The 72,089-nt window shown below is 37.4% G+C and overlaps 4 protein-coding genes across 4 annotated transcripts; 1 reads left to right on the top strand and 3 right to left on the bottom strand.

The window, feature by feature from the left end:
* Nucleotides 1–16,513: 16,513 nt before the first annotated feature.
* On the top strand, nucleotides 16,514–19,220 carry LOC121372201. The gene is made up of 2 exons (XM_041498485.1): nucleotides 16,514–16,859; nucleotides 18,393–19,220. Exons 1-2 carry the CDS (start codon nucleotides 16,542–16,544, stop codon nucleotides 19,110–19,112), a joined length of 1,038 nt encoding a protein of 345 aa, XP_041354419.1. The 5' UTR covers nucleotides 16,514–16,541; the 3' UTR covers nucleotides 19,113–19,220.
* Nucleotides 19,221–37,264: 18,044 nt separating this feature from the next.
* LOC121369763 (transient receptor potential cation channel subfamily V member 5-like) lies at nucleotides 37,265–40,539 on the bottom strand. Its single transcript, XM_041494821.1, has one exon. It carries the CDS (start codon nucleotides 40,537–40,539, stop codon nucleotides 38,233–38,235), a length of 2,307 nt encoding a protein of 768 aa, XP_041350755.1. The 3' UTR covers nucleotides 37,265–38,232.
* A 17,348-nt stretch (nucleotides 40,540–57,887) lies between these two features.
* LOC121369761 (uncharacterized protein F54H12.2-like) lies at nucleotides 57,888–58,667 on the bottom strand. The gene has a single exon (XM_041494820.1). The coding sequence runs from the start codon at nucleotides 58,665–58,667 to the stop codon at nucleotides 57,888–57,890; it is 780 nt and encodes a 259-aa protein (XP_041350754.1).
* A 2,102-nt stretch (nucleotides 58,668–60,769) lies between these two features.
* On the bottom strand, nucleotides 60,770–61,234 carry LOC121369760. The gene has a single exon (XM_041494819.1). It carries the CDS (start codon nucleotides 61,232–61,234, stop codon nucleotides 60,770–60,772), a length of 465 nt encoding a protein of 154 aa, XP_041350753.1.
* Nucleotides 61,235–72,089: the final 10,855 nt, after the last annotated feature.

The raw sequence follows: 72,089 nt of genomic DNA, 5'->3' as shown, positions 1-72,089 counted from the left end.
TTTTCAACATTTTGCAAACATGTTTGTCTTATTATTGATATTGGTTGTTTATGAACCTTTGTGTGAAAAGTGTTGACGTTTGGGAAGGTACTTTGTGTACATTGCATGATACACCTCAAGTGCCCCAGTGTGACAAAACTGTGTCAACTTGTCAAGTGCACCCAGTAGTTTCTTATCAAAAACTACCTCCCGGAGTGCTTCATATGCTGGGCTTTCAGGGACTAGCCACTTTTTCGCCTGTCTTTCCTTGGTTGTCAGTGGTGGATGAGGACATTGGTGATATAAGACAGCTGTATCCCATGCATGAACATCTGCAACATGATGTATAAGGGACGTCCACTTTTCTCTTGAAAAATAAAACAAACCATATAAAATCACCAAACAATGTATGTAGTTCTGTACTTTGGTAGTGATTAAAAATACAATTATATACTCTTCAAAAGAAGAAACGCAAAACCACATTGTCGTAACATTTGGAGAATTGATTTAATTATTGAATGGTGAGTCCGATAATTACCAAATGTTGCAGGATTGTTCACAATTCACTCTAGTCCATTGTGAGGACACACCACCAAGGTCAAGGTCATCTGGAGTCAATACCGGGTGTGGCCTCCGCGTGTGTTGACAACTGCCTGGCACCGCCTGCCCATTGAAGCAACCAGAGTACGGATGACGTCCCGGGGGATGGTGGCCCACTCGGCCTGCAAGGCTGCTGCCAGCTCGGGCAGGGTCTGGGGCTGTGGTTGTCGCTGTCGGAGGCGTCGGTCCAACTCGTCCCATAGATGCTCAATTGGGTTCAAATCCGGTGATGTCGATGGCCAAGGAAGGACATTAATGTTGTTATTCTGTAGGAAAGCCGTTGTGAGACGTGCTGTGTGAGGCCTGGCGTTGTCATGTTGGAACACTGCGTTGGCGTTGGCCATAACTGGAACGATGTGTGGCCGGAGGATCTGGTCAATGTAGCCCTGTGCATTCAGGTTGCCCTGCACGTGGACCAGGTCAGTTCTGCCAGTGTGTGAGATGGCTGCCCACACCATGACACTACCCCCGCCGAATCTGTCCACTTCCTGCACGCAGTTTGCCGCATAACGTTCACCACGACGCCTATACACGCGACATCTTCCATCATGACGTCGGAGCAGAAATCGGGACTCGTCACTGAACCACACCTGTCTCCATCGCAGTTGAGGCCATTGTCGATGAATCTGGCACCACTGCAGTCGGAGTCGACAGTGTTGTGGTGTTAAGATGACACCTCGAACTGGACGTCTGGCAAGAATTCATACCTCACGTAGGCGGTTCCGTACGGTCTGGTCGGATATCCTGCGCAAACCTGGTATTGCTGCGGCTGTGGAGGTGGCAGTAGTCAATCGTTCCCGAAGGTGGCATACCCGGATGTAGCGGTCCTGCCCGGGGGTAGTGACCCGTGGTCGACCGGATCTAGGGAGGTCACGTGTTGATCCATGTTGCTGGTAACGGTCCCACAGTCTGGAGATGGTGCTTGGGGACACATGGAATGCCCTGGCAACGGCCGTTCTGGATTCGCCTGCGTCTAGTCGGCCGATGGCATTGTTTCTCTGCGGTTCACTGAGACGTGGCATGTCCTGGATTGTCAACTGTCGGCCAGATACAGAGGCCAGGCAAGCGAACACCCTGCACTTTTATACTGTCGGTGTTCATGTTGCACGTGCAGACAACGCACGTGCAGTGGTGACATGGTTTGCACGTGGCTGCGTTTTTGCGAATATTCACATTTTGGAACTTTATTGTACAGTAGCTGCGTTTTATCGAATGTAACCGTGGGAATGTGTTTGGGACATGCAATGACCTTATATTCACAAAGCATGAACCGGTAGGAAACATAAAATCGGAGTTATAACCCATTTGTACCCTTTTGCGTTTCTTTTTTTGAAGAGTATATATTAAAATATGTAATATGTAATATGGTTGTGCAGTTCATTCAAATCCATGCAATTATTTTGGTATCGAGATACTTTGTACACTTTTTGAGACCAATGGGTGCAGACACATTAGAATTAATGAAATATCAAAACTAATTCTTATTATAAAATGCAACCGGCCTCGGTGGCGTCGTGGCAGGCCATCGGTCTACAGGCTGGTAGGTACTGGGTTCGGATCCCAGTCGAGGCATGGGATTTTTAATCCAGATACCGACTCCAAACCCTGAGTGAGTGCTCCGCAAGGCTCAATGGGTAGGTGTAAACCACTTGCACCGACCAGTGATCCATAACTGGTTCAACAAAGGCCATGGTTTGTGCTATCCTGCCTGTGGGAAGCGCAAATAAAAGATCCCTTGCTGCCTGTCGTAAAGAAGAGTAGCCTATGTGGCGACAGCGGGTTTCCTCTAAAAACAGTGTCAGAATGACCATATGTTTGACGTCCAATAGCCGATGATAAGATTAAAAATCAATGTGCTCTAGTGGCGTCGTTAAATAAAACAAACTTTTTTATAAAATGCATTTTTCAAGGTTCTGAATGGAGGCAAAGATATAATCATGCTTGCCCCTTTCTTATCTTCATAAATCATCTATTAACCAACAGAGATGTCATTATGAAAATCAAATTACAAGGAGGATATTACTATCTGCTACAAATACTATATCGACACTGAAGCCTAAACACCATGGAATTATAGCTGACTATTATTGTGTTATAAAAGTTATATGACAAATTTAGTTTGATGTGATTTCATTCATGTATCTTAACTACTAGCTGATGTTATCCAACCAGAAATGAGTGTTCAAATACATACAACGCAACAGGGTTATCAACATACACAGATTATACTGTTAAAATATCAACATTCGGTTGGGAATAATTAAAAAAAAATTATTCAATAGTACACAAATAGTATTAAATAGGCAGTGAAATATTGCCGACTTTCACTTATTACTGACATGCCTGACTAATGTATATTATTCATCCTATCTATTCTTACTGACATGCCTGACTAATGTATATTATTCATCCTATCTATTTTCACTTCTTACTGACATGCCTGACTAATGTATATTATTCATCCTATCTATTTTCACTTCTTACTGACATGCCTGACTAATGTATATTATTCATCCTATCTATTTTTCAGAATATACTAGCTTCATACATAGATAATGTTATTAAATGTGTAGTGCAACATAATATAATGGTTTACAATAATGATAAGCCAGTTAGAATTACTTTCACCCATTAAACAAATTCATTCAGACTGACATACCTCAACAGTTGGACATTTTGCTCGCATGTAGCACAGCACCACCACAGGTGGTGCGAAACAGACTGTATCCACGGTCCAAGATCCTGATACTTCTTTAATTTGGCTTTTGCATTCAGACGCTTTATGATGTTTCTGGCAAAATGCCACACATCGAATTGATGGTTGATTGTGGTATGCTTCTCCATCTCCTTTCCAATCTGGATATGTCTGTCAGTTTCCAGGGTTGTTACATCAAGTTTGTCAAATGTTCTACTAAAACATCTCTTAAATCCTTCCAACTCCATCGCATTTGATGAGGTTACTTCCCCAACATGAATGACCTCAAAGTCAACAATCTTCCCACTGCATGTTTCCATTAAAGTGTAAGTCCCATATTTCGCGCTATAGCCTGGAGAGTCGCATCGTCCATCCCCTATCAAAACAAGGTCTTTTGACAAATACAAGTTTGCAGTTGTTGTTATTTGATCAGTTAGCAATGTTTTTTGTATTACAGGGAACAGCAGCTGATTTAGTAGTTTGTAGAATGTTTGTTTACTCATGATTTTCAGATTTAAAAAGGAACACATTAGTGAGACACGATTAAATGTCATGCCAGAAAACAGAATGGATGCTGCCAGAAGTAAACTTCCTAGAGCAAATCGGTTTTGTAAAGGTTGTGATCGCTACTTGACTGTATGGTGATTCATGCATGTTAGTGTGACACAGAGCATTGATCCTTGGTTGTGTTTTTTCATCTCGCTAACAGCAGCTCCACACTGAGGACAGTGGCAAAGTAACATATCCAGGCAGTGTTCAAAAATGATAAACTTCTCACAGTCTACTGGACTTTTAGCACCAGTTTCCCCTTGAAATAAACTTAAGCTGTCATTGCTGTCTTCCATTTCCATATCTGAGGCCGAAGGCTGAAACGGTGAGGATGATGGAGGTTCATATAGATCACATGGAGGCTCCGTGACTGAGTCGGCATGACTTGGTGAAGAAATTGGTGACACCACTGAACTTTTATCATCATCCAAGTGTAGTGCATATGCATGATCTACAAATACACTGTTGGCTGTCCCATAAATATTGTACGTCATCCGCTCATCTTTCAGTGTGTTAGTTGTTGCATCAGTCAGCATGGGTCCCACTTGAACTCCCACAGAAACCATAGTTGGGAAAGCCTGTAAACCAACTGACTGTTTGGTTGAACATGTAGATGCTGGATGCCATCCTTAAAAAGAAAGATTTGAGTAAACTGTATTGATAAAAGTTAATGAAGTTATATGCACACAGTTTTATCATTAAAACAATTTTTATAGGAAGTGCTGAACAAAAACCTTTGGTGCTAATTAAAATGAGTAGCCTATGGTGGTAGTTCGTTTCTTCTGTAGACCATGTGTCAGGGTACAAAACTAACATAAAAACCGCCCACCACCATTTATTTAATATTTAAATTATTACAAAGTAAAGGGTGGTTTATTAAAAAAAAAAACCAGCCAGTAGTTGACAATTAACAAGTAAATAGCATGTAGATAACTATGTATAAGAGGGATTTTGACTCAAGGACACAAGCAGTTGTATAAATTAGTATCTGAAGGTACTCCCATGACACTGTTTTTAGTTTTTTTAGATATTAACATTATTATGAACATGTACCTCAGTAAATCCTGATCCATGGCTAGTTATAGTATCTGTTGTAGTTTCATCAGTCAGTGATTTTGTCTTTGTAAAGGTGCAGAGTTTCCTCTTTTTAGAAAGGTGAGGAAAATAATGGGAATTAAAAGCAATACATTACCTCTGATCACAAAAATGTGATAATACTATTTACAAAAGATATCTGTCAGGTAATGAATATTTAAGAATACATACATGTATATGGTGGAACATAATAAAATAAATGTTCGATACACATGAAAACAAAACCCAAATGCATCATATTTACATCAAATCCATCATTTTAAACTGTAATAAATTATAGTTGAAATGTTCATTGACAAATTAACAAATGAAACAGCTCAACCATGACAATTTTGAGCATTTTAAAGAGAAAAAAAATACTTTTGCTGTGCTGCAAACAAAGATGACTGAAATGTTATTTGTAGTCAGGGTTTGAAATTCGCCAAAAAATATGGTGGTCCAAAAAATAATAATGCATGTTGGCTATAATAATAAATAATTTGAGGCCTGGTGATATAATGAGGATGATGTTAATTTGTTGATTGTACATTTTGTCCAGTGATTAAATTTTAAAATGTTTTTCCTCCTTAGAATAATTTTATTTGATTTTCTTGCTAAGGCCAGGTAAAAAGACTGGTCAGCATCCCTGCCCGATTTATGAAAAAATCCAAACATTAAAGGGGAAATAAACTCATAGGGGCAGCCATTTTGTTTTGTTTCCAGGGCATTCGGTATTATAGCATGGGGCGAAGTGATGTCAACTCCTACCAACTTCTGTATGCACAGTGTAAATAAACAACAGTAATTTATGATAAAGCACTTCTCTTTTATTACCTGACTTGTAAAACAACATAACTGACTTCATAGTATAATAAACTATTTAACTAAATATTATGTAACCACCGGCTCACCAGAGGGCATATTCACTGGGATGGTACAAAATGGCTGCCCCTATTATATATAATAGCTGTCACACAGAATGTCAAAGTATAGATGAATATATTTCTGGAAATGTTTGCATTCAAGCGGGCACTTTGTTCGCTGTTTAGAATTAGGCATTTGTTTACGAAAACTATATAAATAGCAAACATGAATTAATATTTTAGATTTTAAACAAACGTTTGGTTTTTAGGATGATTTTAAAACAAATTTAATGTATTTTATACTGTTTATTGTAGGAAACAGTCATGGTACATTCATAAACATATAGTTTAATAAATATATGGTGTTTTTAAAACACTATACCTGTACTTTCATTCGGAAACCGAAATCAATCAAATTTAGCAATATACTCGTAAATGTTTGGCCGATGACATGATATTAAGAGTAGAGGCATTATTCGAGCATGCGCATGAATGAGGTCGCCATTACTAATAGCATGGTTCATTGTTATGTTTTGTTGGGACAGTGTAACAGTCATTGAAAACAGTAGCCTTGCATTTAAACCGAATCCAGGTGAAAACCCCCTTCGGTCAAAAAACCCTCGGTCAAAACCCCCTCGGTCAAAACCCCCTCCAGTCAAAACCCCCTGCAATAAATAGTCAGACGGTCAAAACCCCCTCTTATTATTATTGTTTGGTATTTATAGTGGTAAAGTTGGTATAATATTAACATAGATGAATAATTGTTTTAATCTCTTTTGAATAATTATCTGAAATATATTTATTTATGTTGTTATTTAGTGTATGTTACACTACATAGACTTTAGGCTTTCAGTGAAGCTACTCATAGACTTAGAATTGTAGTTTTTACAAAATGTTTGATCTTAGAGATAGATGTAATTGGGAGGCCTAGGAAAACTACTTATATAATATAATAGTATAATGAAAGAACTTGATAGTAATTTGCAATATAAGGAAAGAACATGATAGTAATTAGCAACAACAACAACAACAGCTTGATCTTGGCTAGCTGCTGCAGTGCAATAAGGACTCCCTGTTTACAAATCTTGAGAGCCCGCTAACAATCCAGCGAGCCCTACAGCGCATCATAATATACACTAGATTTTTTGCAAATAGTATACTAGCAATCTCGTTCTGAAATGTGGTGTATTTATGATAGCTGCTAAGCATGTTATCAGTTTTGTTAAATATAATTATTTGTGAAACTCAGCTGTACATACCATATGGCCTTTGATATACCAGTCGTGGTGGCACTGGTTGGGACGTGCCAAAAACCAATCCGAGAATGGGTCCACAGAGGAGGTTCGATCCTAGGACCAAAGCACCCCAGACGAGCACTCTATCGACTGAGCTAAACCCCGACCATAATTTTATAATTAATGCAAATGATAATTTCCATTGGCAAATGTCAGATTAAAATTTAATGGAGGCTTGTATATATGCATTGTTTAAATAAAATACTTTAATAGTAATTTAAAATTTGTTTTTGTTTAACACCACCATTAGAGCACATTGATTTTTTATCATCAGCTATTGGATGTCAAAGATTTGGTCATTGTGACAGTAGTCTGAGGAAACCTGCTACAGTTTTTTTATTAGTAGCAAGAGATCACTTATATGTACTTTCCTACAGACAGAAAAGCACATAGTATCATGGCCTTTGATATAACAGTCGTGGGGCACTGGCTTGGATGGCAGGGCTCGAACTTAACAACGGCAATTGCCGTCGGTGACATTTAAACTGCCGTCGGTTGGGGGCATCACCGATGGCAGTTTTGTGCCGTCAGATAAAAATTACTGCCATCGGTAAAGCTCCTGACCGACGGCAAAATGTATAAACGTGTATGAACATTATCTGCCAGTGTTTAACACAGATGTTTGGGTGTTAGTTGGAGTTAATGGGCGTTTAGTTAGTACCAGGCGATGGAACTATATTTAGTCATGTGCGTACCATGTGTTGTATAATATACGTTCTCACTGCATTTTGCCTCCTCGCTTTCGTGTTATGCTGCCCCTTTTGGCGTTTGGCAGCTCCATTTGTTGTTTCTGCGCCCCTCTTTATTTTTCGGTATCCTGTTATAATTTAAAGCACCCAGCTCCGATGCACTTTTTTTTTACACTGAAAAACATCGATCAGTCTGCACATTGGACATCAAAGGAAACAACCCACGTTGTGTACGTAAGCGCGCAACTGACGAAAAACTTCAGTAGCTTACGTAACATAATTTAACACTATTTTTTAACATTAATTTCCCCCCAGCAAGAATACTATACATGTAGGTACAATTTAATGTCATCCATCGAACAATTTTCATGTCATATATTCACCGAAAACTTGGACAACTTCGTCTCGGAAACACCAGGTTCCGTTAAATGTTAGCTTAAACTAGTAGTCCATGATTCCATTTATAATAAATTCTTGTTTATTAAAGTTTATTGACATACATTGAAGAAATTTGACTACATGTACATACAGAAAAATAAGTTTTCAGATACGTTTATTTGCTGCAAAAGTCAATTTAAAAAACATTGCTGTCGGCATACTCAAAATTGCCGTCGGTCGGCCCTTTCACTGACGACAATTTGCTTTTTTAATTGCCGTGGGTGATAAATTCTTAAGTTTGAGCCCTGAGTTTTCTATGACAGAACCAATTTATTTTTAACCACAATTATGTGTCTTTATTGCTAAAAGTTACAAACATTGAAACTATAAGACTGTATTCATAATACTGACATTTCATTTTGCTTTGCTGCGACTCTGTACCGGATGTGACAATAGTTTTAATTATTGTGCCACGAACGGTAATGTACTTAGCCATAGGATATATGTGACAACATTTTATTTGCCTTAGTTCTGAAATCCATTTCAATTGTTCACAGTTGATTAATTGAAATCGAATATTTTTTTGCTCGCCAACATTTTCTGATTTACATTATTTACATTTTCAGTCCAAAAGTGTGGGTGGTTTTCAATGCCATGCTAGAATTTATCATAATGTAGTCAACTTACTCCCCCAAAAAGTAACAGTATATTATAACTGTTGTATGGCTTAACAGTCATTGCAGAATAAAATGTTGTGTTTTTGCTACATTTGTCCAAAATAGAAAAAGAAAGAAAGAAAAAAAAAAAACCCACAAAAAAACCTATTTATTTTAAAAGGTAATAAATAAACTGAACAAATATTAAAATTTCCAGTTTCAGGATTATAATTTGGAAAGTATTTTATTGTTATGGTCAGTTTGTTTTTGGGTCAGTAGCAAAAACCAAACAGTTTGTTCTGTTATGCCTCAAGTATTTAATCAAATCTCACATTGCAAAATAAGCTCTGCAGTCTCTTTAGAATAACCAACAATGAAAAGAAAATTAATATTTTTATTGCAACATCTCAGCACATTTTAAATTTGGTGTTGAACATCTGTGTTTCAGAAAAACAACCTTCATAATTTTGGCCCATGGTAATTTTTACACTTGGCATAGATACTGACTCACTAAGAAGGTAAACCCATGGTCACCACACAGGCTACTCCAGGGGTCTCGCTACATGTCATAAGTGATGGCGGGCCCGCCATCTCTTAAGATTTATTTCCAATACGCCCATAGTAATGTCTGCCATCCTTTTATTTAGGCCGCCATCCAAAATCACAAGTCATGACATCGTCTTGAACTACCAGAGTAATCAGGTTCATCGTCGTTTACAAGACATTTTCGAAGTACTTGTACCCTGGCTGCAAATCTTAGGTACCATCCCTGCCTATAAGTGGATCCAGCTCTACCAATTCCCTCCTTCACTTTCCTGAATACTGGTGAGACCACTACTCCTACCAATTACTTTAATTTCAGCATTTTCACTTTCATTGGAGTTATTTGTTTACACCACTATCACAGCATCATTTGGTAGTGTTTTTGTCAGTAATTTCAGATATGTTTGGTATAAAAAGAAAATGCATCCTACACACATATTACATCTTACAAAAGAGATACCCAGCTAGTAGACCCCCTATAGACGGATTAACAAAGGAACAATCAAATATATAGTTTAACAAATGAAGAAAATTAAATTTTATTCTGCCTTGTGCCTAAAAATATTTCTGGGAACATGACTAAAAAATATTAGGTAGGGCCAGTCTAAAGTTTTTAAAAAACTGTATTTGTACTCTTTTTAACCTAAAATACATTTGTTTTTAGGTAGGGCGGTTTCAAGAAACTTTTTTTTTTTTTTTTTTTTTTATGTCTTATAATTGGTACACCACATCTTCACTATTCTATATCTATATTGTATGTATGTTATTTGCATGTCTCGAACAATTTTTTTTCTTCTTCAAATTGTGTATTCGGCACTGCAGAAAAGGTGAGAGCCATGGTCTACTAATTTTTCCTGTTACTCTGCTTAAAAGTCTGGAGATGCCATATAGGCCCTATGTTAACATCTGATATTTAAACTTATTCCGGGTGAGCATGGCTCCGAACCCCACCAACAGGTTCGGGTCCTTAAATACATATACTCTCTGTCTGTCTGTCTGTGTGTGTGTGTGTGTGTGTGTGTGTGTGTGTCTCTCTCTCTCGCTCGCTCTCTCTCTCTCTCACACGCACACACCAGAACCTTTGAACTGACAACACACTACTAGTACTCTCACCCCAATCCCCACTTTCAAGTACACTCCGCTGGCCCTGTACATAATTTAAAAAAGTGTGTTGTTTCTAAAACACTTTTTCTTTTAATTTTGTGAAATTATTGATTAAAAATAAATTAATTAATTAATCAATAATCGACAACAAACATTATCAGTGCCATGGGAGGTAGGACGGACCCACCAAAACCATCCCGCTCACCAAGAAGCAGTGAACATAATAACATTTAATCTTTCTATTAAATGAAATAATTATTTGCCAATTAAACTGTTTTATTGACTCTTAGTTATTGTAATAGATGCATATTCAGAGGCTTGAAATAACAAATTATTAGTATTTGTGTGCTGTCAATTGTGACGTTACATCACATTGTTATAAGTGACATCATATTGAGGTATGACGTAAGTTAGTTATTTAAAGTTTTAAACGTAAAACACTTCAAGTGTTGGCCGAGTATTTACAAACAAGTGAAATAAAGGATTGTATTTTTCAAACAATGGTGTTGAAGAAAGTTTTTGTTATCATGTGTTAAAAGTTGAACACAACATCATTGTTGGAGAAGTGTTTCAGTTTTAAAAGGGAATAGTCTTTTGAACAAAGGGAATTCCAAAGGGAATTTCATCAGTAGAACCATTGAAATCTGGACAGCCTCCTTGGACCTGACATATAGGAGTAGGCCTAGCTGCAAAGTTTGTGACGCGTTTAATGTCAAGTGTGGAATCCTTATCACTGAGTCTAACTCCTGCTACAGGTATACGTAAATGTCTTTAAAGTTAGGTCAAAATAATTATAATAATATAATAATAGTATAATAGTAATAATAATAATAATAATTTTTATTTAAAGTTACAGTCTCTGGTTAGCATATTATAACATCATGTACAAATATGAAATACAAGCTCAAATGCACTTGTAAAAAACGTGTGTGTGTTCACTATGAACGGAGATCGTCAAAAGTATATGCATAATTTGTCACCTGTGCCGCCATTGCTTGGCAAAGCACAAACCACATCCTGTTGTCAATTTCAGTTAAAACGTGTGTTTGCGGATTTGAAATTGTAGGGTGCGTCTCCAAAAAATTAAAAGAGAAATCTTGCACTGTACGAAGAACGTTCGGTTGAGGATACGGTACTAGAGTCTTTCGTTAAAACCGGTTTGATCTTAACAACGTATTATCAACACTCGTACCTTCCTATTTCAGATCATATATCCTAAAGTAGACAATGAACTTTTTCACTTCTTAATTTTATGTGTGTTAAAATCGACAAATTCAAATAAATAGGGGAAAGATAGTTTGTTTTGTTTAGGGACATCAATGTTAAAGCATATTGATTTAATAATCATCTGCTATTGGGTGTCAAACATTTGGTAATTTTGACATATAATCTTAGAGAGGAAATGGGTGCATGTGCAGAGGGAGGGGGTATTGGGGGTCGAAACCCTTACCTGCCTAAGCTTAAAAAAATTAAATATATTTTCTGGGGGAGCATGGCCCCATATAAACTTTGCTCAACACAGTCTATAACCCCCAACCCTGCTGAAATCCCTGCACATGCTACATTTGTGTTTTTTAGCAAGGAATCGTTTATATGTACCATCCCACAGATGGGATATCACATACCATGGCCTTTTATATACCCGCCGATGGGGATTGATCCTTGACCGACCGCGCATTTCCCAAAACACCTTTTTAAGTCTTAAGTAATGAATACAAATAACATATAGTCTTGAAAAATATTACGTAAATCGAAGACACCACCCTCTTCCTCTACCCCTAGAGCATTACGTAATTATTAACACCCCCTTACATGTAACGCCTATGCCAACCGCTGCCCACTGTCAAAATTTCAAGGCAAATCTCCCACCGACCCCTGGAAAGATGTTGTACCATACCTCTATGGGTATAAGTATGTTTTGGAGATATGAGATGACTCCTTAATCAAGACAGTTAAATTTGTTCAAAATCACTTGAGAAGCTCAGTGCTTGCGCAAATCACGTAAAGTCCCAGTTCTACTGGCGTCCCGCTAAATGAAGAAAAAGCAAACTGGCCATTGCATTTGAAGTTGACCTAGATAATTTAGATAAGCGAGCATTGCAAAACTATAGCGATGTGGTGGACCTTTTATGCACCAAACAGAACTGGATCATCTATTCTAAATGCTTAAATAATAAAAATATTCCAATAATAATAATAATTATTATTATAGTTAGAATAATAAAGCCTATATAATAAGCAAGGTCGTTTTATATTTCCTATCGTTGTGACTGCTTCTGTTTTGATTGCCGACATTCTTCTTTGTTCTTACCCTATGCTGTACTTCACAAGGATGTTTTTGCTCTCAGGTACCATATTTACATTGTGCAAAATATTGTGCACAAAGATAAATTCTATAATTTCAACGGCAATGGTAGCTGCCTCTGCTGTCTTCTGTCCGCGCCGATCAATTTATAAAACGGCGGTCATATATTTATAAGACGTCAATGGCATAGCCAGCATGAGGCAGACGAGGCCCAAGATTTTTTTTTTTTCCCATGACACTGATATTTATTTCACAGGTCTGGGTTTCCCTCGGCGTTTTTTCCTGTCATGGCTATGCCCCAGGACATACTCAAATAGCAGTAACTATGATGTTTTATTTCCAATAAGGTTTATAAAATTATTCAAAATTTGCAAAAAGTAAAAGGACCATTGAATAATTACTCGTCCGTGTTTTTTCACCAACAGCGGTTAATGTGTGATGTTCAATTTGAAAAAAAAAGAAAGATAAAAAATGACGGCACATCTTTCTGCGTATAAAGTTTGGTATGTCTACACCGTACATGTAGGTATTTTGTAAATTACTTTGTGGCACTTACAGTATGTGACAGAAAGGTGGGATTAGTAATTTTCTTAACCATTATTAGAGCTACAAAGTAGGCCTACATGCACAGTAAAACAGATTAAAACAGTATATCTCTTAGAGTAGGCCTACATGCACAGTAAAACAGATTGAAACAGTATATCTTTTAGAGTAGGCATAAATGATGATGTATAACACATAGGCCGTGTTTGTGTTTTTGAGAATTTGAGAGTCCGTATATCAGATATGTATCGGGCATAAACTAATGGTAACTTAATCTATCTAAATCTACATTCCTTGAAGATAAAAACATATTTTTAACAGATGGGCACATATATTTAATAGGATGTTAATAAATGTTATACTTTTAACAATGCTGACACCTGTTTCAAACCACAGGTATCCCCTAACAATAACGTCAGATATGTTATAGTAACGTTATAATATAATCTTTATATATGTAACTATAGTATTCATATTAGGGGTTTCTGTTTGGGGGTACCTGTGCTCCAAACCAGTTCGTTATTACAAATACCTGGACGGTTCAGGTAATCATCTGTTTATGAATTAGTATCAGGAAAACAGTTCTATTATAAATGTAATTCAGATCGGGTGGCATTACATTTTCCGTCACTTTAGCAAAATACAGTCTTGTAACCACAGAGTAGACCATTCCGTTCAACAGGCGGCATACATACCTGGTTATTTGTGAGAGAAATACTTCATTTTACACCACCAAGATTCAACTCAACTCCAAAACTCAACTAATTGTAATAATCATTATTTGTCCACACTGATGAAGTATCAGCCTTTCAAAAAAGTGTCAACAGAGATATATGTAGAGTTACCATTGGTGGGCCAATTGTTAATCGCCCATTACAAATTTAAAGCTATCTCCTATAGGTATGAGAGCAAAGAAAGATGACACCTACACAGTATTAAATGATGACTGAAAAGTGGGGCCTCATTAAGTCATGAATGTGTTCACATGCAATTCTGTAAACAAATCTTAGATGTAAAACGAAGCACATCACACATGATAGTATATTATGAATTAGTCCATTCCCCCTTATATAAGCAGAATTATCCGCATTGTAAAATATTGGTTAAAACCATTAAACACCAATATCTTGTTGATGAATGTATAAGAAAAGTACACACAACTATATTGGGTCAGTCAAGTGTGGGATTTATTGTTCAACATTTGCATCACGGTTAACAGAAGTGCTGAGAAATGTGTTTCTTCACAATTAAAACAGAGGATAGCAGTTGAGTTTATCCGATCTGTGTTACTGCAGTTCTCTACAAAGCGAGTAAAATACTCACCATGGCGACTAAAAACATTCTCTGGCATCTAAAAAAATAAAATCACATTCACCAGTTGGCGACTGTCCAATAATTTTACTTTAATTTGTAAATAAAACTGGACATCGGAAAACACTGTGGACCAGTAGCAATTTATCTTCCATAAAACGTGTTTTCTATTGGTAATAGAGGTATTTCACATTCCTATTGTGCATGTGCATGAAGAGTAACGTCCCTTGACAAAATAGACTGAAACTAGTCTATTTACAAATTGGGGGGGGGGGGGGGGGCGTGACAGATAGGTTGTTATGGGCGATTTGAGTAGCTTCTTGGGAGACTTTAAACTTTGGCAACTAACATGTACATATTTCGAATTAGATGGTATAATGGCCGTAGAAAATGGTCCGCTGAAATTTACAGCGGAATGGTTCAAATTAAAAAGCAGTCTAACAACTTGGACAAAGTCTCTGCGACTCGTACCCGAGGGTTTTCATAACGCCAGATTAAAAGACTATCTCGTAAAAAGTATGAACAAAATATTTGACAGATTCCATAGGTTATGGCATCGACAGGTTATGGCATCGATCGATATATATATTTGAGAGAGAGAGAGAGAGAGAGAGAGAAAAAGATATATATATATATATATATATATATATATATACACACACACACACACATTTGTATATATATATACACACACACACACACATATATATATATATATATATATATATAGTCAAACCTGTCTTAAGCGGCCACACAAGGGAGTAGATAAACGTGGCCGCTTAAGACAGGTGGCCGCTGAGTACAGGTTGCCACATATATAGTCTTTAAAACATTTGTTGTTGTTTCTTGTTCTACCGTCTGTACTGCTAATTAACGGATGTGTGCTTCATAATTGACTATAAATCAACTTTTGACATATTGTCTCCTTCAGAAATAATGCAAATAGAATATATTAAATTAACCGTTCTCCACAAGTTTGTTTTCTTTTTCCATTTAATTATTTAATTCCGACTCCATGCGATGTATTGTCATAGTAAGTGAATCTACAAATGTCAAGCGTAGCCTGCCCAGAGGCAATTAGATGCATGTCGGATTCATACTTCCTTAATTGATACACAGTGGAGATGTTGGGACTGAATGGGTACTAGTATTCCTGAAGGTGTGAAGATCGGTTATTTGCTGCACCTTATCGCTGTTGTTAAAATATCCCTTTTATATAAGAGTAAAACTTTACTGTAGCCGCTTAATGCAGGTATTTTAGCGATTTGGGATCCGATTTAGGTGGCCCGCTGGCCGCGTTAGACAGGTGACCGCTTATTACAGGTGCATTTACATTATAAATCGTTTGGGAGGAAAAAGTGGCCGCTTAAGGCAGGTGACCGCTGAGTACAGGTGGCCGCTAGGACAGGTTTGACTGTATATATATATATATATATATATATATATATATATATATATATATATATATCATCAGGTGTTTTGTTGCATTTTTCTTAGCGTCTATCTAATTGGGAAAAGTAAAAAAAAAGAAGAGATTTTATGCTGTTACATGTATATCCATAAAGTGGAAATTTAAAAAGGGGGGATTTGGGGGGGGGGGGGGTTGAAGGTAGGTGCCGTTCTGTTTACCCATACACACGTTTTTATACAGTGTCAACATGAACGCATTGAGTATTATACAAAATATATTTATTTTCTTTACTGTTAATGTGTTTTCCACCATATCTAAGTATATAAAATACTAGACGGACCTGTGTAGGAACGTCCTGTTTACTACCATATCTAAGTAGAGAATACTAGACCGCCCTGTATAGAGCGATCCCAGTTACGCAATACTTTTCCCGTGATGCAGTTCGGTCGGCCATTGTGAAGACAACCAAACCTTACTTTTACATGCGCTAAACGGACAAGAATCAAGAAATCGTAAATATGTGATACTTTTGTAATAAATCGGACAATGGCTAAATCGAACAAAGACTGCTTATCTTATAGGGATACACTGGACACGTCTGTACGGCTTAGGTACGACAACAAACTAAAATTAATTGATGGTAATGATCCGTATGAACTAAAGAATTGGTCAGACAATGTGGACATTTTGCCAGGTATAACATACATGGACATTGTGAATTATCTTTTATTTACTCCAAGTGCATACACTGCTGATGATTTGAAAAGTTATAAAGGACTCGACGCCTACAACCAATTTGTATGTGGATGGGTTAGAGAGAGAACTGCCATCGGATTTGAAGAACAAGTTTTAGTAACTGCAAAGGTAAGAACCACATGGATATATATGCATGTAGGCGTAATAATTATTTATATATATATATATATATATATATATATATATATATATATATATATATATATATATATATATATATATATATATATGTGTGTGTGTGTGTGTGTATATATATATATAGAGAGAGAGAGATAAGATACATACATGGCTTCTAGAATTTTTATAAAATCCACTAGCTATGGGATCAGTGATTAAAATATTTTTACTAGCCACATTTAAAAATTCACAAACCCTGCTTTACTTTTTAAGTTACTACAGTTTTACTAAATAATTGTAATAATCAGATATGTCACCTAAAGAGGGAGATAGAGCTTTAAAAACATTAACATTAGGGGTTGGGTGGGGGCAGAATAGTCATATTTACAAACTAAGACTTAGCTGCAACATTTGACTTTTTTTTTCTTCTCACTAGCTGGCAATAGTAGCTATTTACTAGCCCAACATTGAATATCACTAGCCATGGGAGTGGGGCTACTATATTCTAGAATCCCTGTATGTATGTATGGCTTTCCAGTCGATTCGTCCACTGGACAATTCGTCCGTGGATGATTCATCCACCGGACAATTCGTCCACTCACCTCGGACAATTCGTCCACTCGATGACTGCATTTTTTTCAAACATATTAATAGTTATTTCTTTGACATTGTAATCGTTTCTTAACATTATTTTGTGTATACTATAACCAAAAAAGTAAAATAGAGTTAGAATTCATCATTACTATCCAGTTTTTATTAACTGTTTGTATTCATTATCATGCGGATGATTCGTCCACGGACGATTCGTCCACGGACGATTCGTCCACTCGCTCGTACACAATGTGGTAAATAGGTAATGCAAGCCTCCGTGGATATAAAAGATCCCTTGCTGCATTAGGAAAAAATGTAGCAGCTTTCCTCTGATGACTACAAGTCATAATTACCAAATGTTTGACACCCAATAGACAATGATTAATTAATCAATATGCTCTAGTGGTGTCGTTAAACAAAACAAACTTCTTTTAAAAAAAACATTCTTGAGGTTTGGCTACAAATCTTGTGGCTGTTCTTTGGGTATTATTGCACCCAAGTTGCAATTTTATAAATTTTACTACATACAGAAAAATAACATTTTAGTCTCAAAATTGTTGTCATCCATGACAATGTTTTTAATTTATTTTGTTTAAAAATTGCTGTAGGTGAAACATTTTTAAGTTCGAGCCCTGATATATAGAGAAGGGCTTGAACGTAAGAATTTGACTTTCACAACAAGTTTGTTTTTATCAGGGCTCATACTAGAACATATTTTGGGTTAGCCATATTTCAGATATGTAGAGTAATTCCTTGAAACTTATAAAAATTTATTTATTTAAAGGAATATTTTATTAGCTGAAGATTAACTGTTGTAGCCACTTATATCAATTTCCGAGCATATGTGATTGCAGAATTTTTTTATATTTTAAATTAGGCCTTAAAGCAAATATAGGTCCTAAATGTGCAATTAACAATATTTATTTCATTTAGGTTCTTCATTCACAAAGATTGAGGGAAAAACCGCTGCGACCATGGGTAATTTCACATAAAGATGGTGTTGTCAAGGGCACCCATTGTACATGCATGGCCGGCCTCGGAGAAGCGTGTACCCATATTGCGGCTCTGCTGTTTTCCATAGAGGCCACTGTACGGATACGGAATTCAGCAACTGTGACTGAAAGGCCTGCCTACTGGATGTTGCCAGCAGCCATAAAAAATGTGCCGTATAGCCAGCTTACCGACATTAATTTTACCTCTGCAAAAGGTTTAAAAAGAAAATTAGATGACAATATTGATCAGATATATGATACTCCACAGGCATCAACTTCTGCGGTTTGTTCAAAGCTTCTTCCACCGTCACCACATGAACTGGACACCCTCTTCAAAGAACTGCACTCGACAGGAACAAAACCAGTTCTGTTGGCTACAATTGAGCCATACTCAAACTGGTATATTCCAAAACCTATAACATCATCGTTTCCCCAGATGTTAACCGACTTGAAAGATGACAGCTGTATGAACATGGAGTATACAAAGTTACTCGAACTCTGTGTTAATATCAAAGTACAAACAAGTCCTGAACAAGCAAAGGAAGTAGAGATTGCCACCCGTACGCAGTCTCAATCAAAACTGGTATCGATTCAGGGCAGGAAGGATAACGGCATCAAATGCCAAGTCGGCATGCAACACCAATGTTTTGAATCCAGCTAAAAGCCTGGTGAAGACCATATGTTATCCAGAATCGTCAACATTTTCTAACGAAGCTACTCGGTGGGGATGCAAGCATGAAAAAACTGCAAAGGCAGACCTTCTTGAGAAAATGGCCCCATTTCACGACAATTTGAAAATCGAGGATAGTGGTTTTATTATTAGCACCGACTTCCCACACCTTGGAGCTTCACCGGATGGGGTAGTATCCTGTGACTGTTGTGGGAAGTTCTGTTTAGAAATAAAATGTCCATTTTCAGTCCGAGAGAATTCCTTGGACAAATGCTGTGACCCAAAGTTCTTCTTAGGAAAAAAACGACAATGGCATTATACAAACTGAAGAGAGATCATGCATACTTCTACCAGGTACAGACTCAGTTGGGAGTAACATCATTGGGGACATGTTTTTTTGTTGTATGGACAAAATGCGATTTGCATGTGGAACTGATCACTTTTGATCCAGAGTTGTGGCAGGTTATTTGTAGCAAAACACACTGTCTATTTCAGAGGGCAATTTTACCTGAACTGGTGGGTAAATACTATTCAAGAATGACGACAGACAATGCTTTAATACCATCAAATACAACAACTGACACACAGGGTCAATGCAGTACATCTGAGGAAACGTGGTGCTACTGTGATCAAGTTGAATCTGGGTTCATGATCTGCTGTGACAACGAAAATTGTGACATTCAGTGGTTTCATTATCTGTGTATTGGAATGGAGAAAGCGCCCAGGGGGAAATGGTTTTTGCAGAGAATGTCGGAAATTGCCTCAATTTGTTAAAAAAAATTCACTAAGACAAAAGAATCCGAATATGCAAATATAACAAATATACCTTACACATTTTGTTCACTTGTACCATATCCCAACTAGTGCTGTATTGTCCAGTCTGGTTAAAGTACATATATAAAAGAGCACTAGCTGCCACTCAACAGCAAGGCTCGAAATTCATTGTGTGATATAAGAAGCAAATATTAGAAAATTAAAATTTACTTTTACTTTTCAGTACATGATGTACTGCCGGTCAGCATATTGTGTATTTTGAGTGGTTATTGCATATTGCTCCATGTCAGTTTCGAACCCTGTTTCAGTGAAAAACGTCATGGAACATTTGACAGTAAATTTGTTTTGTTTTGAGATATTTTATTGATCAAAAAAGAATCAAAAGGATTGCACAACAGGCAGAGCCTATATAAGTGCTCTCCTAAACAAGATGGGCATTGGACAATATTCATAATCATATATATCTAAAGCATAATAACAATGTCTAATGGCATAAAATATGTACAATAGTAAATATGACTTATTTATCAGATTACATATATTTTACAAATAAATGTTATAAATTACTACAGACATGTACATAGTTTTTCACAAATATGGTATGTCGGTCACTTGTAATGTTTATAGTCTATGTCTGTTCATATACTCAGTTAAAATCTACAACTGATGGACACAAGTTTACAAGAGCACAGCATATGTGAACCATTTTGTCTAACTGGGCAACTCTTTCTCCTTCTTTAGTGATCAGAAATTCAATTGGAAGTGTAGCACTAAGAATGGTGTATTTTTGGCGAACCATTCCAATTTACACGTTCCACATGTATTCGATTACTGGCCAGTTTCCGGGTACTTTCAACATCTAGTGGTGACAGTTGGCTTTTTCCTTTTGTGAATGCTGGTATTCGTGCTTCAGCACATACACTCCCTAGTGTGTCAGATATATCAAAACCTCGATCTGCCATAATGATGTCACCAGGCAAAACATGTGACAGAAAGGAACAGTTTTCAGTGATATATTTATCGCCTACACGACCTCCTCATCCTAATGATATGAATGATATGGACCCTTGTGGGGTGATGCCAATTAAATATTTTGCAGTGTTATGATGTTTATAGCTCGACCAGGTTTGGGCTCTTGCTAGTACATTTGAAGGTCTATCAATAAAAATTTCAAAACAGTCTATAATGATTGCTACCTTAGTACCAAAATTTTTACAAAATTGCATTGGCATTGTTTTAATTAATTCATCACGTTCTGGCCAAGAAACAAGGGGCTTCATTTTTATGTACATCACAGAAATTGTTTCTGCAAAGTATCTAGCAACTGTGCTTTGTGACACATTAAACTGATAGGCCAATAACTGTAAAGACAAATTCAATCGTAAACGCATTAAACATAAGATCAAAATCTGAAATTTTATCCAAAGACTGCTTCATTGGCAAACATGATTCCAAGAAATGGAAAATGGAAATTAACAGTGTAAATTTCGGCAGGCCTGTAAAGTACTTGACTTTTTCATCATCTCCTTCGAATTCAAATACCTTGAACTGTGATGATGCACTACAGATTTGTCGACTTAATGTTACATTTTCAGTCCTAAGTGACTGTAATTCTTCATGCATGGCTGAAAAGAGTGGCTGGTCAATATCGGTTCTGAATAGCAGTACCTGTTTTCAGCATCCGAAACACATCTGAATCATCATGTGCATCTGTTTCAACATTGTGTTAGTAAACAAGTGTTAGTTCTAGCAAAGTGTTAGCTGCATCACATTTCTCTGCTCTGTCAACTTTTCTCTGGTACCGTTTGTTAGCAAGGAACAGGGGTCGTGAATCGTGGTTTTATATAATAACGACGGCTTTAACCAATAGTGGGTTTATAATACAAAATTAAATAAAATAGTTGCCAAAATATTTTTTCTTGAAATAATTAACAGGGTAAAGATTAAGTTAGCTCTAACATTTGTCACTGTAACTGTTGAAAAACATAATTGGTGCCATTTAAAACACGTAATGCTCCAAATATAATTAAAACATGTGGTTAAAAATGAAAAAAAGGCTTAAATTATAAACTGTTTGCAATTAGTAAAGCAACTAAATAATAAAATTATTAAAAATAATCTAATCCCGTCCTAAAAATTTTAAGGTTAAAGGTTTGTTCATGGTATAATCGAAAAAAGGTAATATATAAATATAGTATAATAATTTTCAAAATCCTGTATATATGTCCTGGTATTTATAAAAAATAGTTTAAATCTTGCCAGTCAAAATATTTTTACACAAATCTGATCTGGTTTGTATGCGCTGGCAACCTCTATTTGGTGCTAAATTAAAACATATTATAATTAAACAATTAAATACAAAAAATTGAGATTACACAAGCCTTTTTCAATAATTAATTCTAAAACTGCCTTTATAAAACACTTCAAAAGTGTATTATTAATTAATAAAATTTGCCATTAATTTATTGGAGCAAGCACATTAATTACATTTATTTTTATTTCAATTAATCTTTTTTTTTCATCTTTAATCAACCAAAACATGTGCACTGAAAATGGTGAAACTGCCCCAAAAGTGTTTTAGTCTTGCCATGGCAGGGGTTTTTTTTTTAGAAAACACTAAATAACTAATTTATCCTCCATTTTATATGATGGTGTTGGTGTTTTCATATGTATATAAAGAAAAGTAATATTAAATGTAAAATTTGCAATTTGTTGGGTCTGTCCTGGTGAACACTAGTATACATGTGCAAATTCTTGAGTTCATAACATAATTAAAAGTTGATCGGTTGGTATAAACTGATTCCCAACACTAATTTTAGGATATGTAGAGTATGGCACAAAAAAATTATAAAAACTAAGAGTGGCCAGGTTAAAAAAGAAAATGTATTTGCCCTGATGAGCAGGGGATGTTAAAGGGACATTCCTGAGTTTGCTGCATTGTAATAAAATATTTATATGATTAATTCTGGTGTCTTAATATTTGTAAGAAGACCAAACTGGATTTTGTCTTCAAATAATTTTGTAGGTCTACGAAAAAACAACATTTTAGGAAATAAGATGAAATTTAACCTAGTACAAATATTAGAACGACCAGAAATATGTTTAATATACAGCCACTAATATTGTATGCAGAAAAATATATTTGATATGTAATTACAATCGTTAAAAAGTCTGTTAGTCGATAACATCTTAAAAAGTGCAGCAAACTCAGGAATGTCCAAGATAGGCCATAACAAGTTAAATATGTATATGAACTTGTGCATTGTTTTTTTTATATAATTGTTTTGTTTCTTTTTTTAACTTCAAAATACATTATCTACTATGCTGAAAGGTGTGTGTGTGTGTGTGTTTCTATTTCCAATGCTACTGTTTTAATGTGCTTTGTGTAGGCCTACATGCAGCTTTGTTCATATTATGTATGTGTATGTATATCATTTACATGCATTGGATTTTAATAAATAAATTGAAATCATTCCAAAAACAAGTGTTTATTATTCTGTTGTGCCCCAGTGCATGTAGTAGGGATTATGTACCTAGCCGAAAACAACTAGATGGTGTGGGTTCAAATAATAATTTAAAAAGGACTAACCCCCAAGTACAGCTCTAATTGACAAGAAGATATTTCTTAACTTGTGAATGACTAGGGCTTTTTTTCTGGATTTAATTTTTAAAAAGAAAATAATAAATGTACGGTTAGGTTCCCTCTTTGAGTCTTTATTATATTATATATATCAATTATATAATGGGGTAGGGACCAGGTGGTATATTTCCCAAAATTAAACAAGTATTGCATATACTTACTATTTATAAAATGTTCTGAACAAATGCGAACATTTGATAAATTTTTGCCGTCCATGTTCTGGTTCAACTTTGAAAGCCACAATCGTCGTCGGTCAGAGCTGAGATTTTCACATTCTTTCCCTTGGTTTCTAATAACAGCTGGTAGTCTGTAGTAATGTTTCTTATTTTCTTTGTCTGTTTGTGATCGATTGTGACATCCCTCAACATTACAATAGTTCCCCTTAACCTTAGGCATTGTATCGCTGTTCGTATAACACGCTTCGACTATTGAAAACAGAACCATTGTCTCCAAAATGGCGGACAGCCGATCTGTGACGTCACGTGCAACCACTCTATAGGAAGGTTCTGTACAGAGCTGTCCTGACTACATACATTTTTTATATATTTACACACGCACACGTTATATATTTTATTGAGTATAATCCGAAATATACATACATTTTCTTTATATACAAAATATATATATATATTTTTTTACTGTTAATGTGTTTTCCACCATATCTAAGTATACTAGACCGCCCTGTGTAGGAACGTCCTGTACAGAACCGGTAAGGTTTTGGTCCCTTATGCGTTCACGGGTTCCCTCCTACAAAATGTGCCGAACAAACCCTCGTACTTAGAGTAACATTAAAATTGTTTTCTACGTGAAACGATTACCCACAAACGTTTCCGATATCCATTGGCTGGATATCGATGGAACGAGAACAAATTTCCAGGACATATGCGATTGGAACAGTTATTAATTGAACAATGGCCGTGGCCTCCCATTGCTTTTGCCCCCCAATTTGCAGATAGGTCTGTTTTGGCGAGATTTCGCGAGATCTCATGGTTTGCGTCCTCGAGTAACTCCGCAACGGGCACATGCGCAGTGGAATGAGAAAGAAGTCTATTTGTTTGAAGAAAAAAAAATTTGAGACATGTTAATCGGACTATGAATAACGATTTTCCAGTATTGAAGAGTAAACACGGTGACTTTAAGTGGGAGGTAATACTTCGTTATGATGTTATCTCCCTTAACTTCAATATCAAGCGTTTGGAAATAATTCGGTCCCAGTTCAGTTTCGGACCAAGTCGGTCCTGTCCCATTTAGAGCCAGGTTTATTTATGTATTAAAATGACATTGTTGAGCCACTAGTACTGTGTCTTTTCTTGTCTGTTTGAAACTCAAACGTTAATTATTTTAAATGTCGACTTGTGTATGTGTTATGCTGTGTCTCGTGCTTATCGTGATAATGGGTCCCTCCATGATAACGATCGATGTCTCCAATTATGAATGTCATTTTAATCACGTCGGAAGTCATGTTCACCAGTGGAGGATGAAAACATGTTTCTATTTTCATGACTCGACTTTTAAACAGTATTTATGGATTTACAAGGCAGTATGTGACTAAAATAAATATTATTTAAACCAAAAGTAAGGTAGCCGATTGGTAACTACTAGTAACACGTTGAAGCCTGGTAGATATTATCACAATGATTTTATTTAACTTTTAATGAGTACTGCAATTTAAATGCATATTTTAGCAGTGCCATTAAAATAGTAATTCGCTTAAATTCGTTTAATACAATTATTGGGTATGGAATTTGATAATGATAGTTAATAGTCGTTCACTGTGTTAGTGGAACTGGAATCAAACAGTAACTTGTAATTTCTATTTAACAACTAGGAATCACCTCTTCACGAATTCATTCGAATGCAGTCCTAATAACAATTACAGCATTAGTAATGTGCCGTAAAATGGCAGATGAATCGATTTAATTACAAGTATATATTAGCTGGCTACTAAATATAAGTGGCTGGCGACTAAAATATTGTACTTTGCTGGCCAGGGAAGAGTAAATTTGAACTTGCTTTGTAGAGCACTGTACTGTCATTTTGGGAATCATATTTACATCAGTTCCATCGTCTGAACTGTAGGAACAACTATTGTTAACATTATATAATCGATTATGAATTTTATAATCTGTCATCACATCGGTACAGCCAAACTGATCAGTTTTCAGTTATAATAGTTTACTGTACTAGATACATCACCGTAATGAATTTACAAACATGTTGCTAATAGTGTATCCTTTAAATATTATCTACAGACACCTACTGCATTTAAATACAAACAGTTTTTGTAAATACAAGATACCTGCATGTAGCCTTTCTATATAAACAGCAGATATAATATAGACATAAATGGTAGAATCAACTCTCTGTAATATCAATGGTGTAAAGAACAATTACCATTTCATCATAGTTTTAGAGTATTTATGAGGCAGATACATTAAACCAAACCAAATCATATCTCTGCAAAATGTAGTCAAAAATATATTACGCAAAGTATTTAATAGATTATTGTTTCCGTGATCCAATATCAAGTGCTCGTCCTTAGGAAAACTTTAGGAGATTTGTAACATGTAGGATTACTGCCACTCCCAAGAATAGCTTAGAAAACCCACATTTTCTTACAATAAACTATCAATATATAAATTAAATCGACTACTGTCCATTGATAACATGACAGTTGATTAAACTATGTGGATTTCTGATTAAGCTACCAAATACAAAACAGATCATCACACTGAAAACGGAGTGTATACATGTGTAAATATTACATAATTGTAAGCTACACATTTGCTATTGATGTACAATACATTAATTAATTATTTTTTTTCTTAGTATATATACATGTATCGTACACGTTTGTGAACACAATTATAGTCTATATATAATACGTTCATGTCGCGATTGAGATAGGGATGGACGTGCACGAACCTTCAGTTGATTCAGGCACGTAAACACAGTTTTGGTTAGTTGGTATACATGGCTATCTTACACCTATAAACTGGGGATCTAGCCTGGATGAGAGTTTAATCATATTTACTATATAACGAACCGGCAGTTTCTCGCTCGCTCAACAACAGTACCGTTTATTTCAAGTGTGTTTTTCTACCAAAATTGACGTTGCATAGTCACCATTTGCAAAGATGGCGGCCCTGTTCCCGTTTATGTGTTAATGTTGTTGTTTTTTTATTTCTCTTTGTAGAAATTATATAATGTCTGATGTTAGTGCTTGTCGACAATGTTTCTGTTCTCGGTGCAGGACATTTTTGTCGCGCGATGATCCACATGAGCTCTGCCCGTCTTGTCAAGTTCCTTGTTCGGTGGAGGTGAGATGTGATACTTGTATCAAGCTGACCGATTTGGAGTTTGGAAGTTATTTGACGATGCTGTCAACCAGGTCCAAGAAGTCTGAATCTACACTGGCGGGGTCTACGGCGCCGTCCATTGCCGACTCTGTTACGGGCCAGGGTGGATCCACAATCTGCGGCGGACAGGTCCAACCCCCCCCCCCCTCTTCTTTGACAGCGGTTCCTACTACTACCCCGGGACCTACGGCTCCACGGAAGTCTCCAGCGGCGGCCAAGCCTTCGTCACGGATGCCAGCGGGATCCAGTGTACGGGCCGAGAAGGGTACTTCGTTGTCGAAGTATGCATCGTCTTCAGATCGCCAGTCTGACCCATCCTTGAAGGTGCGGATGCACGGGTCCACCGTGCTAGACATAGTAGAAGTCATTCACCGCAGACTCCAGCGGCTCCATCGGTTCCACCACGGAGGCCATAAGCTGATGCGGGATCTATGGTTTCCAGACGGGACCACCCACGGTCTGGCTGTCCAGTATCCACAAGGGACCGTCCACAGTCCGGTGCTACAGCGGCCCATGATCTATCAGATAGACATGCCTGTTCTCGAATACTCCCAGATTTTCAAGATGATGTGTCGGGTCCATCGTTGACAGACGACCCAGAGGCGACTGACCACTTGTCATTGAGGGTAGTTTATGAATTGCTTCCGTCGCTACCCCATCCACCGGCTCCATCGAAGAAGGGACCAGTGCCAATGATTGCTACAGAAGTGCCTCCAGAGGATGTCATCATTCGCTCGTTGGCAGCGGGGACCTTGGTGACTGATGTGGCCAAGGTCTTGGACAAGGCTTTTAATGACACAGCATCTTTCGTCGCCTTTCCACATTGGTCATCTCAAACTTATCCAGTGTTCAACATGCCATTTAAAGATGCGGCTCTGGCACTTGGTGATGATGTCCATCGGTTGGGCAAGTCTTCCTCTGTAGAGTTGTCAGATCAGCAAGCCTTGAATATGGATACGGCCCAACGGCATTGTTTGTACGTGTTATCGTATTTAGATGTGTTTCTGGCGGCGATCGCTACCCAGGTGAAGGACTCCAGGTACTACTCCCTGTTCCAACAGTCGGCCCAGATGTTAGCATACTTCCATGTCAACGATCTTGCACCATCGGCGACAAGCTTTCTTGAAGAAATCGATGTTAGATTCGCAACGCAAGAAGGAACTGTTAGCGCAGCCATGGGCTTCCTCAACATTATTTGCTGGTAAGGTGTCTGATGTTGTCACTGCCAACAATAAAGATCAACAATCTACGGCAACGGTGAAGGCTTTACAATTGATGATTATGCTGGAGTCTAACAAGTGCAAGAACACCTTTATGGCTCAGCCTGCCTTCAAGCATTGGAGAGGTTCCTTTTGTGGGAACTCTTTCTGTCGGGTGCCAGACAAGAAGTCTTCAGGGACCCCTGCCAGAGGGAAGCCGTTCTGACGTCTACGCCAGCCATCAAACCTCTGATTGCTTCGGCTTACAAGACCTACGATCACCCTTCACTATGACACAGATCAACGATTTACACTTGACGCTTCTGGTGTCTGTCACACTGGTCGAAATGACTACTGAACATTGCGGACAAACATTTTTCTGTGGTACACAGTAAATCAGGAAAATATGTTTCTTAGGTTCGTACTTGTTTAAGAGTGGACATGAATATTTATGAGCAAAATCAGGCTGCACGTGCGACATGTGTCTGTATGGAGAACCACGTATGTGCATAGTTCATTCTAGCTTGCGTCTGAACCAGTAACAGCCAAATATTCATGATTTAATTATTTACATAAATATATTTTTTCCAAAGGTTTTCCAGTCTTTTTCTCACAGAATTGTTTCTCTGGTTTTTTAACCAGGAAGTAAACTTGTTATATGAAAATATATTGCATTTGTTAGGAGTCGAATGCTTATGGAATTTATGAAGATTTGTTTATTTATGATGTATAAAAAAAGAAGAAAAAAAAAGCCAGTTCCATGTACATGTAGTTTATTGCCATGGTCAGCCTACAAGGCATTTTGCAGTGTTGTTTTATATTAAGAGGATGAGAGTGTTTAATCATATTTACTATATAACGAACCGGCAGTTTCTCACTCAACAACAGTACCGTTTATTTATTTATTTATTTATTTGGATTTTATTTGAATTGGATCTTGCTATATTTTCATTGATGATTTATTTGCATATTTTCGACATGTGTATATCTGGATCCAATGTACACTGTTGCTCAATTTATCTATTTATCTATTTGTGTCCATTTATTTATATTTGGTTTGCCCAATTGCCCTATTTTCGAGTGGTAACCTTAAATTAAGCCATGGCCAATCAGTCAATAAACACAAACACAATAGTTTGAATTGTTATCTTTGATAACACACTGATAAACAAATGTCCACATAGCATACATAAAAGGAACAAAATATAATATTTCAACTAGATTTATTCAAATAATATATGAATAATTAAACATTTTAAAATCCACACACTGATAATAGGTAAGTATTTGGCAATGACACACAAACGTCTCGTTTTCCAGCGATTCACTGGGGTTTTTTGGGGTATTTTGTCATATAATAGATCCGTTATGTAGTCTAGACATTCTTTGTGCAATGCCTCATCGTCTGAAAAAATATGACCACTTTTCCTGTTCGTACAGTGGTGGACAAAGTAATTTTATATGACCAGTGGCTTCAAATCACACTATCAAACAGCTGTTTAAAGCGAGATTATAGTGTGTATAGTAACAACGCGACCTCTATGGGGAGATAATTTCTGGGCCTTCGCCATTTAAAGGACATTTAATATTCTTATGGGATGTGTAATTTGAAGAATAATTAACCAAAAAAAATGTAGCTATAGTAACACTTTTAAAACTGTAGTTAATGCCGAAAATTGTAAGGAACCACAACTGATGGTACTGATCATTTCATGCCATTTTTTATCAAATAAAGGTGTTTTGGGGGGGAAAAACCCATTCAAATAATAAATATAGTTAATAAATAAAGATATAGTCTTATATTGAAAGAACTTAATCAATATGCCAACAATTAAGAGAGATATCAAAAATATATGATAGCTAAGTCAAATTCTTGAAAATTTCTAAGAACAATGCAGCCTTATAAGGGTTAAATGTGCATGATTTCGTAGTCACGCTGATATCATAGTTACACTGTGGCTTCATATGTTACTATCACTGTTCGTCAACAAAAGAAGAAAGCAGTTTGATAGGGTTCTTTATTGAGGGTACTCTGTCACAAAAACCCTGTAAAACAGTAACAATAATCTTAAAATATGTAAAATGCGATTATACATACATCCGCATAAAAAGATACTAAAGTTATATAAATATACTCTCAAGTTATACAAATATACTCTCTGCAATATGTTTATAAAAACCCAGAATACTCTTGATTAAATAGAGAAGAACACAATTAGATATACCAATTGAATAAGCGCTACTTCAAGCATTTAATTAAATATTTATTAACTTAACATTAATAAATAACCCATATGGTAACATATATTCTCAAATTATAAAACCAAACATTAATAAATAATCTAAACTAAGTTACATTCACAATATAATGAAAAATACACATTTACACTGTACACAATTAGCACGAGCAGTGAATATACTGCACGGGCCGTGACATAAAGAAACAAACAATATTAGTCTACCTTTTGCTGTGGGCGTAAGGGCGACACAGAGATTGAAGGTCTTGTTCAGTTAAATATAAAACAAATAAAGTAATACTAAAACATGGATCAGTTCAAAAGAATATACTTCATATAACTGGAATTAAAAAGGTAATTACAGATAAATTACAAATAGAGAAATACATACTCTGTAAAAACTGTTCGCATAAAGAGTTTGGTGAAAACTGGGCACCTTGGCAAAGATGTCTAGAAAATTAAACTTGGCCTTAATAGTTAAAAATAACTCCAATATAAGACACATACTTTTGGGTCTTTTTGTAACCTAAAAGCCAACAACATTTGTTTTCTATATTTGGAAATATTGATTTTTCTTTTCTTCTTTTCTCTCTGTCTATCTCTTTAAATTATCTTTTATTATATATTTATTCTGTCATTAATTTTGTGCTCCAAATTTGACTGTTTCAATTAACTAGTAATTTTATTGAATGCATTTTATATTTATGTATCTATTGTAAGATAATGATTTCAGGGCCCCAACCCTGACATTATCAATATATAAATATCGATGCAATAAATACATGTAGATTAAAAAAACAACAAAAACAAAACCAGCAAACAAACAAAAAAACAACAAACAAAACAACAAACAAAAAAACAAACATGGATCACAACTGTTACATAGCATACATAATATAAATAAATACAGCCATTTTCTATTTCTTGCTGACATGCTAAATGAATGCTATTAACTATTAATCATTAAGCTACCACAAGGTTTATTATAATTATACTTTAATTATTACACCTATATACATCTTTAGATATAACTACACATATAATCCAACTATTAAATAAGCCAGCATTACTTCTAAACTAAATAACGTTTATGTCTAATAGACCTCTTTCACATTCCACTGCGCATGTGCGCGTAGTGGGGCAACTGGTGGACGCTAGCCGTGAACTGAAGAATGACCCGAGAATGGCCAGAAATGTAACTGTATTGCATATTCTCGGAACCGGCGTGACGTCACACGGCCTAGTTACCGATCATCCGGGTCTTTGGGGGTGAAGCAAAGCCTTAGTGATTACTGGTTTACATAGAATAAAGTTATCATATTGTCATTTATTTTCTGTAGCTAACACATAGTTGCAATAAGTCTTATGTGTATTATAACAGCTTGGGTTGCCATATAAGAGAAACGAACAACGGGAATCTGAATTAGTATAATCTATATTTAGTACCGATGTGTTTCCGTGTACTTTGAATGTCGAGGGGACAGGGCAGGTTAGGCAGAATATAATTTTTGTTGATGCAATTTTCAGGTAATGTTAATTATAAATTTTAACAATTTTGAAATGATAAGATAATTATTAATATAATAATTATGATGTGGGCTACAAAATATATAATTTGTATTTATAATAAAATTTGTATGCATGATTAAGTTAATTATTTTTATGATTTAATATTTTCTTTCCAAATAATATGTAATAATTAAACAATGGCAAAGTTGTTACTTTACAAGTTCAAAATTACAATAGTATTATTGTCATATCTTATTATATAGATGTATAATTGGCAACAGTATAATGTTCCACTGAATACATTCTTTTATTCTTAAAACAAAATACAGTTTCTTGAAACAATGAAATGCTTTTGTTTTTACAGACTGCAAAATTACCACATGATGTTGCCCTTCCTTACCGGTTGAATGCAGGCAACAAAAAATAGCAATAATAAAATATAGCCATCCTCAGACCTTGACATCTAGGGGGAGCAATATCTCTCTCTACTTACCCATCACACCTGAGATTAGTTTCAAGGAGAATAATATATAGTTTCCTTTGGCATGTGAATTTATATACATGTAGTATCAATATGGTAATATTTTAAATTGCCCCCCATAAACTCTACATTAGGGAGCAAATAATTAGTTCCCTCAGTTATTTTCATGTCGAGGTCTACAACCTAATAAAACATAAGTGTTACCTCGTCGAACAAACATGCAAATGTTTTAATAATAGGGTTTAACCTGGTATATTTAGTAATAAAACACAAAAACTTACCTGAGTAAATAATGGTTAATATATATATATATGTATAATATTGGTGTTGTTTTATATCTAGTCACAATGGATATTGCAGATATTTTCTTGTTCAGTCTTGTGCTGTATTGGAATTGTTATTGCAGTTCAATTTAAGTAATATCTACAAAACTAATTTTTAATAGTATACAGCTGGAGAAAGGAGGCAAATATGGTTGTTAATAAACTGATCTATATCGGTATGCCTTCTACTAGACTACACATATTTAACCTAAGTTGCTTTTAACCCGGGTTAAATTACCTCATGTAGATGCACTTGTGTAGCATATTCAAGGAAAATATATGAATGAGATAGTTAAATGCTATATTCTCCATGTCAAACTGTGTTTTCAAAATGGAAAACAAATATTAGATATGGCAGTTGACCATTCATTTTATTGCAGGTAATTTCTAAAGCAGATTACACACACAAACACACACACACACACACTGAACTGTAGAATACCATGAAACTACATATATATGTAAAAAGGTAAGTCCTCTAACTTGAACAAGTAAAATTTACAAATGTACCACAACCACCAAATTACATTGATCCACAATTTATGTATATGTAAGTGTAGTGTTTTTCCTAGCTTGTTTTAGCACGGTGCAGCACCATGCCTCAATAGTCTAGCACCATCTTGCCTTAATCAGCACCATGCTGCCCTGAGATTAAATAAGCCTTTTTCACTAATTAATTCTAAAATTGCCTTTATAAAACACCCAAAAAGGTATTATTAATTAATAAAATATGCCTTTTACATCTTTTGCCATTCATTTATTAAAGCGAGCACATAAATTACATTAATGTTTATTTCAATTAATTTTTGTGTATTTTTAATGAAAAAAGTGCCCCGAAAATGGTGAAAATGCCCCAAAAGTGTTTGGTCTACCATGCCTTGACAAATTTCAAGTGAAATCACTAATGTGTGTGTGTGTGTGTGTGTGTGTGTATATATATATATGTGTATATATGTGTGTATATATATATATATATATATGTATATATATACGTGTATGTATGTGTGTATATATATATATATATATATATATATATATATATATACAGTCAACTCCACTTATTTGCACATCGGTTTATAGCATAATTCGGTTAATCGACTATTTTCACCCAACACGGAACCATTTGCCCTTATAACACTACAAAACATCCGGTTAATTGCACAGACTACAGGCTATATATCGGTTATTCGCACATATAAATAACGATTTTTTTTTTTTTGGTGCTAAATTAATGTCACAAATGACTGAGAATGTCTATCAAACTTTGGCAAAAAAACTCAAATAAATCACCGATTAATCTGTTTTGTTTGAGCTCACTGTGTGGTAAGCCGACTGCAAGTGTAATCGCTGTTTACAGAGTCGACGTGTGACATGCAAATGAGATGGTGTGCACGTTACTACTGGTGAATCACAATACCCGACTACAAGATTTAAGAATGACATAATTAAGTTGAATAAACCTAAGACCTAATGTTTTGTTTGCAATATATTGCTGTTAATCAGAGGCCATCTCAATAACAAGTAACTCTCCGACTATTATTTTTAGAAGTACCGCCTGTGCGCTTGTACGCATGCGCACTCAACTATTGAGGCCCTATTCGATTGACGTGTTCAGGGCAATCATTGTTCTGTATCAATTATTACGTTATGTTGAGAAGCCTTGTTAATAATTAAAAGATTACAGATCAATCGTCCTAGGCGGTTATGTTTTTAATAAATGTGACCGAGAAAGGGTTGTTGTTCACTTATTCATTAGATGCAGTGTACGCTATATCTGTTAAACGCAAAAGAAACGATTTATCACTTGCTTCCCGGAAAATGTAGCGGAAAAAAAAAGACTGGTGGGGGAGGTCGTCAAAAAAACAAACATAACAAAAACCGTTATTTATGGATCGTCCCTAAGTTTCTGCTATATTGTTAGACACCAATCAGTCGGACCTCACCATGAAGGTCAGTCAATTGTGTTAGACCGGTCATGCATGCAATGCAGACTGCTGGAACTGATAACGACTCACTAGCCGAGCTTAACTTTAATTGCTTAACAATAGCAAAGTCATTATTTGGGGATCACAAATAATACCAAAGCTTGCCTTATCTTTTGGGATGGAAAGAACACCATACCAGCAAATGCATACAAGTTCACGTAATTCTATTCGGTCAATCAACAGCCCGGTAATTCCGGAAACTGACGTCATTTTGTAAACACGTGCACCGATGAAACGTGAACTTTTTGATGGTTCTGTTGTTTCAAGTTTATCTCATTAACTACATGGCTAATACACTTTGTTTACACTAGTGGATGGTCAGTGGGGTTTTTTTTAATGCACAAAGTTTGTGTTTTTAGAAAACGACGCCAGTTTGTGTTTTTAGAAAACGACGCCCAGTGACGGACGTTGTTGGTTTTTTAGAAAATGATTTCTGGTCTGGCAGATTAAAACAAAAACGCCATGCTAATTATATATATCGATAGATATATTTTTTTTACATTTATATATATCCAACTGCATGTGACATGTGTTAACTGTAATAGTTCCGGTATGAAGTACCGCATTATGCTAGACTGTCTCCCATGCCACTTTGTAGTTGGATGGCTGTTACAAAGTGAAAGTCGGTACTCTATCGGTTAATCGACTAACCCGGTTAATTGCACAAAATCGAGCAGCACCGAGGGTATGCAAATAAGCGGGTTTGACTGTATATATATATATATATATATATATATATATATATATATATATATATATATATATATATATATATATATATATATATATATATATATATATGTATGTATATGTATACATATACACATATAGATATATATATACACACACATATACATACATATATATATATATATATATACACACACACATTAGTGATTTCCCTAGAAATTTGGCATATATATATATATATATATATATATATATATATATATATATATATATATGTATACTGAAACAAAGGCACACACATTATTTACCCTCTGCACCAAAGTAAATACTAAACACACGGAGAGAGGGGGTGGGGGAACGACCTATATTTTCTTACTGCAGGCCTGCTACAGACACATTTGCAAAAAAAAAAAAAAAAAAATTAAAATTTAAACAAGAATTTAGGCCTATATTATAATTATTATGTGTGTAATTTAGCAGTATAAACTTTTATTTTAAAATTAAAAAATAAATAAATAAGATGTAGTAGCTGTGGTATGGCAAAATAAATACAAGTATAGATAATATCCAAGCAACTAAGATTAAATGAAAAATAAAGACCACACAAATTTAATGATGAAGGAATATACTCTTTATTCAAGAACTGGATGCATCGTTTTGTTGGTGGTTTTTTCATGGAAGACGATGGAATTGTGTATCTTATTTACAGTATAATGTGGGATTTTTATCACTGCACATGCTTTAACCATTTTGTTTGCTAAATTAATCTCCGTTGGTGTCAACAAGCAACAACATTAAAGTCAACGTAGTCACATTCTGTGAGGGAAGCCATGGAATTCCATCAGGTTTGTCGTTTTAATGACCCTACCCACAAGCGGCGCCTAGTCTCTTCTTTCGGAAATTTGTAAAACGATATTTTTTTTAACATCATGTTATGGTTTATGCAGCCAACTGCACAACATGTGTTAGGCATCGTGACCGTTAACTGTTGTAAATGATCGGCCAAAGTTGCCTCATTTCACTATCAAACCATACGTAACTAAGGAGAAGCTTCACCGCGTCACGTGATAAACAATGGCGGCCAGGGGTCGAAGTACCCGTATGTTCGGTTCCGAGAATACAGATATTTATATTTGAAGCAAGAATATGTAAGGTTTATTTATAAGAGATTAAACTAGCCGACAACTTGATAATATAGCTACAAACTCAGGATGGTTCCTTTATTATAAACTCAAGAGGGTTTATTAAGCACAGTCAAAAGGTACTTTTTTTTAATGTTAGAAGCAAACATATGAAGTATAATGCCTCGGACGACGGACAAGCCTGAATTTAAACTGAAATAATAAAATGGTGAAAGAAAAAGAAGAGTTAGGCCAATAAAATAAATAAATAAATATCTTTCAGATCACATACTTTCAGAATTTGATAACTGTAAATTAATCAAGGTATCGGTGCTACGTTTATTGCCATTTAAGCAAACGTACTACGGTGACACTCCAGAAAAAAAATCCACATATTAATGACTAATACACACACTACAGAAAGAAACCCGACAGCACCCACATTCAGCAAGCTTCGGCAAACTCCGGACAGCAGAATTCTAAGTTCGCCGACCTATATCGTGACATTGCGTCACATAATCGCCCACTCAGCCATTCCGTCTACTGGGTGGAATCGCCCAGTGAGCGATCACGTGATCTACGTCACGAAATAGGTCACCGAGCTTTGTAATTCTTGCAACGGAGTGTCACGAAGCGTAGCTGAATGTGGGTGCTGTCGGATTTCTTTCTGTACTATGTGTATTAGTGAATAATATGTGGATTTTTTTGTTAATCAGTTAACTCGAAAATGATCGATGTAACGGTATTTGACGTCAAACATAGGATTGTTGTGGTATTAGAGCGGGAATCTTTGCCAACTTTTTGGTTGTCAGGAATTGCCAAAAAAATACATAGCTTGGTCTCTGACTGTAATGAGAGCGTATTTATGTCCAAATGTCCGTTTAGCTCTCTTACAGTCAAGTACTCGGGCTAGGGTGTAGCTAAATGGTAGTAGAATGCTTGATGAAGAGATTAATTACCCTCGTGTGTTTTGGTATCGTCAGTATATATAGATTAGGAATAAACAATGTATTATGCTCGGCAGACTTGAAGTTGTATGTGTCTCATATACATGAAGTGAAAAGTAAATACAAGAAAAACATAAAAAGTAAAAGAAAAAAGAAAAAAAGAGAGAAATATTTAAAACTTTGTAAATAGTAATTATAAAGGAAATTAAATAATTTTTTCTTGGTATAATTTCTTTTGGACATCAGTATAGTTACATTGGAGATTTCATAGTTGTGATATGAATTATGACCGTTTAGGAATGATAACTTGATATGAATTATGACCCTCTGGAGGTGGGGTGTAGCTAAATGGTAGCAGAATGCTTGCTTGAAGTGTAATGGGTTATATGTAGTATCGATACCCCTTGCTGGATACAAGGAAGTTTTCCCATCCCTTCCAGGGCCTCATGATTCCTATAACAGGCTGTACAAGGAACATTTTCATTAGCAATATTTCTAGTCAATTACAAATTGATTAGAAACTACTGTTTAATGTTTTAAAATTGGCTGGCTATCTCTGAGACTTGCGTAGTGAATCACATGGTGATACTGAACAAAATGTTCCCTGCTGTATGGTACGTGTTGTCCGGTCTATGGGAATATGCTTATAATAGATTCCTTGCTGCTATTCAGTAGGAGTAGCCTATGTGGTGGCAGCAGGTTTCAGCTCATAGTTTAGACCATATGCCATAGCCATGGTTTAAAATGTGCCTAGTTGTCGTCGTAACCATTCCTTTTTCATTCATGGAATTAAAATAAAAATAATCTGGCATTTGCAGGATGTAAATTATGATGTTGATAAATTCATCATATGTAAACTTTTGATATATCTACTTGTGGTATCTCAGGAGTTTCTCCTCTTTCGTCTCTTTCCTGCAGGTCTGTAGAAAACTCTGTTGGAGTTTTTTCCCATCTGTTTGCACCTATCACTGGGTCAGCTGATTGTGTCACTTTGGTCATCGCGAATTTCACCTCTTCTAGTGGTCCAGTGCTTTGTACTGTACTAGTGACTGACAGCAGTGTATCTTTCAAGTATTTAGATTTTGTCTGATCACGTCTTCCTAATATCGCCTCGGCCTTGGAGTAGCTTGTCTGAAGATAATCGAGCTCGAGAAAATATCTCTTCTCATTTATCATTGTCTTGTGATCCATGTCAAAATGCCTCACATATTTTTTCTGGCCACTGCACTTCCTCATGAATGGGAAAACGGTGTTCTCAATGAACAGAATGATGGACAGTCGTTGCAGCTGCCACTGCATGCGTTTGTTGGACGAAACTAGTGCGCATGTTTGTGACATCATGGCAATGAGAGCGTTGATCATTAGCACGTAGGTGAGCAGTGCGAAAATTGTGAACAAAATGACCGCCAGCCAGGGGTCGTCTGCCTGGTTGAAGACCTTGATGTCCGATAGACCCAGCAGCAGGTTGAAGAGGGTCAGCAGGGACTTTTGGTACGACCCGAACTCGTCGACCGGCGGCTGCGAGTTCACAAACAGTAAGTAGATCATGGCCGTGAACGACACCAGCTCCAGGCCGATGATGACCGAGAAGCGGATCAGATCACTGAAGATGATCTTGTGAATCATGACCGTGAAGAAACTGAACGTCTTGAATGCTCGCAGAAAGAACGTGAGAAACCAGCATCCAGTGAGAACAGAGAATATGAGGAAATAGTTGGAACCAGGCTGGATCTTGTACCAGATGGCATCAATGAACGCAGTCAAAGAAAATAGAATGAGCAGCACACGGTATGTTCCATTGTGGTGGACGTTGGTCAGATGAAAGAATTGTTTTTGTAGCAGACGGCGGCGACATTCAAAGAGGACATACAGAATGGGCATCATAATATTGAAGAAGGTAAATAAGTTAACTAATGTTTCGAAATTCATGGCACTTGTTGAGTTTTGTGATGATTTAATATTGAGGAGCCTGGTTCGTTCTATGGCATACCACGCCATTGTGCTCATGTGGACCAGGTGGAAGATGGCCCATGCGTAATAGTACCACCGGTATAGCGACCACTTGTCTTTAATGATGCATCTGATCACTGGTAGAAGAAGAAATTGAAATGCTTTTTCGACCTCTGTCTTACTGATCCTGTCCAGGACTGATTGGTAATCTCTTGGATCAGGCAACCGGTTAAATCTGGTTTGATTTGTATTAACATCTTCAAGAACTAGATCTGTGTTTGTGTTCTGTGGAACTATTTTTGACCTTTTCGTTTCTCTGTTGCTTGAAATGCATTTCCGCATAGCCACAGGGTCAATCTCAGTTATATCATACTTTTTGATATCGAACAGGCCATCATCCTGGAGCCTGCAGTAAACATCCTCTAGGTTGAGGATGAAGTTGAATATTTCCATCTGTCCGAGTTTGCTAGCCAGCTGCAGTGGAGTGAGGTGTTCGTAGTTTGGAAGAAACCAGATGGCCACTGGGTCAGTTTCTTTAAAGTAAAAGTCTTTAATCTCTTCAATCTTCTCGCACGATCGTTTTGCTAGTTTGCCGTTAAGTGTCTTCATAATGCTAATAAAATTTTCCAGTTTATCAGGATGCAGGCATGAGAATTTCACGAGAGTGTGGAAAACTGTGTCACCGTAGCTGTTCCGAGCATTCATCTTGGCACCCGCGTTAATCAGTTGTAACACAATGTTGTTGTTACATGTAGCCGCTGCTACTGACAGTGGAAGTTCGCCCATCATCACTGTGTTTCGAAACCGACTTCCTGTTGCTGGGATGGTGAGAAGGTGGCGCTTCTCTGTGTGTGTGACCATCGCCTCAACTGCCTTGCAGTTTTCTTTGCTGATCGCTATGTGCAGTGCCGTTTGGCCTTCGTATTTTCCGCCTTTTGTCACTGTTAGCAGTGTGGGACAAAGGGAGATGAGGCTTTTCACCACATCGGCATCTTTGTAGAACTTGGTGGCCAGATGGAGCAAGGTTTCATCATCGACACGGTAGTTCTTCAACATTTCCTTACCTTTACGCTGATTCTTAAACCATTTGAGTAGCTTTTCTGTGTCATCACTGCCAAGGATGATGCTATTTACAAGTTCCTTCAACTTTTTTCTTTCTTTATCAAGATATCCGTCTTGCTCATTGGCCATCTTGGTTGTCATCTTCCTAGGAAGAATTATTTCGGAATCACAAAAATGTATATATGTATATATATGTATGTTAAAAGTTCCAAATCATATTTCATTGGATGTAGCTAACTTAGTTTTGATTCCTGGAAGCATCAAGTTTTCAGATACGTACAGAACAGGGGTGGGGTCACTACCGGGGGGGGGGGGGGGGGGGGGAGAAGAAAGGAATAAAAAAAATAAAATTTAAAAAAAAAAACGATATTTGCCAAATAGTTTTTTTTTTAATCAGTGATATTTGTAGTTTTATCTTGAATCATGAACGCGAAACGATAATCAGTGAAAACCCCCACAAATTGTATATATTTTACATAATAGAATAAATAATATAAAAAAGGAATAAAAGTTATGAATTTTAATTCAGCACATCTAGTACCACTGTGTCAAGTAGCCTTGTGCTTGAAACATGTATGGGGTATCTGTAAAAAAAAGTACTCGAACTTTGTGCAGAACTAGGGTAGTCATAGACACTACCCGTTATCTCAGAAACGATGAATAATAAAAAAATATATATATATATATATTTGTGTTATATTTATGGTGAAAGTTTCAAATTAAAAAAGGTTTTCTCATTTATCAATCAAGTCGTTAACAGAAATAATTTCTTTTTTTATTATTAAAACTCCATTTTTAAAAGAGTTTGCATCATTTGTTTTGGTGGATTTAGCAGTGATAATAATAAATTAGTTATTATTAAATTTTTAAAAATTCTAACCCTTTCAAGAGACAGTTTTCTCATCGACATATAACATAATATACTGGTTTTGTACAAACTTTGACAGTTTTGCATTTCATACTTTTTCTGCCATGCAATTTAAATTAGTTAGACTTTTTTTAATCACACAATATATTATGACAACATTTATATCCCCCCCCCCCCCCAAAAAAAAAAAAAACCCAACCAAAAACACATTGATAAAAACTAAAGAAAATAATTAATAAACCTCAATATAAAAAAAACTAGCATGAAAAAAGTAAATAAATAAAGACCAATAATAAAGAGAAACGAACCTTGCGTAGACCTGGGTATGGTAATTTGATAAAGATTTCTAGTTCTGTCAGCTTAGCCTCGATCACATAAATGACCGGGCGCCAAGAACGTGGGCCATTTTATACATATCTTTGTAGTGTAGCACATCTCGTCACTTGTGCAGTGGAAAATTCCACTTTATGTAACAGAAGGCAGTGTTATTGTCTTACTTGTTAATAGAAGGCGGGTCCATTATTGCATACTAGGTAGAAGGTATAGGGTTAGCAGTTCACTCAACCATGACCTATGTTGTTATAAGGTGTGTAACAAATGGGAGGATACCAAAAGAACTAGCATAAAAAAAGTAAAGAAAGAAAGAGAAATAATAAAGAGAAAGGAACCTTGTGTAGACCTGGGTATATATATATGGCAATTTGGTAAAAATTTCTACTTCTATCAGCTTAACTTCGTTCATGGGAATGACCGGTTGCCAAGACAAGACAAGACAAGACAAAGAGATTTACGTGCACATTTAGAGCAAGCTGTTGTAGCACACGCCTATCCTGGCCACAGGGACCGGCCTTGGCCGGTTCCCTCTGTCCAGGACAGGAAAGGGTTGGGGGAGGGTTGTAGAGAGGGAACGCCTGCACTGGCAAGTGCAAGGGAGCACCAGCAGTCCAATGTTGGTGACAGGCGGGGGACCGGTTGCCAAGGACGCGGGCCCTTTTATACACCTTGTCCATGTAGTGCAGCACGTCTGGTCACTCGTGCAGTGGAAAATTCCACTTTATGTAACAGAAGGCACAGTCAGATAGTAGAGTTTTTCTTTGAAATAACAAACAAATCAATAGTATATTAGTAATTTGAATCGGGTATAGTCCTCAACAAAAGTTATTTCTCCTTTTTAAAACTTTTGTTTCCGGGGAGTTAGAGTGGGCAAAACGTTTATCTCCTTGTTTTGTATGCAAGTTTTTATTTATTATGTCATTTGCAGTTATCTTACAGTTAAAGTTTGTTTTGTTTAACAACACCACTAGAGTACATTGTTTAATTAATCATCGGCTATTGGATGTCAAACATTTGGTAATTATGACTCATAGTCATCAGAGGAAACATGCTACATTTTTCCTAATGAAGCAAGGGATCTTTTATATGCAGGGCTAAAAATTCGGAAGCAGTCTACGGGAATCCTCCAATTCTAAACATATTCACAGAACTTTATCGACAGTGTTAGTATATATAGAATTCTGTGTCATATGCTACTGACTATATGGATTGAAAATAAAATAAAAAACCTTACTATTTACTGGAAAGAATAACCAATTTGTCAGTAACAGTTATCCAATTTTAAAGAAAAAAGAAAAAAGTTAACAGGTTTTTTTTAGTTGTTGGTTCCATTTTTTCTTTACAATCAGTGGTTCTTTTTAGGTGTCTTACAAGCCCCAAGTTCAGCCAGCAAACGTTTCACTAACGTTCACAAACTATTTGATTGGTTTGAAATGTGGCCATTTGGTTTACTGTGAATCACACAAACCATTCTAGCGGATGTTTTTCTGCTCGGTCTGGCTGAACGCAGCTGACATAATATCAGCGAACTAACATAAAAATGTTTGATGTATTACTAAATTTGGGAACATTTAATTATTGTATTGTTATTGGTAGCACTAAACCAATTAATTTCCTGCTCGGTCAAAGTTTGATGTTGATGATAACTAGTTTAACGTGCCCATATACCACTAGGGTTTCGAACACGCCCATCCCGAGTCCGACCTCCGATAAGATCGGAGGCCTGACTCGGGATGGGGGGGGGGGGGGGGGGGGGGGGGTGAAAATGGGCAGAATTTTGAAAATAGCAATTAGTAAAGAAGTTAATAGATTAAATAATAAAAATAAAAAAAGGTTACAAGCCAAAAATTAAAAAGAATTGACTGCTCGGCCGAATATTTATATGATTTGGAGCATTTTAGAAGGACAGTCCAAAATAAAATAAGAGAAAGAAGAGAGGATCGGACTTTTTAATAATATTAAAAAAAAAAGAAGAGTAATTTCGACATAAAATTTTGAACGCAGATCTAAAAGTTTAAAGTCCGATCGATATGTCCACGCGAGTGGCCTCGTTAAGGCCGTTTGGGTGCACAGCTTAAAGGGACGAGATGGGTTGCATCCCGTCAAGAAAACCCCTAGATTGACAGTCGATAGACGTTGAAGGTGTAGTGCTGTGCTGAAATACAGATCTTGAGAAGCCAGATCCGTCTGAACGAGAGAGAGTATCAGACTAGGGTATAGTCCAGTCGTCATGAGTTGGTATAGTGGTGCGGACGGGCCCGACTCCGGAGGATACGAGATGGTATCACAATAAAACAGAGTAAAGTCTAGAAAAAGAGTAGTAGGGGCCGACCCCGCTTCCTATTTCTTCTTAGAGTGGGGCGGTCAATCTTCCAGCGGTGCTAGGACAGGCTCGGACATGTAGAGACTAAACGCGAACAACCGTGGCGTTCTGCAGAATGGCCGTCATACGAGTCACGAAAAAAACCAAGTCGACAGTCAGACGGAGAAATGACGTGGAGGCAAGGAATCTCGCTAAAAAAGAATCCAACCTGGTGGTGCAGGCTGTCGAAACGAGAAGCGTTCCAGCGTTCAATCAGTTCCAATGGCCGCATACATCCCAGTAGAAAACTTCATTTCGCTGACAAAAACAACGAAATGAAGGACCCCCAAGTCGAACACACGAAAGCACGTGCAGTGTGGACAAGCGAAACAAACACGTCTTACCGCGTGGAGCTCCAGACTGGGAATCAAGTTTGATGTGCACCAGACTTTTGATAGAGAAGTTAACACCACAAGTCCTGTGATTGGTTATAAATGCAAGTGTGTTGGTTGTAAAAAAAATTAGTTTCATCTGGGCTAAAAAAGTATATAATTTTAATTCATCTAGTACCACTGTGTCAAGTAGCCTTGTGCTTGGAACATGTATGGGGTACATGTAAAAAAAAGTACTGAAATTTTATGCGAAACTAGGGGTGTTGTAAAAACATTTGGTTATACCGAAAATGAGCCATGAAAGGTACCATTTTCTGCAGTTAATACTTTGAGGTAGGGGTTGTAGTACTGATATTTATGGGCATAGTTTGGTTGATATGTTGCATATACATTGTAGTGTTTTTAAACACAAACGTTAACATGGTCGCCTGTGGGATTTTAATTGGTATAGTCCAACCTATAGCACATATTCAGTGCATAATAAATAAGATTATGATTTTTGTCATTTAATTAAATTAAACTATACTATTTTGTTAATTAGCCGTCACTCGGCCATGTAAGTTCACAATGACCTTGACCGTGACAATAATTACTGTACATGGTTAATGGAGTTTGAATAAAAATTAGCACTGAGGAAAAGTTGTTTGGGCCTATAATTCATACTATAAAGATTTGAATATTTTTATTTACATGGTGTTTGACTTGCTATATACAACTGCTCTTAAATATGGTAATATCTCTAGGCAATCTGAACTTAGATTGTAATAGGAATTTATTTTTATATTAAAAATAACGTGCCAATTACTATTGGGTTAATTTCCATAAACATACATGTAGTTAATGTTTCATGTATGTACTTCTGAAAGCTTAACTTTTTAAAGACCTTGATTTTTATTATCTTTTTGACATACTTATAGGGGGCTAAGTCATTTTTTAGACAAATTTGTAGTTTTATGCAAATCAAACATTTAATTTGAAAAAAAACATTACCAAAGCCATAATTACATTTTTGGTCACTATTGTGCCTTCTGTTCTCATTTATACATAACAATAAGCTTGTTAAACTTATCTTTAGGTCTCGAGATCAAATCTTTTTAAAAAATAATCAACTAGTTTGCTCTCATGAAGTGCATTTTAAGTGTATACTAGATTTAGAACCAATTTTTCCAGATTTGACTATCTACCTTGGTGTAAGTTGATAATTTATTTTATTGTTAAAGCTGTATTATCCAATGTTAATAGCTAAATAATATGCTGGATTACAGATTGTAGGAATACATCCAATATACTTATTGTATTGATCTGGATTAGAAAATAATGCAATAAAATAGATGTTCTGGTAATTATGTCATTTAAAAACAGGTTTTTTTTAGTAATGAATCAAAAATAAATATATGAAAGCTGCATGATAATTCCAGATATCACAAATATTTAAAACCTCCAATTACAGTAGGGTATACATAAAATATAGTCAGGAATATTGGTGGCTGCCAATGGTTTTGATGGTCCATTTTGAAAATCTGCATAGCTGATGGATTTGAAATTCCCACACATGGTAACTTGAAGACAGCCACACTCAGCATACAGAATTTCCCTCCAACAGTGATGTGCAGGATATTAAGTCATTACTTCATACAAGTGCAGTCATGTTGATTTTTCCTTCCTCAGACATTGTATTTTTTTAATACTGATATTTCTTTGATGTGCCTATTAAGGTCTTCATAATCTAGGGGTCAGTCAAGTACATGTGTTTCAATGGAATAAGTTTAAGGAGTTGAGGTTATCTGAACATCCATGTTGTCTCTACATATATAGATGAGCACACACACACACACACACACACACACACACACATCTGACAGTAAATATCTCCAGGAGTATTATTTTTAAAAAATATGTGCAAAACTGTACAAAATACATGTGCCTTGTGAGGTGTACATTATATTAGGTTGCACTGTAGAAACAACAAGTTCAGTGAGGTTCTCAGTTTATGTTAGAAGACACCAGATCCTGGTTGTCATAAAAACACATGATTTGACACCTTTTGAAAAATGTATGTTATCAGTATAGGTAGCACTAAACCAATTAATTTCCGGTTCGGTCAAAGTTCGAGGTGCACTGAATTTTTTTATAGAGAAGTTAACCCCACAAGTCCTGTGATTGGTTATAAATGAGAGTGTGTTGGTTGTAAAACAAATTAGTTTCATCTGGGCTAAAAATGTATACAATTTTAATTCATCTAGTACCACTGTGTCAAGTAGCCTTGTGCTTGGAAGTACTGATGTTTTGTGCGAAACTAGGGGTTTATGGGTCATAGTTTGGTTGATATATGTTGCATATAGTGTTTTTAAACACAAACGTTAACATGGTCGCCTATGGGATTTTAATTGGTATAGTCCAACCTATTATTGTTCTCTTCGTTGGCAATTTGGTTCATAGAAATGGGTCAATTAACCACCGCTTGGCTCCAGGCCAGACTAGTCTCAATAAACCACTATGTTTCGAACATGCACAGATTCGAATGTATGCTATGCTTTTGGAGCCAGTTTAAACTGAAGCTTCATAACTAGACTATTTTTTTATTTTATTTTATTTTGTTAATTCGGTAATGTTTTACTCACTGATTATTCAATTTTATAAATTTTTGGAAATATTTCACGCGAATCCAAATAGATTCGGATGTCTTATCCTGGCACGAATCAGCATTGGAGATTCGCGCAAAGTTTTAGCCCTGATATGCACTTTCCCACAAAAAGGAAAGCACATACCGTGGCTTTTGACAAATTGTGGTGCATTGGTTGGAATGAGAAAACTCCCAAATCAGCTGAATGGATGCACCGAGGTAATTCGATCCTGCGATGTAAGCACATGAGTCGAGCACTCAACTGACTGAACTAAATCCTGTCACTTAGCTTATAGATTCCATTTTTGTCTTCTAGTTGAATTTGATTTAATGTTTACCATATTGTTCCTGTCAAATTTGTCATCATGCTGGTCAGTTCTACAAAACCAGGCACACTTACTAGCAGTCATTAAGTGATACTCATACGAATGGCGCTTATTACTGGGGCGTTTCTCGTTCCGATGATGGGCTTCCAAAAAAGAATGACAACAACATGTTCCCAAAATTTGGTATGAATATTTAACAATTTGGGTCCTTTCTTGTACATTAATAGTGAAAAATGTCATCGGTTTACGAAGTTTTTGAAGTCATATTCTATCAATTTATATTTTAAAATGTGTTTATCGTACATACAAAAATTATCTCAACTAGGTAGAGACAGATTAACAAAAGATTAATTAAACAGAGTTTACAGGATAAACGAATCAGGAAAATATAATTTCAAACTCCATGAGCAGACAACATTATTTACTATGGGCGGATACTGCTGTTTGATTTATATACAGACCACTGTGTTCACAAACTGCACATAAACAATGTCATAGAACATTTTTGTTATTTCCAAAGTACATTTTTTCCAAAACAAACAAACAAACAAACAAAAACAAAACAAGAAAAAAAGAAAAGAAAAAGGAATCAAAGCCCCCCCCCCCCCCCCCCCCCCCAACAACCCCAAAACAATCCTCCCATCTCCTCCTCCAAAAAGAACAAAAAAAAAAAAAAAAAACTACAACAAACAAAATGACACATTTAAAATGGAGGCGGATACAATGTTTAGCCTTGCCTAGTCTGGTATTGTATTATTATTATTATTATTATTATTATTATTATTACATATTACGGGGGTAATTGATATAATTTGTTTAAAAATACATTTTCTTATTTAAAATGTTCAAACTGTAAAAAAGCTTAACCGGCCTTTGTCGGTAATTGAACCGCTGCCACTGATTTGTAAACGTACCTAACCACCAGGCCCATTCTGGGGCTTATTTCACAAAACATCATACGTTTATGTCTGTGACTAGCAGTTTATACCGGGCATACATTTACAAGTGTTCGGCATCTATTTCACAAAGAAAATTACATCATTACAGAAGATGGAGCATTTTAAGGACAAAAGAAAATGAAATACGTGTCCTTTTAGGGACCGTAGCAAAAGTATTTTGAACCCAAAAGAAATGTTTTGTCTAGGGGGGAGGGGGTCAAAGAATCCACTAGGGTCATTTCGTCTTTGTTTTGGAAAAAAAGGCTTCACCCTCTAAAAATACAAAAGGAGTTGAAAAACTATCTGTGTTTATTTCCTGTATTTACTTTGGTAAGCTCCGGCTTAGATCGTATGAAATCGTTATTTAAACCATTTATTTTTTAGACTTCTCTGGTTATTATATAGACTGAGCAAGGGCAAAGTACCATAACAACCAGCCATGAAGCATGGTCACGTTTTTTCTTTCCTTCCTGGGTCCTTTGAATGGAAGACCCTGGCCGTGAGCACCCTCCCCCCCCCCCCCACACACACTTGGCTAGTAATGAACTGCCCCACGCCCCCCTCCTCGGGCTTATTCCAGTTCAATACCGTATTTGTGCACTGAGCCCTCTTAATAACAAAACTTTAATTTTAAGATCCTGATTGGTTGGTTTTATCAAAACTTTCATTTTATTAATGAGAATTAAAAAACAACATTCTTTTTATTTATATCTAGATATTCATTATTTTGTTTTTGTTGAAGGTAAACGGGGGTCAAAGCTCTCACGGTCTCTTTCAACAAAAACAAACTGGTTCACATAGCACCTTGAGCACTCCACCAATGTGAAGCCAAAGTTGCTCTTATTTTAGTCTCTTGGGGGGGGGGGGGGGGAGAGGGGTCTGCATAGAGACTAAATGATTTAGTCTCTTTTGGCTTCATATACTTTTGCTACAGTTCCTTAACTGTATATTTGTTGTACTATAATAGTAATACAAATTGTGATTTAGTCGTAGATTTACGTTTACGTGCAAAGCTACATGTAGTTTACGATGTTTTGTAAAATTGGGCCCAGCTGCAAATCTAATGTTTTAATGGCTGGGGTAGGGGTGGGTGGGTGAAACGTAAATGTAATGTTGTTCGAAGACTGTAATAAAGAAAACTTTTCACTTTATGCAAAGACGACGTGAAATAAATCCCAGTCTGGAGCTTGACGCGGTAAGACGTGTTTCTTTGCACGTGCTTTCTTGTGCTTGACTTGGGAATCCTCCATTTTGTTTTGTTTGTGACCACCAAGCTAAGGGCCGCAACTCTAAACGCGTTTTATCATTTTGACAAAAACGCGACCCCGAATAGCTACATGTAGTTTTCGGCTTTACGAACAATAACGACTGAATTAATCGTCGGAAATTGGTAGTGTTCGTAAACTAGGATGATAAATAAATTAGTTTACATGACTCTAGCACCTTATTTTTTTTAATAGTTGCACATGGGCAATTCTTTGGTGTAGTACATACCAGTGTTCGCGATTAAAATGTTTGGCCAGTACTGGGTTCTTGAAGTCTGGTATCCAAAATTAAATTCTGGTATCCCCGGGATATCGGGATATCGGGATATCGTTAATCTCGAACACTGCATACATTTCAGACATTTCAGCCAAGCATTACATAGATGTACAAAAAGTTACAAAACTTTTTATTGTTATACATTGTAAGAACCAACTAGGGCACCATTGTTATATATAAACTTTATTCCATCCTTATGTCACTTAAAGTGTACAGGAGAAAATAGGCATGGTGTCGGACGTACATGTATGCACACAAACTGCAATTCTTCGCCCATACATGGTTATGTCTAATTCTCTGTGATGTGTGAGGGCATATTAGAAATATTGTGTCCTATTCCTATAGGGTAGATTTTTATCTGTATATTAGATGTAAAAACTTTGTGTTTTAATCACACACTAAAACATGTTTATGGTGTCGGATGTATTTGTGTGAAATACAACTTTATGAGTTTTGAAAAACTGCCATTATAATCAACAAACAAGATGATATTAAAAACAAAAACATAGTTTGACCTAGTATTTATTATTTTTGTTTGAAGAAAATGAAAAACAATTACCAGGTGCATCACAGGAGGGGGGTTCAGAAGGGTGGGGATGACCCCCCTCCCCCCCTTGGCCATGTGTTTTCTTTAAAGCAGTTTTTCGTTTTGAAAAAAGCCTTAAATATTAGCCATAAACTTTACTAGTTCAGTACAAACATGAACCCCATTAAAATATTCAAGGTAAAACCCATGACTACAAGGGGTGGAGTGGGGGAGGGTAAGGCGGCTACCGTGTGACTAGTGTACACATACAAATGACAAGTGACACAAGAATAATTATCACAAGCTACATGTATGACTATGAGATGATAGCACCACTGAAAAAAGTAATTATTCTAAAGCTAAAGACATATAACATGGGGGTAACTGTGGCTGTGGCAGCCCCCCATGACTATAGGGACCTGAACAAGGTGCACGTGACATATTTTAATATTTTAATTTATTTGTGATCAGTAACTTTATGTTTATTGATTCCACACATAATCTGTGTCTAAATCCAGAAATAAATGATGCTAGGCACTTACGTGACAAAGCTCAAAAAAAAAAAGGGATTGGTAAACATATAAACACTTGAGAAATAAAGTTACATTGCTGATTCAAAAGGAAAAAGAAAATTACTACAAGCAAGCCATAAATAAAAACCAGTCTACAAGTCAAGTATGGAAACACATAAATGAATTACATTCTTAAAAGTCCTCACCACCTCCAAATCAAATAAAACATGACAACAGAACGGCAACATCTGCTAAAGAAATTGTCAGTGTTTTTAACAAATATTTTATTGAGCTAGCTGACAAACTACAGACAGAAGATATCACTTTTAATCCTAAAATTCTGAATGAGTACCTTTATAAAAAATTATCGGATGTGCCTCCATTTACCTTCAGGGCTATATCAGACGCAGAGGTTCTTAATACATTGTTGAATTTAAATGTGAAAAAAAGCAGCAGGTGTTGATAATATTGGTCTCAAATTATTAGATTCCCAGTCTGGAGACGTGTTTGTTTGTACGTGCTTTCGTGTGCTTCATTCCCAGTGTGGAGCTCCTCGCGGTAAGACGTGTTTGTTTGTACATGCTTTCGTGTGCTTCATTCCCAGTGTGGAGCTCCTCGCGGTAAGACGTGTTTGTTTGTACATGCTTTCGTGTGCTTCATTCCCAGTGTGGAGCTCCTCGCGGTAAGACGTGTTTGTTTGTACATGCTTTCGTGTGCTTCATTCCCAGTGTGGAGCTCCTCGCGGTAAGACGTGTTTGTTTGTACATGCTTTCGTGTGCTTCATTCCCAGTGTGGAGCTCCTCGCGGTAAGACGTGTTTGTTTGTACATGCTTTCGTGTGCTTCATTCCCAGTGTGGAGCTCCTCGCGGTAAGACGTGTTTGTTTGTACATGCTTTCGTGTGCTTCATTCCCAGTGTGGAGCTCCTCGCGGTAAGACGTGTTTGTTTGTACGTGCTTTCGTGTGCTTCATTCCCAGTGTGGAGCTCCTCGTGGTAAGACGTGTTTGTTTGTACGTGCTTCCGTGTGCTTCATTCCCAGTGTGGAGCTCCTCGTGGTAAGACGTGTTTGTTTGTACGTGCTTCCGTGTGCTTCATTCCCAGTGTGGAGCTCCTCACGGTAAGAGTTGTTTGTTTCGCTTGTGCACACTGCACGTGCTTTCGCGGCTCGACTTGGGGATCCTTCACTTTGTTGTTTTTATCAGCGAAGTGAAGTTTTCTACTGGGATGTATGCGGCCATTGGAACTGATTGAATGCTGGAACGCTTCTCGTCCGACAGTCTGCACCACCAGGTTGGATTCTTTTTTAGCGAGATTCCTCGCCTCCACGTCATTTCTCTGTCTGACTATGTTGACTTGTTTTTTCGTGACTCGTATGACGGCCATTCTGCAGAACGCCACGGTTGTTCGCGTTTAGTCTCTACATGTCCGAGCCTGTCCTAACAGCACTGGAAGATTGACCGCCCCACTCTAAGAAGAAATAGGAAGCGGGGTCGGCCCCTACTATTTTCTAGACTTTACTTTGTTTTATTGTGATACCATCTCATATCCTCCGGAGTCGGGCCCGTCCGCACCACTATACCAACCCATGACGACTGGACTATACCCTAGTCTGATTCTCTCTCTCGTCCAGACGGATCCGGCTTCTCAAGATCTGTATTTCAGCACAGCACTACACCTTCAACGTCTACTGACTGTCAATCTAGGGGTTTTCTTGACGGGATGCAACCCATCTCGTCCCTACAAGCTGTGCACCCTAACGGCCTTAACGAGGCCACTCATGTGGACATGATCGGACTTTAATATGATTATTGTTATTATTATTGTTATAATTAATAAGAAGACCTCAGGGGAGAATAGTCTAAACTAACTGAGCTATCTTCTATAAATAAAGATTTTATTATTATTATTAACTAGAGAATTTCAAAATAGTAAAGTGCAGCCACTGAATGTAAAAGTGGTTTCCTCCAATGTGACGTCACATTTACCATGTTAGTTGTGATCCTCTACAAAATTTCCAGTTTGTATTTTTTTTTATGAAGATGTATACAGTTAGTTCCAAGTATGATTTTTACCTTTTAAAACATAATAGACACTTTTTGCGGGAAGCAAAATGTCTCCTAATATCACACTGGTATTGCATAAATATCAATACTTTGCTTCAAAATTGGAAAAAATAAACATGCTTTATGGTGTCGGACGTACACTATAACAGCACCACAGTGGTATGGCAATTGTTACATATTCAGTAATTGTTTTTATATTTTTTAATCAACCATATAAAATTAACATTGCATCTCAGTAACATTTTACAACCAGTTAGCATAAGTGGAGATTAAAAATGTGTATATTTTGGTGTTGGACGTACACACGAGTAATATATGTACATTTAGATTTGTAGTGTTAGCTTATGCTTTAACAGGTAACTCCAAAACAGAAACAAAGCTAAGTCTAGGACCTTTTGCGGATGACACAGCTTTTTGGCATGCTGGAAAGTGTCAAAAACAAATTAAGAAAAATATTCAAAATGATTTAAATAATCTATTTGTTAATTAGATTTGTATTATAATGACATCAAAATTCCTCAAGTTAAAACAGTTAAATTCCTGGGAATTACTTTTGACAAATGTCTTAACTTCAAACAACACATTACGTACACAGTTAACAATTTTACAGGCTACATAAATTTATTAAGAGTATTATCAGCCACTAATTAGGGAGTAGATAGGAAATCTGTATTAATGATCTATGAAGCATTAATAGGTTCCAGGCTACAATATGGATCTCAGGTCTTTGGAGGCGCATCTGAGCACCAGCTCAACCCTTTGGAGATGGTTTATAACAAAGCACTTCATATTATTGGCAAGATCTTTCCGGGTACACCAACTGACAGTCTGTTTGTGGAACTCAATATCTCTCCACTTAAAGTTAGGCATACCAAACAAGCACTAAAACATTGGTTTAAAGTCAGAAATCTCATTTCTACCCATCCTATAAGTTCAATGAGCCCAAATAATCTGCCATATGTTAATGATACTGAATCCTCATTGAACCATATCCATAGGATGGCAAACAACCTGGATCTGCTTGATGTAGAGCTTAAAACTAACCCTCCACCTTTAGAGCCTCCCTGGACTATACAATATTTAGATATACCCCTAATCCGTAGACAGGAAGTTCTAAAAACTGAATTTGATCCGTTCAAAAATATAATTTTTAAAGCAGCTTTAAATGATCATTATCATGATTTTATCTACATATATACAGATAGCTCTAAAGACCCTAGGTCTGGGAAAACCAGCATGGTCTTTCATGTCATGCCGGAATTACCCGATCTTCCTTCTAACTTCAGAGCTAGATTACCAAATAACCTATCTGTATTTACTGCTGAACTAATTGATATTCTTTCTTCCCTTAAATGGATCCGAGCCAAAGCGCACTTGGCTAAGACCACAGAAAAGTTTCTAATACTTTCTGATTCTCTTAGTTCTTTACAAGCTCTGTTCAAACTCAAATTCAGCAGCTCTCAATATATCAAACATTATTAATATTACTAATTTCATCATTACTAAAGGACATAAAGTCACCTGCGAGTGGGTACCTGCATATGTGGGTATCGCTGGCAATGAGCTAGCTGATGATAATGCTAAAAAATTATTAGATGATAATAAATTTAATGTTAAATATAAATATAATTTTAGAAAGAAAGGCAAGTCTGACTAATTTTTGACTAGTCCAGCAAGCTATGTGTCACACTGTTTTAAAACAAAGATTAAAATTCTAATACATTTATAAAACAACTGGAGCACAATTCATTCTAGATGAGACATACTAACTGTACAATAATCTAACAAGATGCCAGCCACGCGTGATGATTGCAGGGTCTTTGGCTATCCTATCAAAAGCCGACACAATACATCGCGTGTGAATGGGTTTTAGCACGCTAATCCTGAGGTCGACCGTTTCTTTGATTTCACTGTTCAAGTTCACTGCAACTTGGGTGAATTGTTCTTTTGTTATGACTTTGAAATATGTCTACATTCTTAGGAAGATATAGTTGTAATGGTACATGTATATGCTAATGTTTACTCAGATTTATGTAACCATACACGATACATAATTGAACGCTGCAAAATATGCTTCGAGTTGGCCTCACCAAAAACACTAAGGACTAAACAGGTTAACTGATGTGTACACAGATATGTTAGTAAGTTGATCTCATTGAAGATCATGTGCATGTGGAGATAACTGTGAAGATAATTTTCATTATTTTTATGTCTGCCCTCTGTTCATCAGACAAAGATATGATTTCTTTGCATCGTTCCGGAATTACCTTGATATCTTAGACATTGATCTACTACTATCCGGGTCAATAAACCTACCAATTGAAGAAAACAATTTAATTTTTAACACAGTACATAAATATATAGCTGAAAGTAAGAGATTCGAGTTGAACTAACTTATTATTCTGATCTTACTTCCCCATATAAGGTTAGCTCCAACAATAGGATCATTACTATCATATTTTTCTCAACTATCTCATTTCTATTCTATCTACTCTCTACCTTTTATTACTATATATAAAAAATATTAATTATGTTAAATATTTTATGCCATTGGACATTGTTATTATGCTTTAGATATATAACGATTATGAATATTGTCTGATGTCCATCTTGTTTAGGAGAGCACTTATATAGGCTCTGCCTGTTGTGCAATCCTTTTGATTCTTTTTTGATCAATAAAATATCTCAAAACAATCTAATTGAAGACAACCGTAACTTGGATTGAACCAAAAAGTACACGGACGTGTGTTGCTAGGAAAGTAATATTTCAAAGGGAGGCCACTCGCATTAATTTCATGTCGCATTTTAGTCTGCCCACCGTCACTTGCATTAATTTAGAGACGCGTTAATTTCAAGATCTACAGTATGTAGAAGCAACTAAAATTATAATATAACCAGTAGTAACTGTTATTTAAAGGAGGATATTATTTAGTAGGCAATTGCTGTCTAACACATTTTAATCTTCTTTTTTCTTCTTTTTTCTATTTTTGGTTATAGAAAGAATGAGTGTGAGAGTTGATTGTGTGTTTTAACTCTGTGGACTACCGGGTGGGGGGGGGGGGGGGGGGGGGGGGGAGACGACATCTGGCAGTGTCACCTTTTCTCTCCTGGTGATGTCAACGCATTAGTGTTTCTTTTATTCCCATTACTTTCATTATTATTTCATGCCTCCTGCCTCCCCTCCCCTTAGGGCAGAACCTGTGTAGTATCCTATTTCCTTTCAAACACTTTGCATGTATCACGAAATACATTGTGATGTTTAGATGTTGAACTTCATGATACTTTCACATCTCACCATACCGTTTTCTATTAAACAATTTCAAGCCTTGTAAAGATAATTAATTTCTTTTGGACGTCAGTATGGTTTCCATGTATTGTTTAAATTAGCTTGCTACATCTGTATTTATAACATACATTTCTTATATTGGCTTATTACCAATCAATTTATGAATATTTATGCATTTATTAAAATTAATGCATTTTATTTAGTAAGCAATTTATTAATATTCACATCTCAGAACTGACAAAAGCACGTAGTAAATGCCGCTAAAAATGCATTGTTTCCAGACAACAGCTTTAAATTGCTTTCCATCTTTTTTGTGGCAGTATTCCAGATGCCAGTATACCAAGAATTCCCCATCTTCAAGAGCGATCATATAAATCGTAAACTGTATCCACGTTTGTCGCGTCTTTTCAATTGCTGTTCATAGGTTTTTTTTGTCTGGTAAATCGACGAAACAGAAAAATCTACTGCTGGAAAGCATTACCAATGATCAACTGAGAACTCTGACATTCATCGTGGCCAATATATTACACGGTGACGTTCCCCTCTCCAAACAAGCACTCCAAAAGCTGAGGAAACACAAGAAAGTGCTACGCGTGTTGGGGGACAAGACAGTTTCTGACAAAAAGAAGAAACAGCTGCTGCGAGTTGGAGTCATCTTACTCGTGTTACAGAGTGTGGCACCCCTCTTAAACGTTGCATGGGGCAACACGTGACCAAACACATTCTGGTTCCCGAAGAAAAATACAAGCGACTGTTAAAAGGACAGGTGATGAACGTCCCATGTCATGAAGAAGGTCAAGATGGAAAAGGGTTTGAACAGACGCCACCTGTTGGATATGTGACTGACGTGCAAATCAAGACTGCACCACCCATACGAAAACGCGAGCCACCTCCAGGCATACCTCAAGAAGGAAAATGGAAGAAGAAGAGGTCACTGGAACAAAAGCCTAAGAAGAAAATAAAGAAGTTTAAATGGAAATCGTTGTAAAGTGGAATAAAGGTCTGCTCCTTAACCCTTATCTTCACTGTTGGAAACGGGAGCCAATAAAATGTTTGAAAATATATCTGTTGTTGTGTTGTATTGATGTTGTGTCGATGTTGTGTCGATGTTGTATTGATGTTGTAGTAAAAACAAAACGCAGTGCCATACCTCCCAACCGTCCATCGATTCGAGCGGGACTTGTGTGGGCTAGTGGAATTTTGGTTTGTTTTTTCATTTATTTCTAAATTATAATCTCTGGTCTCTCTAGAGACGACTACACATATATAAAATGGACACACATAGGGTTACATCGATAGGCCTGAAGGGCAAAAGCTACAATGTACAATGATTAAAATAAGTTAAGGCAAACTCATGCACGATAGCTTCGTTGATTCTCATGTCTGAACAGAAATAGTTATGAATGTCTCTGAGTGAAGATCCCGTCGATTTCATTGCTATGTAGAACAAAGCAAACAGTCCACACGAGACACTGTCCACGTGTTGAAGCACCCTTTTATTGTAACCAGTGTGTACACTGTTTCTCTGCAGGAACGTTTGAAACTGTCTCTGGTAATATGCTGGAGGCTTTCCAAAACTGTCAAAGAATTCACCATGGGTAGCACTGCTTAACCATATGGCCACCCAGTGTTGTCCTTTCATGGTCGAGGGTTCTGTGTTGATGATGAATCCTCTTGGAAAACTGGTCAGTCGGTGTCGTGGAAGTTCATCTGCAGCATACACTCTGACATGTCTCGTAACTGGATCAGCGTTCAGAGCACATTCCAACTGTAACGTGTTCATGGTTCCGCGTACAAGACATTCCTGGCTCCGTCGATTTGAAGCAGAACGTTGTCTTCTGAGTAGATCAAACAGTTGACCGTTTCTGGCAAAGCCTTTTTAAACTGTAAGTCGAGACGTAGATTGCCCCTTTTTATAAGATCCAGGTATTCTTCCTTCAAGTGGTAAGGTTCCAGTGTGAACTGAAACAGAGCATAGCCACTCCCGAAATCGTCTCTAGACACGTCCAGTCCGATGGATTCTCTCCCCTCGAACAGATTGTTGTAGGCCGAGATGTACTGATTATTGCCCACGTGTAGCGGTTGAGCCGGTAACGATTCACCATTCACGTACAAGGCAATCGTGTCGAGATCGTACATGGGAAAATTGAATGGATTCTTAGTGTAACTGCCATTCAGTGCTTCGGCAGAGACAAGTGCCACCACGACTTTGTTGGGACATTTGTTTTGAAACAGGTGATCCCAGGTGAAACTCAGTTGCCCTTGAGGGATGGAGGCCACTTTGATGTCACTCTTTGTGAACGGATATTTGGCTTCTGTGTCCTGCAGCGTCTTGGCGTGGGCCGTGATGATAGCTGTGTTGGGTCGCACTTTGCAGACCCTGAGGTACACATCTTCGATCTTGACTTTGTAATCGGGTCTATCTTCTTCTACCATCAGACTGAAGGAAGGTCTGGTCCGGAACAGTTTGATCTGTAGATTGACGCCATTGATGAGATAACGTTTGATGTCGAAAAAGTCTTCGTAGAGTGGTCCTTCCATATCCACGGTGTGACTCATTTCACACAATACACCTCTGTTAATAAGACCTACATTGATGCCTGTTATAGGATCTGTGCTGTCTATGTATTATGCATCATCTTTGTAGTAGAGTTGAGACTGAAGAGACGATTCTTTGGCCGTGGACGTGCCATTCAACAACACTTTCAGGTAGCTCTTGTATGGATACAGATTGGTCGAGGTGGTGACGAGTTTTCCATTGAGTGTCAGATCCACTTGCGACCACAGACTTTGAAGCCACAGATTGACGGGTCCCACTTTTTCATCTTTGACCAAAGCACTGCCATCGGCTTTGATGATTTTGGCTTTCACATGTAGTTTGGTACGTTTCAGGTCGACGTAATCGATGCCTTGTCCATAAATGTTAAACTCCACAGGACTGTTCTCCGTCGTGATCTGGGACGTGGGTCTCGTATCTTCGTAATATATTTTTTCAACAGAAGTGAATTTACGTGGAAGTTCAAAGATTGAGAATTCTTCGGCATGGGCCTCTTCTTCAGTTTTATTCACGTACGCAGCCATTTTTTTCTACTGACTAAAACGATCCGATTTCTTCTTCTTGGATTTTCTGCTGCTGCTCGATGTGCTCCCTTTGCGCTTTCTCGACGAACTGATGAACTTTGGTGTTGCTTTCCCTTTTATACTCTTCCGAAGACGTCTCTGCACGGCCTTGGCTTGTTCCACCACCTGTTGCGTGGGTGAGACCATGACCACTTCCGGTTCCGAGTGTTTGTCCTCTTCTTTTTTCTCCTTTCTCCACGTGGGATCATAGAGTTCTAGACATCGATCCACGCTGTACATCATCTGACTTTTCCCACCACGTTGAACGGGAAAATGAGGTTGAAGTTTGCCTAAAGCTTGCAACTTGTAAAAGCGGGTCCACTTGTCCACGTCGGGAATGTACAACTTGTACTGGTCTGACATGTTGCTCCTTCAAATGTTCTCTCTTAAATGACGAGTTGTTTCGATCAAGGTCCTATTTATAGAAAGACGAGCCGACCCTCGTGTCTCCAGCGATCCGTGACCACCGATCGTATGATCTTTGATTTGATCTGATTCATGTGATCGACATGCAAAATGAAGGTTAACAGAGGCGTGTTCCGTTTCAGGATACATTTCCTAGTTGTGTCTGTCACGACCGGTGATGCGATCAATTTGAGCATGTTCACATAACCATTGTTAGGGTTAGACTGTAAAAACCTACGTTTTTGTCCCATCTTGATGTTAATGCGACCTTCGAGTAATTCTCGAGCGATCGTCACCAAGGCCAACATCTGTTCTCCACTCATGTCATTCAGCAATCCCAATGTCATGTGGTAATCGTGAATGTTTGTCATCAGTTTCAAATATTCAAAATGTTTTAATACGTACTGGGCCATCTTTCAAAACCAAAAAGGTTGAGGCTTCACGTGAAGTGTCACCGTCACTGGTCCCGTGATGAATGAGGCTGGGTTACCATCTGCATCTTCTATATAGATGTCCACGATATGTAGATCTTCAAGTCTCAGAGGTATGTAATGGCATTGTGAAAACTGAAATGATCTTTCTTTTTTATTCCTCCCGAGACATACTCGCCTCAAAAGAGGTTCTTTTCTTTCCCCAACGTGTGAACTGTGGCAAATGTTGGAACACACGTAAATATTGCAACAGTCCGATTTTCTCGAGACGTTCCAATTCTGAACGGTGATTTCGGTGGCTGCTACCACCCACTGTTTGCCCAAACATAGTCTGTCATAAAGATTGACTCTAAAAGACCAGGGTTGGTTGTCTGAAAAGTAAGTGGTGCTATCGGTACTTCGAATGGTGATATACTTATCCATGGTGCTTGTAAGATTTAATCTTAGGATTCGGTAACAGATACCCCAAGCTACTACTGAGTAGTACCGTCCACAAGTTGGAATTACCTCTTTCTAGAGATAAATTAACAATACACGTAATGACCACGACGTATATGACAATGATCTGAGAAAAGAAAACGGTTTCCGATTTGGCCACACGTTTCCCCAAAAAAGTCCAGGTATCGCCAGAATGACTTCGAGACAGAGGTTGTGCTTCCACGGTTGATTCCATGCTAATGAAAGTCAAACATGTGTTGGGTCCTTTTATATCATCTGGTACCGAATCAGGTCAGGTTCGGGAATCCACGAATTATACTTACTGGACCAATGAAGCCACTTGACCAATACCTCTTTCTTTTTGTTCCGAGTTCTCTTTTTCAATACCTCCTGTATTCTGTATACCTGGTCTGGATTTTCTGTCACCTTTTGAAGTTCGGTTGCATAGAATGTCCCTTCGATAGAATCACCACCCCAGTCCTTGAGTTTGTACATATCTTTGTTTTGAGACCAGTATCTTCTTTCGATACTGAAGATTTCCCCCGACCATTTTTCTTGATATTCCCGATCAAACTTTCCCCTCAGGTGACTGATTCTCACCTTTTCTCCCACTTCAGATGTGAAGTTTGACTTTTTCTTTGGGGATTTATCAGATTTCTTGATAAGATATTGAGCTAATCTGACTTCGCCCTCGTTTCTCTTAGTGACACTGACCGGACTCTGTCCCAACATGCGTGTTGTGTACGATTATAAATCTGAACGATGTCCTGTAACACGTCCAGATATCTGTAGGAAATTGTCTTTAACATGTGTCTGTAAATAAGCATTTTGATGGTTTTGATCACGCGTTCAGCATAGCTGGCCTTTGTTTCGTTTAAGGAAAACAACTGAATGACACCACGTCCTTTAAAGAACAGTTTGGTCACGTGTCCCGTGTATTCGGCTCCCATATCGGATTGAAATATCTTGGGCCGCCTGTTTTGGGAATCCCATAATTTTGTGAGGGCTTCGACCATCGATGCAGCCGTTTTGGACTTGAGTGAATAGATCCAAAGATATCTGGAGAACAGATCGATGACGATCAGTAAATATTTGACCCCATCGTTAAATTTGGCCAAGCTGACCGTGTCCATCAAATCGGACTGCCAGTGGCTGTCTAACCCTTCCACTACCGTCCGGTTTCGTGGAAACGTACGTCGCACCTGCCTCGTCATGGTGTAGGTCTCTTGACCTCTCAGCCATTGTTTGATACGTTTTAGGGAAATATTAAATTTCCCCTCCTCTTTCGCGACCGTGTACAATTTGGCAGGTCCCGAGAAACTACCCGGATGTTTGGGATCGTAATAGATGGAGCGTAAGTACTCTTCCCAATCAGCCATTTCGAACAAATGACATCTGTTTCTAACAACATCCCTATTTATAGCAAAACACAAAACAAACAAAATTAAAACACGATTAAACTTTAATTTTTACTACAGTTCAAACATACAATCAATACATGTTTATAGAAGCATTGTGTTCGCTCTTCGAATAAATGGACATCTAGGGGACAGTCTGTAATGTTCCATCACTGGATCATCCAACTTCTGCCATCCGTAGGCCCGTAGTCCACAACAGTAGCAGACGACGGCATCGTGATCGCCCGTGTAGAAGAAACCGGCCTTGACGAGTTCCTTCGGTCTCTGTCTCATCTGAAGAGGCCACCGACCAAATGTGTAGAGTCGTCTGTAGAATCCTCTCATTTCGGGACGATGGCAGAACAAGTAATGTCTCGAAAGACCATCCCATTCGTCATCGGCGTCGTAGGCATCATCATCGTAGGGAGCCGAGTCTGTTTCTCGAGCAGCATCCGTCTGATCCATGGGTTCTTCGTCCGCGATTTCGATGGGGTCACGGGTATCCGTGGGTTCTTTATCCACGATTTCACCGGGTTCACGTACAGCGTCCGTTTGATCATCATGTTCTTCTGGTTTGGTAACCACTCTTTTGCATTGGATCGTGTGTCTTTTCGAACATTTGCATACCAAGACATCGTCACCGCTGCTACAACTGCTGTTACTGTTGCTGTCCATTCTCGAATATTCCGATGCCATCTCTGGAGCGCACGTCTTCACTCTACAACGGTCGACTGACGAATGACAAACAGTTCTAAATCTAAGGTTTATATACACAATGTCTGAACATGTCCAAACACGTCCTGGGTTTTTCCCGTGACGTCACCGAGCATGTCTGGACACGTCTAATATCTCGGGTTGCATTCACTCTATGACACCATGATTATGATGATCTTGGTAACATGGATCTCTCAGTTCCGGCACAAAGTCGTAGATAGTGTCAAAACATTTCTGGAGCTCTTTCCACTGTTCGGCAGTCAGTCGAGCGCCGCGACGGGAGGGTTTCAGTTCTTGATCACAATACCACCACTGACGAATATCCACACCTTTGTAAATGGTCTCGACGTAGACGTTCCCTCCGAGATGTTGTGATGTGTCCTGTTTAAAGGAGACCAGTTCCAACCATTGTTTCATCGTCAGAGAAACACCTTTCTTGGTGGGAAAAAGTTTTCCACGGTCCTCGTCGAACTGACGAACGTGAATGGCAATGTCCCCCTTCCACAGTTTAGCCACGACGTAGACGTTACCGCCGAGGTCTAGTTTGCATCTCGTTTCGTTTTCTTCGTTTTTGACAATGCCCTCTGTAGTGCTTCTGTTATATCCCGATGCCATTTTCTTCTTTCCAAGTATAGCGCAATCAGACACAGGAACGTAAGTATCATCAACGGTATACGTCTTCTCTCTAGCAGTGTCGTTGAGCGAATGGCAAGCGTCCTGAATATGGGGTTTTTATAGGCCCCCCACGGTAGCGTCCCCACGCTATCTGGAAGTCAAGACGTGTCTGAACACGCTCTCTGGGGTGACTCATGGCCAACGTCGTATATGGGCACGTTTCAAACCTTCCCCCGTCATGTGGCAAAACCTTGGGAATTTTCCTCTGTAATTTTCCACTCCCCCGTTGACTGTTTCTCATTATGCAGAGACCTCACTCAAGACGTGTCTGAACACGTTCTGGGATGACTCATAGCGTACGCCTTATATGGACACGTTTCAAACCTTTCCCCAACATCTGGCAAAACCCTGGGGTTTTACCTCTGGAATTTTCCACTCCCCGTTGACTGGTTCTCCTTAATCAACCCACACCTGTCAAATCCATCTTGCCATCTTAACGACTTCCACACCATCTGTTTCCTGTACATCAAACGGCTGTCACAGTTAAATAAACACCCCCATCATTCGACACCACTCTAGGGGTCATTGACGACTTCCGCACCATCTGTTTCCTGTACATCAAAGGACCCCCGACGGTTAACACACCCATCAATCTTACCAACATCCGGTGTTTATTGACACTAAGGTCAGGTTCCCACAGCTGTCCAAGTCATTAACCCAGTAGCGTCCCCACGCTTAAAGGTCAGCCAGCTGCATGACCCCGAGGTGCACTGAACGTGACGTCATTAGGCCACGCCCCCACGCTTAGAGGTCAGCCAATCAGAAGAGGCCACGTCCCTTAGAGGTCAACCAATCAGAGCGCAGGACAGGTCACGTGACCTAGCTCATTTGCATACATGATACCCAAGTGACCCACGTACTACTAATGTGTTAAAAGTTTGGTATTGGGCATAGCTTTTGTTTTCTATTTGGTGTGTTGATGCCATCGGAATCGCTTTCGTGAGTAATATTTAAGTCATTTGCTCGCCCTTGATTGTTAATACGACAACGGTATTGCAATGCAAGTCCGTAGGAATAGTTGTCTGGCCGGACTTAGTCTCCTAGGACTTACGTTCCTTAGGAATATTGGTCCGACTGCCAGGATATTAAGTCCGGATCGGACTTGCATTCCGGGACAATCAAAATTTAAGTCCGGTGGTACATATACAAAATCAATTATAAATGTAAACAAAATGAAAAGCAGTTTCCTTTCTGGTTTATTTAATTAACTTGGAATACTGGCGCCTCTCCTTATTTAAATATTTACTATTTATTCGACTGGGATACGAACCCAGTACCTACCAGCCTGTAGACCGATGGCCTAACCACGACGCTACCGAGGCCGGTATGTAAGACGATTAAAAACATTTACTCACGTATCTGATCCACAAGTCTATGACATAAAAAAATAATTAAGTTGATACTCAAATTTAAAAATAATATTTTGACATAGAGATTTGAACCCACAATAATCTTAAGAGACTCATATACTTATCCATCACACTACGAGGGAAGGCTGCCAAAACCTCACTTTTTTTTGTCGTGTCTTTCTGGCAGCTCGTGCAAATTGCAGAGAATTTAAGTCCGGTAGGAAAGAAAGAAAGAAAGAAATGTTTTATTTAACGACGCACTCAACACATTTTATTTACGGTTATATGGCGTCAGACATATGGTTAAGGGTGTATACTACCAAATCAAATCCCATAGACGACAATAGTAACATATGTGGCTAAAACTCCTACCTGCAACGTATCAACCGACATAAACGCCACGGATATAAATACTACCACCCCTTACACTTAAAGTGAATCAGAAAAAAATGGGGGTCAAGCTGCTCGCTTCTAAGATAACGGGTAGCGTCTATGACTACCCTAGTTTCGCACAAAATTCGAGTACTTTTTTTGACAGGTACCCCATACATGTTTCAAGCACAAGGCTACTTGACACATTGGTACTAGATGAAATAAAATTGCAATTTTTTTTTACCCAGATGAAACTATTATTTTTTACAACCAACATACTCACATTTATAACCAATCACAGGACTTGTGGTGTTCACTTCTCTATCAAAAGTTCGGTGCACCTCGAACTTTGACCCGGCCGGAAGTTATTTGGTTTAGTACTACCTATACTGATAACATACATTTTTCAAAAAGTGTCCAGCTATGTGTCTTTATGACAACCAGGATCTGGTGTATTCTGACATAAACTGACAACCTCACTGAAACTGTTGTTTCTACAGTGCAACCTAATATAATGTACACCTAAAAAAGCATATATATTGCATATAGTTTTGTACAAATGCAATATGCCATATTAAACAACAAAATGTTTTAAAATAAAACTCCTGAAGATATTTACTTTCAGTTGGGTGTGTGTACTCAGGTATATATGTAGAGACAACAAAGATAGCCAGAGTACCTCTACCCCTTTAAAGAATTCCATTAAAACACATGCACTTGATTGACCCCTAGATTATGAAGACCTTAACAGGCACATCAAAGAAATATCAGTATTAAAAAAATACACTGTCTGAGGAAGGAAACACAAACATGACTGTACCTGTATGAAGTAATGACTTAATGTCCTGAACATTAGTGTTGGGAGGAAATCCTGTATGCTGGGTGTGGGTGTCTTCAAGTTACCAGTTGTGGGAATTTCAAATCCATCGGCCATGCTGATTTTCATAATGAACCATCAAAACTATTGGCAGCCACCAATATTCCTGACTATATTTTATTTATAGCCTACTGTAGTTGGAGGTTTTAATAGTTGTGATATCTGGAATAATCATGCAGCTTTAACACATTTATTTTTGATTAATTACTGAAAAAAACTATTTTTAAATGACAAAATTACCCGAACATCTATTTTCTTGCATTATTTTCTAATCCGGATGAATACAATATGTACAATAGATGTATTCCTACAATCTGTAATCCAGCATTTTATTTAGCTAGTAACATTAGGTAATACAGCTTTAACAATAAAATAAATTATCCACTTAATCCAAGGCAGATAATCAGATCTGAAAAAATTGGTTCTGAATCTAGTATAAACTCAAAATGCTTTTCATGAGAGCTAACTAAGTGATTATTAAGAAAAGAAAATGATCTGGAGATCTAAGTATATGTTTAACAACCTTATTGTTATGTACAAATAAGAACAGAAGGCACAATAGTGACAACAAATTTAATTATGTTTTTGGTAAAGTTTTTCTTCAAATTTACTTTAAATTTTGCATAAAACTACAAATTTGTCTAAAATATAACTTAGCACCCTATAAATATGTCAAAATGACAATAAAAATCAACTTCTTTACAAATTTGAGTTTTCAGAATTTCATACATAAAAAATTAACAATGTTAATGGAAACTAAAGACATTAACCCACTATTGGCACATGCTATTTTTAATATAAAAATAAAATGCTATTAAAATCTTAGTTCAGGTTGCCTATATATAATACCATATTTAAGAGCAGTTGTATATGGCAAGTCAAATACCATGTAAAAAGAAATTATTGAAATCTTTACAGTATGAATTATAGGCCAAAACCAACTTTTCTTCAGTGCTAACTTTGATTCAAACTCCATTCAGAGCCATGTACAGAGATTATTGTCAAGGTCAAGGTCATTGTGAACTTGCATGATCGAGTGATGGCTAATTAATCAACCAGTATAGTTTAATTAAATATAATGACAAAATCATAATATTTTTTATTATGCACTGAATATGTGCTATAGGGTGTATACTACCAAATCAAATCCCATAGACGACAATAGTAACATATGTGGCTAAAATTCCTACCTGCAACGTATCAACCGACATAAACGCCACGGATATAAATACTACCACGCCTTACACTTAAAGTGAATCAGAAAAAAATGGGGGTCAAGCTGCTCGCTTCTGAGATAACGGGTAGCGTCTATGACTACCCTAGTTTCGCACAAAATTCGAGTACTTTTTTTGACAGGTACCCCATACATGTTTCAAGCACAAGGCTACTTGACACATTGGTACTAGATGAAATAAAATTGCAAATTTTTTTTTACACAGATGAAACTATTATTTTTTACAACCAACACACTCACATTTATAACCAATCACAGGACTTGTGGTGTTCACTTCTCTATCAAAAGTTCGGTGCACCTCGAACTTTGACCCGGCCGGAAGATATTTGGTTTAGTACTACTTTAAGGACCACACAGATTTTGAGATGAAACCCGCTGTCGCCACTACATGGGCTACTCTTCTGATTAGCAGCAAGGGATCTTTTATTTGCGCTTCCCACAGGCAGGATAGCACAAACCATGGCCGTTGTTGAACCAGTTATGGATCACTGGTCGGTGCAAGTGGTTTACACCTACCCATTGAGCCTTGCGGAGCACTCACTCAGGGTTTGGCGTCGGTATTTGAGTTGAGAACGCGTCGGTGTTTGAGTTGAGAACGCATTCGACAATTTCAGCTGTTAAATAAATTAATCTCTAAACAACATGTAATATAAAAAGCAATTTGCCGAACGCAACAAAGTCAATAGTCATATTTAACTGACATTTTATTATTTTTCGGTTGATCGTAGTTGATCAAGATATTTCGTAAACGTATTTATTTTACTGACCAGTTATATTATACCTTTTTTCTTTTTCGTAAGAAGCGTCCATCGTTTGACAGCTCTTGGCTGCACGTTTTTTTGCTTCGCTATCTTTGCTCAGGTCGTCACATGATACTCGTAGTTTGTAAGTTGACAAAATAGCGCGCTACAATTACTTATATGATAGACTGGTTCTCAAATGAATATACCCACAGCGACGCCTTGTAGTATCATTCGTGTAACGCATGTACCATTTTAGGCCAAAAAAGTATTTAGGAAATTTCCGAACGCTGAAATTAATATTTGAGCTTCTACGGAGACGAGCCACATAATATCAGAGGGCGGGCTTCCAATAATGGTTTCGAATAAACTAGCATTTAATACAGCCATCTGTTAGGGTAAACGTTAAAATACTTATAATAGGAAATAAAAAACATAATTTTTTTGGCGGAACTCCAATTCTTGCTGGGGGGGGGGGGGGGTTCGCACCCGTCGCACACCCCTTGGCTACGGGCCTGTAGTCCCACCCCAAAAGTTATTTCTCCTTTTTAAAACTTTTGTTTCCAGGGAGTTATTTATTATGTCGTTTGTAGTTACCTTACAGTTTAAGATTTTTTTGTTTAACAACACCACTAGAGTACATTGATTAATTAATCATCGGCTATTGGTATCAAACATTTGGTAATTATGACTCGTAGTCATCAGAGGAAACATGCTATAAGTGTGTTCGGTATTGTGATTGGTTAATTACATTATTTTTCTGGGATCAAATGAAAATAACACCCGGAAAGCTAATGACATCATTAATAAGTGACGTCATTAGCAACTGGAACAGGCGAAGTTGATGGTTAGATTGTAGCCAGGGTTTTTTTTCAAGAAATACCAGATATACAGTTAGTTCCATAGAGAAATGATTCAGTTTACAATGGACCATATTGAGGTTTTAGATTTGCGGGTGTTATTGTCTATTTGACATTTGCGGGATCAAATGGACAATAACACCAGCAAATCTAAAATATCAATATGGTTATCTCCTAAATGCCTGATTTTGGAAGACATTCACCTGGAACCCAAAGGTTATCTCCTAAATTATTATCTCAAGTATTAGCTATTGTAATTATGTCAGACATTAAATAGCCACAGTTTAAAATGTGCCGAGTGTTGTTTATGTCAGACATCAAATAGCAACAGTCTTAATTATAATAAAACGGTCTTAATTGTTAACAACTGAAGCCATGAGCAATATTATTCCAGTGTGCAGTACAGCATTGTTATGGTTGTTCTATCGTCAGGTTCCGTATTAGGGACGGTCCATAAATATCGATGTGCTTCACAATCCGAACAATGTTCGGAAGGGGGGGGGGGGGGGGGGGGGGGGGGTAAAAGCCATGTTCGGATTGCTTTTCAGGTAAAACATCGGTCCATCGAAGGTCAATGTTTCTTACAATTCGAAACAAGGGGGAGGGAGTAAACGCCATGTTCTGATTGCTTTTCAGGCCATAACATCCGTATTTTGGGGGCTAGTTTTTGCGGCGGCGCTCTCTATAATTGTCATCTACTGCATCAATACATCGTCGACCACGGTGAGTGAAATAGAATACGCATAAATTACCGCGACGTTCTATTCCCGCGCACAAATTGTTGAATGGACTTTGCAACAACCAATGGTAACGATACTATAATACTACAACCAGTATCTACCAGTAAATATGTAAAGCCAACACGTATAATCTGTTAATAAAAGTCATCTTGTTTTACACATTATATCAATGTTTTTATGTTAGGATTAGGGGGGGGGGGGGGGGGGGGGGGGAAGGGGGTCAAACCCATTGTTAGGATTATGAAAACCATTGACATTTATGGACCGTCCCTTAGCATTAAGACATTTTAGTCCCAAAATAAAAACTGGCCTATATATACTGAACAAAAAAAGAAACTTCCGCTAACTTTGCTTGAACATAACTTGATGAAAACAAACCGGGGGAATAATTGTTATATATGCGTTTAAAGAGTGTTCCATGATGCATCGTTTGGTGCAAAAATCATGGCCATAGGTTAACAGAAACTGGGAGAAATTTTGACCAAGTGTGGTAGGGGTTAAAAAAAAAAAAAACCCACTTAATAACGGGTATGACCACCTCTTGAATTGACCACTGCAGTGCATCGCAGGCGCATAGAATTGACTAAAGTGTTGATTTCTGCCTGTGGAATATTGTTCCATTCCTGAATGAGCGCTTGACGAAGTTCGTTGACGTTAGCGGGTGGGTTGGGACGACGCCTCAATCGTCTGTCCAGACTATCCCAGACATGCTCGATGGGGTTGAGATCAGGACTTTTAGCGGGCCAGTCATCAATGAAATCAATGTTATTTGTCCTAAGAAAATTTACAGTGTCTCTAGCTGTATGAGAGGTGGCATTATCATGGCGTTGTTGTGAATGACGTGATGAGCGAGAATGCCATCGCGGTAACGTTGAGCATTTAAATTGCCATCAATGACGACTAGTGGTGAACGATAACCATGGGCAATGGCTGCCCAGACCATGACACAACCCCCACCCCCGAAACGATCTCGTTCAAGAACACAAGAGTCAGCATAGCGTTCATTTCTCCTACGGTAGACGCGCACCCTGCCATCACCACGTTGTAAAGAAAATCTGGATTCATCCGAAAAAAGAACGGTATTCCAGCGTCGCCGTATCCAATGAGTGTGTACACGTGCCCAATTAAGACGATTTAGACGATGACGTTGTGTTAAAACGCATCCGACGTAAGGACGTCGTGCATGTAAACCGTTCTCCGGCAGACGATTACGAACAGTTTGCCCACCGATTCGGTTATTATGAAGCCCAGGTGTGTTAGCAGCAGTAGCAGTGGCAGTTTGGAATCGATTGCGCAAATGCGTGTTCATGATATAGCGGTCTTGACCACGCGTTGTAACACGCGGACGTCCATGACGTGGCAAGTCGTTGGTGCTTCCGGTCGTTCCAAATCTTACGCGAAGATTTCGTATCGCTCGACTAGAACTCCCAACATGCCTTGCAACGTCTTCTGTCGACATGCCAGCATCAAGCATGCCAATTGCCCGTTCGCGTAAATTATTGGGTATTCTTGGCATACTAAAAATGCTACAATGTAAAAAAACGTTGTTTTTTTTTACAAATTTTGAAGCGTTTTCGTTCACTTGACAAGAATGTCAGTAAGACAAGTAAAACAAATTGGCCGAATACTACACGGGACATATCGAACCATACATGCACGTGCAAATTGAATTTCACGTTGTCGACGATTAACAGTGTAAAAATAATCGATAAAATTCATGAATCCTGATAATACAGCTCAAGGCTAATACTGCCTATATAATTTCATTACACAATGAATTCTTTAACACAACAAATATTATATGTACAAATCGGAAGTTTCTTTTTTTGTTCAGTATATATAGTAATTTGATAACGATTTCTAGTTCACGGGAATGACCGGTTGCCATGGGCGCGGGCTCTTTCATACACCTTTTCTTTGTAGTGCAGCACGTCTCGTCACTCATGCAGTGGAAAATTCCGATAGAGTTTTCCTTGGAAATAACAAACAAACCAATAGCATATTAGTAATTTAAATCGGGTATAGTCCTCAACAAAAGTTATTTCTCCTTTTTAAAACTTTTGTTTCTGGGGAGTTAGAGTGGGCAAAATGTTTATCTCCTTGTTTTGTATACAAGTTTTTATTTATTATGCCGTTTGTAGTTACCTTACAGTTAAAGTTTGTTTTGTTTAACAACACCACTAGAGTACATTGATTAATTAATCATCGGCTATTAAATTTCAAACATTTGGTAATTATGACTCGTAGTCATCAGAGGAAACATGCTATATTTTTCCTAATGCAGCAAGGAATCTTTTATATGTACTTTCCCACAAACAGGAAACCACATGCCGTGGCTTTTGACAAATTGTGGTGCAGTGGTTGGAATGAGAAAAACCCCAAATCAGCTGAATGGATGCACCGAGGTAATTCGATCCTGCGATGTAAGCACATGAGTCGAGCACTCAACTGACTGAACTAAATCCTGTCACTTAGCTTATAGATTCCATTTTTGTCTTCTAGTTGAATTTGATTTAATGTTTACCATATTGTTCCTGTCAAATTTGTCATTATGCTGGTCAGTTCTACAAAACCAGGCACACTTACTAGCAGTCATTAAGTGATACCCATACGAATGCCACTTATTACT

This window comes from Gigantopelta aegis, chromosome 4 (genome assembly GCF_016097555.1).
Source record: "Gigantopelta aegis isolate Gae_Host chromosome 4, Gae_host_genome, whole genome shotgun sequence".
NCBI classification, from domain to species: domain Eukaryota; kingdom Metazoa; phylum Mollusca; class Gastropoda; order Neomphalida; family Peltospiridae; genus Gigantopelta; species Gigantopelta aegis.
Note: the sequence above shows the minus strand (reverse complement) of the source record. Positions and strands in the feature narration are given on the sequence as shown.

Excerpts from the sequence above, each read along its gene's own strand:
- LOC121369761 (XM_041494820.1), bottom strand. The coding sequence starts at position 58,667 with ATGAGTCACACCGTGGATATGGAAGGACCACTCTACGAAGACTTTTTC.
- LOC121369763 (XM_041494821.1), bottom strand. The coding sequence starts at position 40,539 with ATGACAACCAAGATGGCCAATGAGCAAGACGGATATCTTGATAAAGAA.
- LOC121369760 (XM_041494819.1), bottom strand. The coding sequence starts at position 61,234 with ATGTTGGGACAGAGTCCGGTCAGTGTCACTAAGAGAAACGAGGGCGAA.
- LOC121372201 (XM_041498485.1), top strand. The coding sequence starts at position 16,542 with ATGGCTAAATCGAACAAAGACTGCTTATCTTATAGGGATACACTGGAC. Across the intron at positions 16,860-18,392 it reads AAGTTTTAGTAACTGCAAAG|GTTCTTCATTCACAAAGATT; the intron begins GTAAGAACCACA and ends TATTTCATTTAG.